Raw genomic sequence first — 72,089 nt, 5'->3', positions numbered from 1 at the left:
CGTTGATTTTGTTGTTTTGGATATTGAATGCAATGCATCTTGTCCCATTATATTGGGAAGACCTTTTCTTCGAACTGTTGGTGCTATTATTGATATGAAGGAAGGTAATATTAAATATCAATTTCCTCTCAAGAAAGGTATGGAACACTTCCCTAGAAAGAGAATGAAGTTACCTTTTGATTCTATCATTAGAACAAATTATGATGTTGATGCTTCGTCTCTTGATAATACTTGATACATACTTTCTGCGCCTAGCTGAAAGGCGTTAAAGAAAAGCGCTTATGGGAGACAACCCATGATTTTACTACAGCACTTTTGTTTTATATTTGAGTCTTGGAAGTTGTTACTACTGTAGCAACCTCTCCTTCGGAAAATCAAATCTGATCCCGGGTGCATATGCACCCGGTATTTATAAAACATATTTCCAAACCGTAAAAATTTTAGGAAAAAAATTTAGCATGTAGAGGGACATGTTCTATGTGTGCACGTAAATTTTCACCTAAAACCAACATTTTTTGTACCTTGTGTAAAAAAGGCAAATAATGCCTCAAAAAATAGACTATTTTAGCACCTAAGATTTGTCTTTTTTGCACAAGGCATGAAACATATCGGTTTTTGCTGAAACAACTTTGTAAGCATGTAACATGTCAAGGTATACACAAAGAATTTTTATTTGTATTTTTCTAACATTTTTAAATATATTTAATATGCGTTTCAAATAAAGGGTGCATATGCACCCGGGTGTAGAAACACCCTGTCCCCTCTCCTTATCTTAATTTTGTTGCATTGTTGTGCCAAGTAAAGTCTTCGATAGTAAGGTTCATACTAGATTTGGATTACTGCGCAGAAACAGATTTCTTGCTGTCACGAATTTGGGTTGAATTCTCTGTAGGTAACTCAGAAAATTCTGCCAATTTACGTGAGTGATCCTCAGATATGTACGCAACTTTCATTAAATTTGATAATTTTCATCTGAGCAAGTCTGGTGCCTCTTAAAAATTCGTCTTTACGGACTGTTCTGTTTTGACAGATTCTGCCTTTTATTTCACATTGCCTGTTTTGCTATGTTTGATGGATTTGTTTGTTCCATTAAATTTCAGTAGCTTTGTGCAATGTCGAGAAGTGTTAAGAATGATTATGTCACCTCTGAACATGTGAATTTTGATTATGCACTAACCCTCTAATGAGTTGTTTTGAGTTTGGTGTGGAGGAAGTTTTCAAGGATCAAGAGAGGAGGATGATACAATATGATCAAGGAGAGTGAAAGCTCTAAGCTTGGGGATGCCCCGGTGGTTCACCCCTGTATATTTCAAGAAGACTCAAGCATCTAAGCTTGGGGATGCCCAAGGCATCCCCTTCTTCATCGACAACATTATGAGGTTCCTCTAGTGAAACTATATTTTTATTCCGTCACATCTTATGTGCTTTACTTGTGTTGATCGCCAAAACCCACCGGCGGGCAGCGGCCTGTCAACACGGTAGAGCCGGGAAGAGCCTAGAGCTGCGGCTGGCTGAGACCCCTCCGAGCGACGGCCCGCAATGCTCTTCTGGTCACACGCGGCGATGCGAAGTGCAAGGGCGTGCCACCTGACCTATACCTGGTCAGGAAGGTGATGGGGATGCCTCGCTTAGTTCCTACATGGCATACACGTAAACATTAAATACGAGCCTCGATCGGCTCTCAGGTTATCCTATGAATCGGCTCAAAGAGCCGATCCACCCATGATCCGTACGGGGTGCACGAATACTTGGTGATCCTGCTTGATCAAGATGAAGCTAATTAGATCTACGACGATTTAGGGTTTTCACCGCATAATCGGATCATCCTACTCCAGGTTGGGCCTCGCGGCCACGCACGGTGCTCATAAGCCGATCCTAAACAAGGCCAAAGAACCAACAATGATGTTGATCCGCGGAACATCCTGTTTAGGACTTGCGAACGCCACCCTACATGCCACTGGATCCTCCCCCCCTTTGTAAGGCCTAACTATTGCAGATATTAAACTAATCCTTGCATAACAAGGAGCAATCGTAACGGATCAGATCTACTAGATGATGAACAAGCAGGGTGCCGCCCCCACGCCTGAGATAGGCGTGAGGGCGGCTAGACATGCAAGGGTTGCACTACGTAAGCATGTTTATACGAAGAGCTATGCTAACCCTAACACATCTATGATAACTACGTTGCGCGCCATCAAAGACGCTTCAGTACGCGTAACGCATGAACAACGTGGAGCTTGTGCTGCCTAGATCGCAAGATGCGATCTAGGCAGCATGTCGCTTACCTGATTGAAACCCTCGAGTCGAAGGAGTTGGCGATGCGCCGAGATTGGTTTGTTTTGGGGGGAACGTTGTGTTGTTGTTTATTCCATAAACCCTAGATACATATTTATAGTCCAGCGGACTTTCTAATTCGGACGTGCACCTAACCGTGCACGAGTAAAACTCTAACTTTTAATCTAAAGATACGATCTACTATATTACAGATACAATGGGCAATTCAGCCCAATTTCGTGTATAAGGCCAATTCTTGTTTTTCCCTTCCATGTATATCTTCAAGTCTTTCTCAATCGTGGCCCACCTCTGGCTCGGTCAAATTCTGGTGATAACACATGCCCCCCTGGTTTTGGAATTGGTAATTCCAAAATCACTCTATTTTCCTTCGTCGGGTCATGTCGTGGCAGAACCGTTGCAGTATCATGATGCCTTGCCTTCTCAACTTCTCCGCGTGGCACCACTTGATCGGAAACTGCTGTGGCATTGAATTTCCACTATATCCCCTTTTATTTAACCGCCACGAACAGTTCTCCTCTGCATCCCCTTCGCATTAGCACTCCAAGAGCCCTCCTGCGCCACCATGTCTTCCTCCTCCTCTGCCCCATCGGATCTTGCCAGCCAGTCCTCCACGTCCCGCAAGCCGACGCCGGAGTACAACCCGGCGGAGAACCACGCGGCCAACACCCGCCGCGCCATTGCGGCCGGGGAGGAGTCTAGCCACGACTTCTCCATCTGGTCCGAGGACGACAAGTCCCTGACCGACGGGGAGAGCGACCTCCGCTTCCTCGCTGTTGGGGAAACGGAGGAGGAGAGCGATGACGACAGCTTCTCCTGCGACTTCACCTCTTCCGAGGAGGAGGAGGAGCAGGAAGAGGAGGAGGAGGACGACGACGAGAGCTCCTCCGACGAGCCGCCGGCCAAGCGGTTCTGCCCTTGGCCGGGCAATCTTAGCGACCGACGGCCGACGAGGACGACGCTGACGAAGAAGATGAAGACAACGAGGGCCCGGTCGGCGGCCATTGGAGCGACGACGAGCCCGCCGGGAGCAGCGCCGATAGCGGCGACGACGGCGACGACGAGAGCAGTGATGGCCCATAGATAGGACCTCTAGAATAGGGCCAGTAGTAGTAGATGGGGCAATGTATCCCCTGGTGTTTCCTTTTGAGAGCAATCAGCTCTTCATGTAAGAAATCTTGCCTATTAATGAAGATCTCTTCCCCAATTTGATTTTGCCGATTCCCTCTTCTACTGACCTTGCCGATTCGCCCCCTTTGCCAATGCGTAATAAACCGATAACAACGCATCGGTCCTTCGAAATTCGTCCCTTCCTTCTTCAACTGATGATTTTTTTCTAATTCTGGCGGATAATGCAGAATCTTCAGGAAAACCTTGGAATTCTTCCAACCAAAACCAATGGTCCTTTTTAATACTCATCATCTGTGAAGGAGGCTGCAATGAAAAATCAGCCGATGGCATCCCCATCGGCTCTTTAAACAGAGTATCCACTAGGCCTGTTGCCCCCCGAGTCTTACTCGAGCCTGCTGCCCCCCGAGCCTTACTCGGGGCGAGAATGTCAGAGAGAATGCGCCACAGCCGATCCTCTTTCTTCCTCCAACAGCCGATAATCTTCCATTTCAGCTGAACTAGCCCCAAAGATTGGAAATCCTTGACAAAGAGGTTCAGGAACCCGGATCGGCTCGAAGTAGCTGAAGAAGTTTCCATTGTTTTACTCACTCGAGGCAACAAAAGGTACCACCGTTAGCCTGGATCTGGTGGAGACTCGATAAAAATTGCATAAATCCACTAAAGTCGATGGCTGCGCATCGGCTGCCTCTCAATTCTAAAGTCTTAATTCTAAAGTCGATGCTCTTGCATCGGCTGTAAATTTTTTTTTTTACTGGCCGATTTTCTCCTATCAGCCCCCAGTATTCATTGCACACATGTACCCCTGCATCTTGTTCATGTACCCCTGCATCTGTTCCCGTATTTAGGTGCCCCCCGAGCCGAATCTGTTAAAGAATGGCAGATATCGGCTCTGTAATTCGTACGTCGGCTCTTGATAGGGTCAAAGGTGAACACAAGCAGAACATGTGGTGAGGATAATTTTGGCCGATTGCTGGGATCGGCCTCCATAATGATTGGAGCGCTGACTGAAGGTTCCGTAATGTCCCTTCATAGACCTTTGGGGCCGATCACAAGGATCAGCCTCGCCAAGTTGCACGTCGCTTTGCTTCGACTACATGGTCAGGCCAGTGGATAAAACCAGCTTAACCCTTCCCTTTGTCACATCAATACGCTCGCAATCGTCCAAGTTGATGCCTGAGAGGGGTTCTTGGCCTGCTGCTTCCCATGCGTTCATGCCAGCCGTTGAAACTTCGGCTGAGTCGTCAGCTTGGACGACCTCTACCTCATCTCCATCCCACTGTATTATGCATTGGTGCATCGTGGAGGAATACGGCGATTGGCGTGGATCCAATCTCTTCCCAAAGAAGACAAAGATAACCGCTCGTGCTATCGACGATGAAGAACGTTGTAGGGATAGTTTTCCTTCCTACGGTCGAGATCCACGTTCGTAACTCCTTGTGCCTCGTACGCTGGCCGTTGAAATCGCTCAATGTTACGTTGGTCTTGATTAGATCCGAGCTAGAGCGTCCTAGCCGACGTAGCATAGAGTACGGCATGATGTTAACTGCCGCTCCGGTGTCCACCAGCATCTTATTCACAGGCCTCCCATCGATATACCCTCGTAAGTATAGGGCCTTCAGATGCCTGTAGCTCTTATCTCGTGGCTTCTCAAAGATAACCGGCCGTGGGCCGCAGTCAAGTTGTGCCACGGATGTCTCATCTAACCCTGGGGCACTGAACTCTGAAGGGAGGATGAACACCATGTTCGTTCCGGCCCGATGTTTCATCATCGGCTCTCCTTTGTTTGGGGCGCCACTCCATTTTCCGTGGACGACCCTCTTCATCCAGGGCTCGCTGAACCTTTGCGGCCAGATCAGGCCGTGCCTTCCTTAGCATCTGCAGGTATAACCTTTCGGCTTCCTCCAGGCCGCGCAACCGCTGAACCCTGCGTTTTTGTGAACGGCTGAGTCCGTCAGGGCACCACCTCGGACGGTGGCACCTGTCTTCTTCTTCAAGTCCTTCGTCTTCGGAATCCTCAAAATTTGCCCAACGAAGTGACTCAGCACGTTTGCTTGGTGGTGGGAGAGGCCCTAAGCGCTCAAACACAGACACGTTGGCTGCCTCCTTCTTCTTCTTGTTGCATTCTGGGCAATTGCCGATTGTGGGCAATCGGCTCATTCCTGAATCCCAGCAGTGTCTGAAGAAAGGGCAGTCCCAGTGTCTGGCGTTGTCATCTTGCTCCCTTGATGTGTCCGTGGCACGGCGCTCGTGCTCCTCCTCATAGCGATCCTGCCGACGATGTCTTCTGGCTTCTCTAGCCAGACGATCTCCTTCATCATCATAGTTGGACCGTCGGCGTTGGTCATACTGTCTCACATATTTGTTGAGGAGGTGATCAGAGAGAGGTCGTTGATATCTTATGTTCTTCACTTCTCCCTCTGTAACGTAGCGCTTGCCATCATGATGGAGCCGATCGCGTGGAGCAGCCTCCTCTGTATCCTTGCTATGAGAGCAGCTGCCCTCATCTCCATCTTTGCCAGAGTGGTTCCCAGGTCCTACCATGTTGATGCTGAACGTGGGACCTGGCTGGCAACTCTCAGGGTAGATGACTTCTACCATGTTAACGGCGGGGAAGGGCTGGGTGTCTACCTTCATGGCGTACTGGTTGAAAATTAAACGCCCCTTCTCTATCGCCGCTTGGATGTGCTGACGCCACACCCTGCAGTCGTTGGTGGCATGGGAAAGCGAGTTGTGGAACTTGCAGTATGGCTTTCCGTTTAGCTCTTGCGCCGTAGGGAACTTGAGACCTTCAGGAATCGTCAACTGTTTCTCCTTGAGCAGGAGGTCGAAGATTTGTTCAGTCTTGGTCACGTCAAAATCAAATCCCCACAGGCGGCCCTGGTGGCTTTACCCATTTGCGGGACCACGGGGTTCCTCCCCGAGTCCATTCAGCCACTGCTACTTCTTGGTCTCCCGCAGGCACTTCACCTTCCTCTGTATCGACCATGACTACTGCACGCTTGAACTTGTCTTGGTACAGGTCTGGGTGGCGCTATTCATATGCTGATAGTTTCTGAACCATGTGCGCCAGCGAGGGATAATCTGCTTGGGAGGCCATGTCCTTGAGCTGTGTTGCAAGGCCAGCTACTGCCAACTCGACGGCTTCCTTTTCAGTTATACGAACCGAATAACATCGGTTCCTAAGATTCCTGAAGCGCTGGATGTACTCTGTCACCGTTTCTCCGCGCTTCTGACGTAGTTGTGCTAGATCGGCAATGTTAGACTCGGAAGCTTCTGAATGATATTGCATATGGAACTGTTCTTCCAATTGCTTCCAAGACTGGATGGAGTTTGCTGGCAAAGAGGTATACCATCCAAAAGCCGATCCTGTGAGGGACTGTGAAAAGAGCCTCACACGTAGCTGATCCGACACTGAAGCCGGTCCTAGTTGCGCCAAATATCGGCCGATGTGCTCGATGGAGCTGGAGCCATCTGATCCACTGAATTTGGAGAAGTCAGGGAGCCGATATTTAGGTGGCAGCGGGATCATCTCGTACTCGTCGGGGTACGGCTTAGAATAGCCGATTGCCCTCCTTTTCGGCATAATGCCGAACTGGTCTCTCAGTATGGTACTGATCTGATCCGCCGTACTGGCTGCAGGAGATGCACTCTGAAGATTCGCCGGGGTGGCGTACTTAGCCAGCCATGTTTGCTTTTCCAGCTCTGAGCCAACTGCAGGAGCTGGGCTCTGGAGTTTCGTCGGGGTGGCGTACTTAGTTAGCCACGTCTGCTTCTCAAGCTCTGTCGCTGACGTCCCTCCTGTCTGCGCCGGAGTCCCTGACGTTGTGGCCTGGTTTGAGAGTGGCCAGTTGCCACAATCTGGCACATACGTGCACGCGTATCCTTGAGGGATCTCCTTGGGCGCCTCAGCCAAGAACTGGTAGTCACTAGGGTCACCACCGATCTTGTAGACGACGAATGCCGGTGTAGCCGGCACTTCAGGTGGTGCTGCCAACGCATATGGCAGCGGTGGACGGGACTGGAGTGGCAACTCTCCTCGATGCGTCCCGAGAGCTGGTCCTGACGGCGAGTACTGGTGGCTCATGATCTCCTGGATCACGCGCAGAGCGAGACGCTCCAACACGTTGACCAAGTTTTCAGAGTGGCGGTGTAGCGAGTGAGCCACCAAGTAGTTGATCTCCTGCCGCAGGGCCCTGGTGCGTTCCTCCGACGGGGCAGAGAGATCTATCCCATCGAGTGCACCTTGTGGTGAGAACCCCTTCCATCTGATGCCATGGGTACGGGTTCTCCGAAAGAGCCGATGAGGTCGAAGCTTCGAGGGTGGCCTTGATCTCGTCATGTTTCTTCTTGAGCTCAGCGAGCAGCTCCTCGTAGGTGACGGCGTGCCGTCCGTCGCCATCTCGGATGTAGATGGCGATGTGGTTGATGTAGACGATTGTCCCACCGGCGTGCCGAAATGTGTTGATCGCCAAAACCCACCGGCGGGCAGCGGCCTGTCAACACGGTAGAGCCGGGAAGAGCCTAGAGCTGCGGCTGGCTGAGACCCCTCCGAGCGACGGCCCGCAATGCTCTTCTGGTCACACGCGGCGATGCGAAGTGCAAGGGCGTGCCACCTGACCTATACCTGGTCAGGAAGGTGATGGGGATGCCTCGCTTAGTTCCTGCATGGCATACACGTAAACATTAAATACGAGCCTCGATCGGCTCTCAGGTTATCCTGTGAATCGGCTCAAAGAGCCGATCCACCCATGATCCGTACGGGGTGCACGAATACTTGGTGATCCTGCTTGATCAAGATGAAGCTAATTAGATCTACGACGATTTAGGGTTTTCACCGCATAATCGGATCATCCTACTCCAGGTTGGGCCTCGCGGCCACGCACGGTGCTCATAAGCCGATCCTAAACAAGGCCAAAGAACCAACAGTGATGTTGATCCGCGGAACATCCTGTTTAGGACTTGCGAACGCCACCCTACATGCCACTGGATCCTCCCCCCCTTTGTAAGGCCTAACTATTGCAGATATTAAACTAATCCTTGCATAACAAGGAGCAATCGTAACGGATCAGATCTACTAGATGATGAACAAGCAGGGTGCCGCCCCCACGCCTGAGATAGGCGTGAGGCGGCTAGACCTGCAAGGGGTGCACTACGAAAGCATTTTTAGACGAACAGCTATGCTAACCCTAACACATCTATGATAACTACGTTGCGCGCCATCAAAGACGCTTCAAGACGCGCAACGCATGAACACCGTGGAGCGAGTGCTGCCTAGATCGCAAGATGCGATCTAGGCAGCATGTCGCTTACCTGATTGAAACCCTCGAGTCGAAGGAGTTGGCGATGCGCCGAGATTGGTTTGTTTTGGGGTGAACGTTGTGTTGTTGTTTATTCCATAAACCCTAGATACATATTTATAGTCCAGCGGACTTTCTAATTCGGACGTGCACCTAACCGTGCACGAGTAAAACTCTAACTTTTAATCTAAAGATACGATCTACTATATTACAGATACAATGGGCAATTCAGCCCAATTTCGTGTATAAGGCCAATTCTTGTTTTTCCCTTCCATGTATATCTTCAAGTCTTTCTCAATCGTGGCCCACCTCTGGCTCGGTCAAATTCTGGTGATAACAACTTGGCGCGTCTGTATGTTTTTGTTTTTGTTTTGTTTGAATAAAATTGGATCCTAGCATTCATTGTGTGGGAGAGAGACACGCTCCGCTGTTGCATATGGACAAATATGTCCTTAGGCTTTACTCATAATGTTCATGGCGAAGGTTAAAACTGCTTCGTTAATTGTTATATGGTTGGAAACGGGAAATGCTACATGTGATAATTGGTAGAATGTCTTGAATAATTTGATACTTGGCAATTGTTGTGCTCATAAGGATCATGTTTAAGCTCTTGCATCATATAATTTGCACCTATTAGTGAAGAAATACATAGATCTTGTTGAAATTTGGTTTGCATGATTGGTCTCCCTAGAGTCTAGATATTTTCTAGTAAGGGTTTGAGCAACAAGGATGACAGTGTAGAGTCTTATAATGCTTGCAATATGTTTTTATGTGAGTTTTGTTGTACCGGTTCATACTTTTGTTTGCTTCAAATAACTTTGCTAGCCTAAGCCTTGTATTGAGAGGGATTACTTCTCGTGCATCCAAATCCTTGAGCCAATAACTATGCCATTTGTATCCACCATACCTACCTACTACATGGTATTTTTCCGCCATTCCAAAGTAAATTGCTTGAGTGCTAGCTTTAAATTTCTATCCTTTATCTTTGCAATATATAGCTCATGGGACAAATAGCCTAAAAACTATTGTGGTATTGAATATGTACTTATGTATCTTATTTCTTATTAAGTTGCTTGTTGTGCGATAACAATGTTCCTGGGGATGCCATCAACTACCCTTTGTTGAATATCATGTGAGTTGCTATGCATGTTCGTCTTGTCTGAAGTAAGGGCGATTTACCATGAGTTGAATGGTTTGAGCATGCATATTGTTAGAGAAGAACATTGGGCCGCTAACTAAAGCCATGATCCATGGTGGAAGTTTCAGTTTTGGACATATATCCTCAATCTCAAATGAGAAAAATTTAATTGTTGTTACATGCTTATGCATAAAAGAGGAGTCCATTATCTGTTGTCTATGTTGTCCCGGTATGGATGTCTAAGTTGAGAATAATCAATAGCGAGAAATCCAATGCGAGCTTTCTCCTTAGACCTTTGTACAGGCGGCATAGAGGTACCCCTTTGTGATACTTGGTTAAAACATATGTATTGCGGTGATAATCCAGGTAATCCGAGCTAATTAGGACAAGGTGCGGGCACTATTGGTAATCTATGCATGAGGCTTGCAACTTGTAGGATATAATTTACATAACACATATGCTTTATTACTACCGTTGACAAAATTGTTTCTTGTTTTCAAAATAAAAGCTCTAGCACAAATATAGCAATCGATGCTTCCCTCGCCAAAGGGCCCTTCTTCTACTTTTATGTTGAGTCAGTTTACACATTTCCTTCCACCTCAAGAAGCAAACACTTGTGTTAACTGTGCATTGACTCTTACATACTTGCATATTTGCATTCATCATATTACTTTATGTTGACAACTATCCATGAGATATATATGTTACAAGTTGAAAGCAACCGCTGAACTTAATCTTCCTTTGTGTTGCTTCAATGCCTTTACTGTGAATTTATTGCTTTGTGAGTTAACTCTTATGCAAGACTTATTGATGCTTGTCTTGAAAGTACTATTCATGAAAAGTCTTTGCTATATGATTCAGTTGTTTACTCATTGTCTTTACCATTGCTTCGAATCGCTGCATTCATTACATGTGCTTACAATAGTATTGATCAAGATTATGATGGCATGTCACTTCAGAAATTATCTTTGTTATCGTTTACCTACTCGGGACGAGTAGGAACTAAGCTTGGGGATGCTGATACGTCTCCAACGTATCGATAATTTATTATGTTCCATGCTTGTTTTATGACAATACCTACATGTTTCATATACACTTTATGTCATATTTATGCATTTTCTGGCACTAACCTATTAACAAGATGCCGAAGAGCCAGTTGTTGTTTTCTGCTGTTTTTGGTTTCAGAAATCCTAGTAAGGAAATATTCTCGGAATTGGACGAAATCAACGCCCAGGGGCCTATTTTTCCACGAAGCTTCCAGAACACCGAAAAGGAACCGAAGTGGGACGACGAGGCGCCGCCACACTAGGGCGGCGCGGCCCAGGGGGGCCTGCGCGGCCATAGTGTGTGGGGGCCCCGTCAGCCCTCCGACTCCGCCCTTCCGCCTACTTAAAGTCTTCGTCGCGAATACCCCAGTACCGAGAGCCACGATACGGAAAACCTTCCAGAGACGCCGCCGCCGCCAATCCCATCTCGGGGGATTCAGGAGATCGCCTCCGGCACCCTGCCGGAGAGGGGAATCATCTCCCGGAGGACTCTTCACCGCCATGGTCGCCTCCGGAGTGATGTGTGAGTAGTTCACCCCTGGACTATGGGTCCATAGCAGTAGCTAGATGGTCGTCTTCTCCTAATTGTGCTATCATTGTTGGATCTTGTGAGCTGCCTAACATGATAAAGATCATCTATCTGTAATGCTACATGTTGCGTTTGTTGGGATCCGATGAATAATGAATGCTATGTTATGTTGATTATCAATCTATCATCTATGTGTTGTTTATGATCTTGCATGCTCTCCGTTGCTAGTAGAGGCTCTGGCCAAGTTTTTACTTGTAACTCCAAGAGGGAGTATTTATGCTCGATAGTGGGTTCATGCCTCCATTAAATGCAGGACGGATGAGAAAGTTCTAAGGTTGTGGATGTGCTGTTTCCACTAGGGATAAAACATCAATGCTATGTCTAAGGATGTATTTATTGATTACATTACGCACCATACTTAATGCAATTGTCTGTTGTTTGCAACTTAATACTGGAGGGGGTTCGGATGATAACCTGAAGGTGGACTTTTTAGGCATAGATGCATGCTGGATAGCGGTCTATGTACTTTGTCGTAATGCCCAATTAAATCTCACACTACTCATCATAACATGTATGTGCATTGTCATGCCCTCTTTATTTGTCAATTGCCCAACTGTAATTTGTTCACCCAACATGCTTATTCTTATGGGAGAGACACCACTAGTGAACTGTGGACCCCGGTCCATTCTTTTACATCAAATACAATCTACTGCAATACTCGTTATACTGTTCTCTGCAAACATCATCATCCACACTATACATCTAATCCTTTGTTACAACAAGCCGGTGAGATTGACAACCTCGCTGTTAAGTTGGGGCAAAGTATCTTGGTTGTGTTGTGCAGGTTCCACGTTAGCGCCGGAATCCCTGGTGTTGCGCCGCACTACACTCTGCCGCCATCAACCTTCAACGTGCTTCTTGGTTCCTACTAGTTCGATAAACCTTGGTTTCTTACTGAGGGAAAACTTTCCGATGTACGCATCACACCTTCCTCTTGGGGTTCCCAACGGACGCGTGCTGTACGCGTAACAAAGCAATCAGAGAACTACTCCCTCCTCATCATGGGAGACAGCAATGGCGATGAAGATGGCGGTGGTGTCGATGGAGATGACTCCGGGGTCAATTCCCCGTCCCGGCGGCGTGCCGGAACAGAGACTTCTGTCTCCCGAAACTTGTCTTCGCGATGGCGGTGGCTACATAACTTTTCGTGGAGTATGGTCAATTGTATAGGGTTTTCACGTCGCGAGGGATACTATAGGCGAAGAGGCGGCGTCGGTGGAGTCCCGAGGGGCCCACACCATAGGGTGGGGCGGCCTCCCTCCTGGCCGCGCTGGCTGATGGGGAGGAGGCCCTGGGCCTCCTCTGGCCTGGCCCTTCTGGCTCCATGAGTCTTCTGGCGAAATAGAATTTTCGTTATTTTTCTGGATTTTTCCGAGCACTTTGGGTTTTGGACCTTTTCTGCAATAAACAGACATAATAAACAGAAACTGGCACTGTGGCATCTTGTTAATAGGTTACTCCAATAAATGCCTTAATATGGTATAAAGTGCATATAAAACATGTAGCAATTGGTATAATATAAGCATGGAACATCAGAAATTATAGATACGTTGTAGACGTATCAGAGATGCAACCAGGTCGAAGTATCGGGTGCACTCTGGTCTCGACGGAGATACACCGGATATAATGCACGAAGAAGGCATGACTGCCAATTTTACTGACCGGATGGAGAGAGCGGCTCTGAGTGTCCACACGGTACACCAATGGTTGGTCCTCCAAAAGCATGTTATCCAACAACACAAGCAGCAGATCAGCATCCGACTTCACAAGATAGAACTTGTCATTTTCAAGTTGTGGAAATGAAATTAGTGTCTCCATCTTGACAGTGCTCGCGCGCTGCTACAACTGTACATTGGTGCACACTATTCTTCCGGACTCAAAATTGTCCACAGCTATTGCATACAGTTCACCATTGAACGGGGTAATGCAACGCAAACCATGGTTCTCGATCGAAAATCTTACATCTCCCCAATCTTCATATATATCCTCAGTTGGAGTGCTCTCATCGACCAACCTAATTTTGTTTGGGTAGTGTGAGCAAACGAAGACCATAGTCGGGGATTTGATTATAGCGACTGAATCCAGAAAAACAGATGACATCTGCGCCTCAAACATAGTCTTCGATGCCTTTGTGAGTGGGTTCAGAAGCCGTATCTTGTGCGGCGGGTTCTTCTGGGCAAGCACGATGACGCCACGGCAAAAGCCGACGAAGTAGTATCTAAAATATATTGATGAAGATAACATTCAGCACTAAGATTGAAAATAAGAATAGATTAACCCTATAGAGATGGAGGAATTTGGAGGAATTTGAACCTTGAACGAACTTCCGATAGATCTATGGTGACATAGCGGGATGTGCCGAGTTGGAGGAAGGTGAACTCGGTGGCGCGTGGAAGGGCATGGTCTACCATGATCCATTCGTGCAGGTGCACGTCGGGCTCAGGTAAACCTGAGCGCCAATTTCTACAGACTTGCCTCATAGCAGAGTAGGCGTCCACGTACTCCTCATTCGCCAGTAAGCATTCGCCGATCTTGTGAAGTGGTCCGTCAGCCATGAGAGAGGCCCAGCTCATGGAGGCGCCGCACTTGGATGCGCCGCCCTCGGAGGCAACGGGCTCAGCGGCGACGGGCTCGGAGGCGACGGGATCGGAGACGACGGGCTCGGCGGCGACGGGCTTGGAGGTGACGGCCTTGGAGGCGACGAGCTCGGGGGTGATGGCCGCCGATGCATTCTTCTCCATCACCGTCAGGGATCGTACGGCGGTTGGGGTTTTTCCTTCGATTTGGAGAAGTTGATGGGACGTGAGAGGCGTGGTTTCGTGCGTGAGCGAGAATGAGACGTACTGTATGCAGAGGGAGGGCGAGAGGGGCTTACGCGTCCTAAATGCGACCCGCGTCCTACGCGTCCACTATTGCACGTTTGCACCGTGACACGCGTCAACAATGGCACGTCTGCCACTTCTGCACCGCAACACGCGTCCTCGAGTCTAACCCTGGAAATTTGGATATACTCAGGTATACCCTCGAGTCATATACTAGCATTTTTTGCGTGCTCGGTTTTCCCCTTGAGTGCTAATACTGGCTAGTGCAATATACTCAGTTTTACCCTCAAGTGGCTGGTCAATAGAGAGTCAGCAAATGGGATTAACTACTTAAATGAGTTATTCAATGTGCAAAAAATTCCGAAAAAGATTGGCACTTACTCATGGAGTCTTTACCACAAATTGCCACTTCTCAAATCATAGATAAATCATAGATAAATCAAGTTTTACCACAAATTGCCACTTCTCAAATCACCTAGTAGCTATGAAGGTGCATGGTTTTCCACAATAAGCCCTACCCAAAACAGCTTTCCCCAAAACATACTTTGTCTGAATGAGGCCATAATTTTCACACTCATGTATATTTGTATTGCAAATAGTTTGAGGTAGGCCAAGATGGGTTTCATATTACAAAACAAGCATTTTTCATTTTTTAAATCTCATATTTGAATCCCTTAGTCTGTTTACTACTCACTTGCCCTTGGTTTCTTGATACTACTCAGTTTTGCCCTCTTCCTTCACAAATTCTCACAGATGCCCAACATTGCCCTGATTGGTCTAGCCCATGTCGCGTGGATCGTGCCCGCCGACCGTTGATCGTATGATTTAACGGGCAGTATAACCCCTATCTCTCTCTGGTCGGGGCCACCACCCTCTCTCTCTGTCTGTCGGCGGTTAGCTTCCACCCTCTATGTATGCTAAAGGGCGGTTAACCAGTACGCTAAAGTTTGTTTTTCTGCATTATTTTTCACGAGCTAAATTAAAAACTCTTTTAGGCATTATTTTTCATGCAAAAAATTATAAACCATCACCGATTTGTACTTTTCACGCAAAAAATGATACACCATCACCCATTTGTTGTAGCCATTACTTTTCACGCAAAAAATGATACACCATCACCAATTTATTCTAGCCATTACTTTCCATGCAAAAAATGATACACCATCACCCATTTCTTGTAGCCATTACTTTCCACGCAAAAAATGATGAACAATCACCGATTTCTTGTAGCCATTACGGTAAAATGATAAACTATCACGAATTACCATTTCTTTTAGGCATTACTTTTCACGGTAAAATGATAAACTATATCACAAAGTTCCATTTCCGTCAAGATAGTCCGCATTACTTTTTTGTTTGGATATATACCCCCACAACGATCATGTCCTCCTTAATTTATTGTGTAAACTCCCACAACGGTCACCTCCTCCTTAATTTATTGTGTAAACCCCTACAACGGTCATCTCTCCCTTATAAACACCCACAACGGCCATCCCTTGTGTCAATAGGTTCTGCCTCTCTCTTGTTCTTTCACATACACTTGATCCATTGCCATGGCTTCCACGTCTCGGACGCGGACCGGAAGGGGAAGGGGCGGTCGGGGTGGTGGATTATCATCATTGCCACCACCATCGTCAACACTACCATTGATCATAGAGGAGTTCTTCATCGTCGTCTATGAAGACCCCTTGGTCAAGAAGGTATGTACGCGTTCCCACATATATGATGCATGTGATTAATTACGGGCATGTTCTAAAAAACCTTTAATTTCAAACGATCGGCGCTCGATCTCTTTGCAGGCACTCCCAAAAAAGTTTGCAGACTATCTTGACGGCCAGGAGCCAGCTAAGCTGTATCTGCGAGCAGCTGACTGTGGTCCTCGTCTCTGGACCGTGGAGGTCCTATTTAACGGTCAAGGCCGGATGTACCTCGACAAGGGCTGGGAGAATTTTGCCATCGCGCACGGTGTGGATTTCGGCTGCTTCGTACACTTCAAATATGAAGGCGATGATGTGCTCACAGTGAAGGTGTTCGACGGAACAATGTGCAGGAAGTACTACTACTCGGACGACGAAGATACTGACGATGAAAGCGACGACGACGTGAAGCCATGCATCCATCCCCTTTAGATAAGGGGATTATGACCAAGAATATATATGCATCCATCCCCTTTAGATAGGCACTTTAGATACGGGTATAATTTTCAGAATAAAATCAACCTTTTGAAGAAATGATTACGAAAACTTACATTCGCCTATGACTTTCTGATCTACTGCTGTAGCTAGTGCATGATACACCTATTTCCTATAATGAATTTGGTGAGTACGCTTGTACTCATTCCCTCCCTCTTGAACCCTGTTGACTGCCAAAACCCACCGGCGGGCAGCGGCTTGTCAACACTGTAGAGCCGGGAAGAGCCTAGAGCTGCGGCTGGCTGAGACCCCTCCGAGCGACGGCCCGCAATGCTCTTCTGGTCACACGCGGCGATGCGAAGTGCAAGGGCGTGCCACCTGACCTATACCTGGTCAGGAAGGTGATGGGGATGCCACGCTTAGTTTCCTGCATGGCATACACGTAAACATTAAATACGAGCCTCGATCGGCTCTCAGGTTATCCTGTGAATCGGCTCAAAGAGCCGATCCACCCATGATTCGTACGGGGTGCACGAATATATGGTGATCCTGCTTGATCAAGATAAAGCTAATGAGATCTACGACGATTTAGGGTTTTCACCGCATAATCGGATCATCCTACTCCAGGTTGGGCCTCGCGGCCACGCACGGTGATCGTAAGCCGATCCTAAACAAGGCCTAAAAACCAACATGAAGTTGATCCTCGGAACATCCTGTTTAGGACTTGCAAACGCCACCCTACGTGCCGCTGGATCCTCCCCCCCTTTGTAAGGCCTAACTATTGCAGATATTAAACTAATCCTTGCAGAACAAGGAGCAATCGTAACGGATCAGATCTACTAAATAATGATCAAGCGGGGTGCCGCCCCCACACCTGAGACAGATGTGAGGGCGGCTAGACATGCAAGGGTTGCACTACGTAAACATGTTATACGAAGAGCTATGCTAACCCTAACACATCTATGATAACTACGTTGCTCGCCATCAAAGACGCTTCAGTACGAGCAACGCATGAACAACGTGGAGCTTGTGCTGCCTAGATCGCAAGATGCGATCTAGGCAGCATGTCGCTTACCTGGTAGAAACCCTCGAGACGAAGGAGTTGGCGATGCGCCGAGACTGGTTTGTTTTGGGTTGAACGTGAGTTGTTGTTTATTCCATAAACCCTAGATACATATTTATAGTCCAAGGGACTTTCTAATTCGGACGTGCACCTAACCGTGCACGAGTAAAACTCTAACTTTTAATCTAAGATGCGATCTACTATATTACAGATACATGGGCAATTCAGCCCAACTTCGTGTATAAGGCCAATTCTTGTTTTTCCTTCCATGTATATCTTCAGGTCTATCTCAATCGTGGCCCACCTCTGACTCGGTCAAATTCTGGTGATAACACATGCCCCCCTGGTTTTGGAATTGGTAATTCCAAAATCACTCTGTTTTCCTTCGTCGGGTCATGTCGTGGCAGAACCGTTGCAGTATCCTTCATCATGATGCCCTGCCTTCTCAACTTCTCCGCGTGACCTGGCAGTTTTTTTTCTTAGGCACCACTTCCTCGGAAACTGCTGTGGCATTGAATTTCCACTATATCCCATTTTATTTAACCACCACGAACAGTTCTCCTCTGCATCTTCTTCGCATTAGCACTCCAAAAGCCCTCCTGCCACCATGTCTTCTTCCTCCTCTGCTCCATCGGATCCTTCCAGCCAGTCCTCCACATCCCGTGAGCCGACGCCGGAGTACAACCCGGCAGAGGTCCACGCGGCGAACATCCGCCGCGCCATTGCGGCCGGGGAGGAGTCAGACCATAACTTCTCCATCTGGTCCGAGGACGACCAGTCCTCGACGGACGGGGAGAGCGACCTCCGCTTCCTCTCCAACGGGGAATCGGAGGAGGAGAGCGATGACGATCGCTTCTCCTGGGATGACTTCACCTCCTCCGAGAGGGTGGAGGAAGAGGAAGAGGAGGAGGAGGACGACGACGACAGCTCCTCCGACGAGCCGCCGGCCAAGCGGTTCTGCCCTTGGCCGGGCAACCTTAGCGACTTCGACAGCGACGAGGACGACACTGACGAAGAAGATGAAGACAACGAGGGCCCGGTCGGCGGCCACTGGAGCGATGACGAGCCCGCCGGGAGCAGCGCCGACAGCGGCGACGACGGCGACGATGAGGGCAGTGATGGCCCGTAGATAGGACCTCTAGAATAGGGCCAGCAGTAGTAGATGGGGCAATGTATCCCCTAGTATTTCCTTTTGAGAGCAATTAGCTCTTTATGTAAGAAATCTCGCCTATCAATGAAGAACTTTTCCCCAATTTGATTTTGCCGATTTCTTCTGAGTTTAATTGAGCCGATTCCCTCTTCTACTGACCTTGCCGATTCGTCCCCTTTGCCAATGCGTATTGAGCCGATAGCACCGCATCGGTTCTTTGAAATTCACCCTTCCCTTCTTCAACTGATGATTTTCTAAATCTGGTGGAAAATGCAGGATCTTCAGGAAAATCTTTGAACTTTTCCAACCAAATCCAATAATCCTCTTCAGTACTCATCATTGTGAAGAAGGTTGCAATGAAGGAGCAGCCGATGGTATCCCCATCGGCTCTTTAAACAGAGTAAAACAGAGCATCCACCAGGCCTGCTGCCCCCCGAGCCTTACTCGAGCCTGCTGCCCCCCGAGCCTTACTCGAGGTGATAATGTCAGAGAGAATGCGCCAAAGCCGATCCTCTTTTTTCCTCAGACAGCCGATAATCTTCCGTTTCAGCTGAACTAGTCCCAAAGATTGGAAATCCTTGACAAAAAGGTTCAGGAACCCGGATCGGCTCGAAGCAGCTGAAGAAATTTCCATCGTTTATTCCCTCGAAGCAACAGAAGGCACCACCGCTGGCCTGGATTTGGTGGAGGCTCGATAGACATCGCATAATTCCACTAGAGTCGATGGCTGTGCATCGGCTGTTTCTCAATTCTAAAGTCGATGCCCTTGCATCGGCTGTAAAAAAATTTTTACTGGCCGATTTTCTCCTATCGGCCCCCAGTATTTCATTGCACACATGTACCCCTGCATCTGCTCCCATATTTAGGTGCCCCCCGAGCCGAAGCTGTCAAAGAATGGCAGATATCGGCTCTGTAATTCGCACGTCGGCTCCTGATAGGGTCAAGGGCGAACACAAGCAGAACATGTGGTGAGGATAAATTTGGCCGATTGCTGGGACCGGCCTCCATAATGATTGGAGCGCTGACGGAAGGTTCTGTAATATCCCTTCATAGACTTTTGGGGCCGATCACAAGGATCAGCCTCACCAAAATGCACATCGTTTTGCTTCAACTACATGGTCAGGCCAGTGGATAAAACCAGCTTAACCCTTCCCTTTGTCACATCGATGCGCTCGCAGTCATCCAAGTTGATGCCTGAGAGGGGTTCTTGGCCTGCTGCTTCCCATGCGTTCATGCCAGCTGTTGAAACTTCGGCTGAGTCATCGGCCTGGACGACCTCTACCTCATCTCCATCCCACTGTATTATGCATTGGTGCATCGTGGAGGGAATACAACAGTTGGCGTGGATCCAATCTCTTCCTAGCAGCACAGCATAACTGCTCATGCTATCGACGATGGAGAACGTTGTAGGGATAGTTTTTCTCCCTACGGTCAAATCCACGTTCAGAACTCCTTGTGCTTCAGACGCTTGGCCGTTGAAATCGCTCAATGTCACGTTGGTCTTGATTAGATCTGAGCTAGAGCGTCCCAGCCGACGTAGCATAGAGTACGGCATGATGTTAACTGCCGCTCCGGTGTCCACCAGCATCTTGTTTACAGGCCTCCCATCGATATATCCTCGTAAGTACAGGGCCTTCAGATGCCTGTAGCTCTTTTCTCGTGGCTTCTCAAAGATAACCGGCCGTGGGCCGCAGTCAAGTTGTGCCACGGATGTCTCATCTAAACCTGGAGCACTGAACTCCGAAGGGAGGATGAACACCATGTTCGTGCCAGCCGATGTTTCATCATCGGCTCTCCTTTGTTTGGGACGCCACTCCATTCTCCGCGGACGACCCTCTTCATCCAGGGCTCGCTGAACCTTTGCAGCCAGATCAGGCCGTGCCTTCCTTAGCGTATGCAGGTATAACCTTTCGGCTTCCTCCAGGCCGCGCAACCGCTGAACCCTGCGTTTTTGTGAACGGCTGAGTCCGTCAGGGCACCACCTTGGACGGTGGTACCTGTCTTCTTCTTCTGGTCCCTCGTCTTCGGAATCCTCAAGATCTGCCCACCGAGGGGACTCAGCACGTTTGCTTTGTGGCGGGAGAGGCCCTAAGCGCTCGAACACAGACACATTGGCTGCCTCCTTCTTCTTCTTGTTGCATTCTGGGCAATTGCCGATTGTGGGCAATCGGCTCATTCCTGAATCCCAGCAGTGTCTGAAGAAAGGGCAGTCCCAGTGTCTGGCGTTGTCATCTTGCTCCCTTGACGTGTCCGGGGCACGGCGCTCGTGCTCCTCCTCATCGCGATCCTGCCGACGATGTCTTCTGGCTTCTCTAGCCAGACGATCTCCTTCATCATCATAGTTGGACCGTCGGCGTTGGTCGTACTGACTCACATATTTGTTGAGGAGGTGATCAGAGAGAGGTCGTTGATATCTTATATTCTTCACCTCTCCCTCTGTGACGTAGCGCTTGCCATCATGATGGAGCCGATCGCGTGGAGCGGCTTCCTCTGTGTCCTTGCTATGAGAGCAGCTGCCCTCATCTCCATCTTTGCCAGAGTGGTTCCCAGGTCCTACCATGTTGATGCTGAACGAGGGACCTGGCTGGCAACCCTCAGGGTAGGTGACTTCCACCATGTTAACGGCGGGGAAGGGTTGGGTGTCGACCTTCATGGCGTACTGGTTGAAAATTAGGCGCCCCTTCTCTATCGCCGCTTGGATGTGCTGACGCCACACCCTGCAGTCATTGGTGGCATGGGAGAGCGAGTTGTGGAATTTGCAGTATGGCTTTCCGTTCAGCTCTTGCGCCGTGGGGAACTTGAGACCTTCAGGAATCGTCAACTGTTTCTCCTTGAGCAGGAGGTCGAAGATTTGTTCAGTCTTGGTCACGTCAAAATCAAATCCCCTCGGCGGCCCTGGTGGCTTTACCCATTTGCAGGATACGGGGGTTCCTCCCCGAGTCCACTCAGCCACTGCTACTTCTTGGTCTCCCGCAGGAACTTCGTCTTCCTCTGCATCGACCAGGACTACTGCACGCTTGAACTTGTCTTGGTACAGGTCCGGGTGGCGCTGTTCATATGCTGATAGTTTCTGAACCATGTGCGCCAGCGAGGGATAATCTGCTTGGGAGGCCATGTCCTTGAGCTGTGTTGCAAGGCCAGCTACTGCCAACTCGACTGCTTCCTTTTCAGTTATACGAACCGAATAACATCGGTTCCTAAGATTCCTGAAGCGCTGGATGTACTCTATCACCGTTTCTCCGCGCTTCTGACGTAGTTGTGCTAGATCGGCAATGCTAGACTCGGAAGCTTCTGAATGGTATTGCATATGGAACTGTTCTTCCAATTGCTTCCAAGACCGGATGGAGTTTGCTGGCAAAGAGGTGTACCATCCAAAAGCCGATCCCGTGAGGGACTGTGAAAAGAGCCTCACGCGTAGCTGATCCGACACGAAGCCGGTCCTAGTTGCGCCAAATATCGGCCGACGTGCTCGATGGAGCTGGAGCCATCGATCCACTGAATTTGGAGAAGTCGTGGAGCCGATATTTAGGTGGCAGCGGGATCATCTCGTACTCGTCGGGTACGGCTTGGAATAGCCGATTGCCCTTCTCTTCGGCACCATGCCGAACTGGTCTCTCGCATGGTACCGATCTGATCCGTCTTTGGCTGCGGGAGTTGCACTCGAAGATTCGCCGGGGTGGCGTACTTAGCCAGCCATGTTTGCTTTTCCAGCTCGAGCCAACTGCAGGAGCTGGGCTCGGGAGTTTCGTCGGGGTGGCGTACTTAGTTAGCCACGTACGCTTCTCAAGCTCGTTGCTGACGTTCCTCCTGTTTGCGCCGGAGTCCCTGACGTTGTGGCCTGGTTTGAGAGTGGCCAGTTGCCACAATCTGGCACATACGTACACGCGTATCCTTGAGGGATCTCCTTAGGCGCCTCAGCCAAGAACTGGTAGTCACTAGGGTCACCACCGATCTTGTAGACGACGAATGCCGGTGTAGCCGGCACTTCAGCTGGTGCTGCCAACGCATATGGCAGCGGTGGACGGGACTGGAGTGGCAACTCTCCCTGATGCGTCCCGAGAGCTGGTCCTGACGGCGAGTACTGGTGGCTCATGATCTCCTGGATCACGCGCGCAGAGCGAGACGCTCCAACACGTTGACCAAGTTTTCAGAGTGGCGGTGTAGCGAGTGAGCCACCAAGTAGTTGATCTCCTGCCGCAGGGCCCTGGTGCGTTCCTCCGACGGGGCAGAGAGATCTATCCCATCGAGTGCACCTTGCGGTGAGAATCCCTTCCATCTGATGCCATGGGAACGGGTTCTCTGAAAAGAGCCGATGAGGTCGGCTTCGAGGGTGACCTTGATCTCGTCATATCTCTTCTTGAGCTCGTCAGGCAGCTCCTCGTAGGTGACTGGCGTGCCGTCCGCCATCTCAGATGTAGATGGCGATGTGGTTGATGTAGATGATGGTCCCACCGAGCGTGCCAGAATGTGTTGACTGCCAAAACCCACCGGCGGGCAGCGGCTTGTCAACACTGTAGAGCCGGGAAGAGCCTAGAGCTGCGGCTGGCTGAGACCCCTCCGAGCGACGGCCCGCAATGCTCTTCTGGTCACACGCGGCGATGCGAAGTGCAAGGGCGTGCCACCTGACCTATACCTGGTCAGGAAGGTGATGGGGATGCCACGCTTAGTTTCCTGCATGGCATACACGTAAACATTAAATACGAGCCTCGATCGGCTCTCAGGTTATCCTGTGAATCGGCTCAAAGAGCCGATCCACCCATGATTCGTACGGGGTGCACGAATATATGGTGATCCTGCTTGATCAAGATAAAGCTAATGAGATCTACGACGATTTAGGGTTTTCACCGCATAATCGGATCATCCTACTCCAGGTTGGGCCTCGCGGCCACGCACGGTGATCGTAAGCCGATCCTAAACAAGGCCTAAAAACCAACATGAAGTTGATCCTCGGAACATCCTGTTTAGGACTTGCAAACGCCACCCTACGTGCCGCTGGATCCTCCCCCCCTTTGTAAGGCCTAACTATTGCAGATATTAAACTAATCCTTGCAGAACAAGGAGCAATCGTAACGGATCAGATCTACTAAATAATGATCAAGCGGGGTGCCGCCCCCACACCTGAGACAGATGTGAGGGCGGCTAGACATGCAAGGGTTGCACTACGTAAACATGTTATACGAAGAGCTATGCTAACCCTAACACATCTATGATAACTACGTTGCTCGCCATCAAAGACGCTTCAGTACGAGCAACGCATGAACAACATGGAGCTTGTGCTGCCTAGATCGCAAGATGCGATCTAGGCAGCATGTCGCTTACCTGGTAGAAACCCTCGAGACGAAGGAGTTGGCGATGCGCCGAGACTGGTTTGTTTTGGGTTGAACGTGAGTTGTTGTTTATTCCATAAACCCTAGATACATATTTATAGTCCAAGGGACTTTCTAATTCGGACGTGCACCTAACCGTGCACGAGTAAAACTCTAACTTTTAATCTAAGATGCGATCTACTATATTACAGATACATGGGCAATTCAGCCCAACTTCGTGTATAAGGCCAATTCTTGTTTTTCCTTCCATGTATATCTTCAGGTCTATCTCAATCGTGGCCCACCTCTGACTCGGTCAAATTCTGGTGATAACAAACCCCTTCTTAGATCTAAAGTCACCAAAGGAGAAACTACCGTGGAACTCGAAGACTAAGGAGTCAAGTACAACGAATGAGGATCCCAGTCAATGAAGTCAATGGAGTCAGCTTCTGCATCAGCTAGAGTGGGAACCTAGACTAGTAATAGAAGGGTATCATTTCCCTAATCCTAGCACCTAAGTAGCTAGAGTTTTATATCAACCCAAGTAGCTCTAGAGCTAGAGTTAGCAACAAGTGAGATTACGAGCTATTCTTTTGGAGCTTTATTTGAAGTTTTACCTCACTGTAAAGTAGGAGGTTGTGTTGATCTTCTGTAAACAGTTCGTGTGTACTTCTATAGACATGCCTTGGACTTGCATATGTTTCTGTTGTACCACTCTGAGAGATGTAATATCAGCGGAACGGTGTTTCACTTGTGTTATGTCAACAACTTATATAGTACGCTATGTAGTGGTATGATGGGTCACCACACATGCATGGCCAGTTACGCTATGTAGCAACGGCTGGGATTGCTCGTCCTTCATCGTCTGGCTTCCTTGTCATTGCATTGATATTCTATCTTTTTGAAATTATATTGAGTGAGAGTGAGACTCGTCTCCCCGAGAGAGTGCACAATGAAACAAATATCGTCACGTCGAAAGGTCGTTGGGTCCACAATGAAACAGTGCCTATCAATTTTGTACGAGCTGCTCGCCCACACGGGAGAGCAAACATTGGCACGGAATTACAACTAGAGAGGATAAGTTGAGACCGAGGTACATATAGCCCTTTATTTTTAAATATTTAAAAAGTTATATTTACTTTTTTTTAAACAATCCGAAGAAAAACAACTCTAGAGGCATGCAATGATTTATACTACAAATATGTAAAATCTCATTATGAACTACTTTATATTAGTATTGAAATGTCAATGTTCATTATAAAAATAGCAATTTCTTTAGCCTAGAATTCAAAGTAGTTCGTCTCCAAATCTTCCACGTTAATAGATATATCATTGGTTACCTCATGATTTTCTAGATTTATTTTGAATATTTAAAATACAATTTTTCAATGTTCGAAAATAAAAATAAGAATGACAATTTTATCCAGAGACCTGGGTATACACGGATATCCGGCCCAATGGGCACTGGTATGGAGGGTAATTATGCCCACGGATTTCATGGGGCGGATATCCGATAACTTATGGGACGGGCATGGGTAGAGGTTTTGCCCCATGAATATCCAATAGATATCGGGCTGACATATGATCCCACATGGCAGTGAGACATGGGATTTCACCTAGGCCTAGTTGCCCCTACATTGAGGTCAAACTTAGTGAGTCTAATATATATCCACAGATTATCACTTCTTTCATGACCCCATGTGACTCCCTCGCACATTCTGATGGAGTGCTTGGCCGGCGGTCCTCCCTTCCTGCTCTCCGGCAGTTCGGTTCTCCTCTACCAAGGAGACACATTGGTTGGACGGAGTGGGCTTGATTTCGTCCCGTCGTCCTTCCCCTCCTCATATTTATTGCCTATATAATTATTGCTGAAAAGGCTACAAAAATATTGTCGAAATGCTGCTAAAATATTGGTGTTATGCTTAAATATGCTATGTACATGCATATAGTGCGTAAACACATGGATATCCTTGGATATCCGGATATCCAGTGGATTTGGATTTGGAGTGACATCCATGCCCGTGGATACTTTCATGGTTGGAGCGCAGCAAGACTGAAGAATTTGGGCATGGATCTGGTTTTGGTATATCTGTCCAAACCCGCTCCATTACCATCCTTAAATAAAAACCACGTGTAGCCCGTCCTCCATTTTGATTTTCTGGTTACAGTCATTTTTCTGCCGTCCAAACATTGTTCTGTTAAGGTAAGAGCATCTCCATCCGTCTCCCCGACGAGGCCCCCGACAACCCTTTTTTCATCCGTACGGCGTTATTCGGCCCAACCATGCCCCTCGCTCCTCGTTTTCCCCCGGATTTGACATTTAATCCATCCGGAGAGCCCAGGCCATCCCCGGCTTCCCGAGGACCGGTCGGGGACTCTAGATGAAACAAAAACGCGGGAAACATCGAGCGGGCCCGAGTTATCAGCGACAGAACGTGTAGTTCCCTCCATTTATTTCGTTTTCCCTCCAAAATGTGCCGGATTGAACCATTTTCCCCGCCGAATTTCGGAGGAGCTACCGCCATTCTCCCCCACAGTTGCAGCTCCTCCTCTTCCCTTCCACCACCATGCCGCTTAAGAAGCTCGCCGCCGATGGCGCTCCGAAGGCGAGGAAGCCACAGGCGCCAAAAGAGAGGCCGCCGGGCATGACAAACGCAATGTGGGCAGCGGATGTGGAGCAGCGGTGGAACGAAACTGGCAGCAGAGCGGAGAGGGAGAAGAAGCTTAACGAGAAGAAGGTGGTGGCAGCGGCGGTGGACGAACAGGCGAGGCCGGTCTCCATGAACTTCTCCCAGCCACGCTTCGGCCAATTCCCCGGGCCATGGCCGACCCAAGGTATGATCGGATCTCCTTCCACCCTCTCGCCGGCGTCACCGGCCACGACCATGATCCAGGACACCTACGTCGCCGGCATGGCGGGGTTTACACCGTCACTGCTTGTGACGGTAAAGCACACGTCCGTTGGGAACCCCAAGAGGAAGGTATGATGCGTACAGCAGCGAGTTTTCCCTCAGTAAGAAACCAAGGTTATCGAACCAGTAGGAGATGAAGGCCACATGAAAGTTGTTGGTGAAGGAGTGTAGTGCGGCGCAACACCAGGGATTCCGGTGCCAACGTGGAACCTGCACAACACAATCAAAATACTTTGCCCCAACTTAACAGTGAGGTTGTCAATCTCACCGGCTTGCTGAAAACAAATGATTAAACGTATGGTGTGGAGAATGATGTTTTCTTGCGGAAAACAATAGAGAACAGTGATTGCAGTAGGTTGTATTTCAGATGTAAAAGAATGGACTGGGGTCCACAGTTCACTAGTGGTGTCTCTCCAATAAGATAAATAACATGTTGGGTGAAAAAATTACAGTTGGGCAATTGACAAATAGAGAGGGCATAACAATGCACATACATATCATGATGACTACTATGAGATTTACTTAGGGCATTACAACAAAGAACATAGACCGCCATTCAGCATGCATCTATGCCTAAAAAGTCCACCTTCGGGTTAGCATCCGCACCCCTTCCAGTATTAAGTTGCAAACAACAGACAATTGCATTAAGTACTGTGCGTAATGTAAACAATACAAATATCCTTAGACAAAGCATTGATGTTTTATCCCTAGTGGCAACAACACATCCACAACCTTAGGGGTTGCTGTCACTCCCCCAGATTCAATGGAGACATGAACCCACTATCTAGCATAAATACTCCCTCTTGGAGTTACAAGTATCAACTTGGCCAGAGCCTCTAATAGCAACGGAGAGCATGCAAGATTATAAACAACATATATGATAGATCAATAATCAACTTGACATAGTATTCCATATTCATCGGATCCCAACAAACACAATATGTAGCATAACAAATAGATGATCTTGATCATGATAGGCAGCTCACAAGATCTAAACATGATGGAACAATAGGAGAAGACAACCATCTAGCTACTGCTATGGACTCATAGTCCAAGGATGAACTACTCTCGCATCAGTCCGGAGGCGGGGATGGTGATGTAGAGCCCTCCGGTGATGATTCCCCTCTTCGGCAGGGTGTCGGAGGAGATCTTCTGAATCCCCCGAGATGGGATTGACTGCGGCGGCGTCTCAGTACCTTTTCTCGTATTTTGGCTCTCGGTCCTAGGGTTTTACGATACGAAGGAATATATAGGCGAAGAGGCAGCGTCGGGGGAGTCCCGAGGTGGGCTCCCCACACCTCGGCGCACCTGGAGGTGGGGCCGTGATACGTCCAAAACGTATCTACTTTCCCGAACACTTTTGCTATTGGTTTGCCTCTAATTTGTGTATTTTGGATACAACTAACACGGACTAACGCTGTTTTCAGCAGAATTGCCCTGGTGTCCTATTTTTGTGCAGAAACTCAACTTTCAGGAAAATCGACGGAAATAATTGCAATGGGCCTATTTTCACAGAAGACCTACGGAGCCAGAAGGCGAGACGGAGGGGGCCACGAGGTGCCCACACCACCTGGCGGCGCGGTGGGCCCCTGGGCCACGCCGCCCTATGGTGGCGTCGCCTTGGCCAGCCCCCGACGCTCCCCTCTGGACTACTTAAAGCCCTTGACCTAAAAACGCACAGGGGCTCGACCAATTTTCCAGAAGACATCCAGAACTCCACCGCCATCGCAGAACCCAATCTCGGGATCAGAAACTCCATTCGGGCACCCTGCCGGGACGGGGAATTGGAGGAGATCATCGCCATCATCACCACCGACGCCTCTCCATCGGCCATCCATGTTTCCCCCATCCATGTGTGAGTAAATCCCCGTTGTAGGCTGTAGGGGATGGTAGGGATTGGATGAGATTGTTCATGTAATAGCATAAGATTGTTAGGGCATAGTGCCTAGTATCCGTTGTTGGCACTTTTATGATATTGTTGCAACTTGTTATGCTTAATGCTTGTCACTAGGGCCCGAGTGCCATGATTTCATATCTGAACATGTTATTGATTCATGATAATATTCATTGTTTTATGATCTTACCAGCAAGTTGTATACACATATTGTTGTCCGGAACCCGAGGCCCCAAAGTTACAGAAATTGGGACAACCGGAGGGGAAGGCTGTGATATGAGGATCACATGTGTTCACGGAGTGTTAATGCTTTAATCCGGTTCTCTATTAAAAGGAGTACCTTAATTACCAGTAGATTCCCTAGAGGCCCTGCTGCCACCGGCTGGTAGGACAATAGATGTTGTGCAAGTTTCTCATTGCGAGCACGTACGACTATATACGGAACACATGCATATGGTTATTTAGTACTTGGATAATGTCTTATTACTATCTGCAAATACCCTGCCTTGATTGTTACATGAGTTCTCTTATCCATGCAGATCCCGTTCATCCATCCCTGTGCCTACAGTATTTTAATCCTGCTGTTTACTACAATCACTACTACTGTCTTTGTTACACTGCTGCTTATATTTCACTACTGATACTGCTATAAAACTGTTGCTACTGATAAACTCTTGCGAGCAAGTCTTTTTCCAGGTGCAACTGAATTGACAACTCCGTTGTTAAGGCTTACAAATATTCTTTGGCTCCCCTTGTGTCGAATCAATAAATTGGGTTTTGCTTCCCTCGAAGACTATTGCGATCCCCTATACTTGTGGGTCATCAGGCCGCGCCGCCCTATGGGGTGGCCCCCTGCTGGCCGTCTCCGACTCTTCTTCGATGTTCTGGAGCACTCCGTGGAAAATAGGGTCGTGGGCTTTTGTTTCGTCCAATTCCGAGAATATTTCCTGTGTAGAATTTCTGAAACCAAAAAAAGCAGAAAACAGGAACTGGCGCTTCGGCATCTTGTTAATAGGTTAGTCCCGGAAAATGCATAAAAATGATATAAAGTGTATATAAAACATGTAAGTATTGTCATAAAACTAGCATGGAACATAAGAGATTATAGATACGTTGGAGACGTATCAAGCATCCCCAAGCTTAGTTCCTACTCACCCTCGAGTAGGTAAACGATAAAAAGAATAATTTCTGGAGTGACATGCTACCAACATAATCTTGATCAATACTATTGTAAAGCATATGAGATGAATGAAGTGACTCAAAGCAATGGTCTATAGTTTGCTAACAAAAAGATAATGACTAAACAACTGAATCATATAGCAAAAACTTTTCATGAATAGTATTTTCAAGACAAGCATCAAAAAGTCTTGCATAAGAGTTAACTCATAAAGCAATAGATTCTTAATAAGAGGTCTTGAAGCGACACAAAGGAAGATTTAAGTTTCAGCAATTGCTTTCAACTTTCAACATGTATATCTCATGGATAATTGTCAACACAAAGTAATATGATAAGTGCAATAAGCAAGCATGTAAGAATCAATGCACACAGTTGACACAAGTGTTTGCTTCTAAGATAGAAAGAAGTAGGTAAACTGACTCAACATAAAGTAAAAGAAAGGCCCTACGCAGAGGGAAGCAAGGATTAAATCATGTGCTAGAGCTTTTCAAGTTTTGAAATCATATAGAGAGCATAAAAGTAAAGTTTTGAGAGGTGTTTGTTGTTGTCAACGAATGGTAGTGGGCACTCTAACCCCCTTGTCAAACAGACTTTCAAAGAGCGGCTCCCATGAAGGACGTTATCTCTACCAGCAAGGTAGATCATCCCTCTTCTCTTTTGTTTACACATGTACTTTAGTTTTATTTATGGATGACACTCCTCCCAACCTTTTGCTTTCACAAGCCATGGCTAACCGAATCCTCGGGTGCCTTCCAACATTTCACATACTATGGAGGAGTGTCTATTTGCAAAATTAAGTTGCTTACTGATGAATCAGGGCAAAACATGTGAAGAGAATTATTAATGAAAGTTAATTAATTGGGGCTGGGAACCCCGTTGCCTGCTCTTTTTGCAAAATTATTGGATAAGCGGATGAAGCCACTAGTCCATTGGTGAAAGTCTACCCAACAAGATTGAAAGATAAAACACCACATACTTTCTCATGAGCTATAAAATATTGACACAAATAAGGAGTAATAAAGCTTTGAATTGTTTAAAGGTAGCACATGAAGTATTTACTTGGAATGGCAGAAAAATACCACATAGTAGGTAGTTATGGTGGACACAAATGGCATAGGTTTTGGCTCAAGGTTTAGGATGCACGAGAAGCATTCCCTCTCAGTACAAGGCTTTGGCTAGCAAGGTTGTTTGAAGCAACACAAGTATGAACCGGTACAACAAAACTTACATAAGAACATATTGCAAGCATTATAAGACTCTACACTGTCTTCCTTGTTGCTCAAACACTTTTACCAGAAAATATCTAGACCTTAGAGAGATCAATCATGCAAACCAATTTTCAACAAGCTCTACGGTAGTTCTCCACTAATAGGTTTAAACTACATGATGCAAGAGCTTAAACATGATCTACTTGAGAGCTCAAAACAATTGCCAAGTATCAAATTATTCAAGACAATATACCAATTACCACATGAAGCATTTTCTGTTTCCAACCAAATAGTAATAAGTGCAGCAGCTTTCAACTTTTGCCATGAACATTAAAAGTAAAACAAAGAACGCCGGTGTTCATATGAAAAAGCGGAGCGTGTCTCTCTCCCACACAAGCATGTTAGGATTCAATTTTATTCGGAGAATGAAAATAACAAAACGAAAATAAAAGCACACAGACGCTCCAAGTAAAGTACATAAGATGTGACGGAATAAAAATATAGTTTCACTAGAGGTGACCTGATAAGTTGTTGATGAAGAAGGGGATGCCTTGGGCATCCCCAAGCTTAGATGCTTGAGTCTTCTTGAAATATGCAGGGATGAACCACGGGGGCATCCCCAAGCTTAGACTTTTCACTCTTCTTGATCATATTATATCATCCTCCTCTCTTGATCCTTGAAAACTTCCTTCACACCAGACTCAAAGCAATCTCATTAGAGGGTTACTGCATAATCAAAAATTCACATGTTCAGCAAGGACATAATCATTCCAACACTTCTAGACATTACCCAAGGTTATTGAAATTTAATGGAGAAAAGAAACCCACTCAACACAGTAAAAGAGGCAATGCGAAATAAAAGGCAGAATCTGTCAAAACAGAACAGTTCGTAAAGACGAATTTGTTCGAGGCACTTAACATGCTCAGATGAAAAAGCTCCAGTTGAATTAAAGTTGCGTACATATCTGAGGATTACTCATGATTTTTTTTCAAGATTTTACGATTTTTCTACAGAGAGAATAGCTCAAATTCGTGACAGCTAAAAATCTGTTCCTGCGCAGAAATCCAAATCTAGTATCAACTTTCTATCAAATAGTTTACTTGGCACAACAATGCAAGAAAATAAAGATACAAAGGTATTGCTACAGTAGCAACAAACACCTTGACTCAAAAACAAAAAATGCAGAAATAAAATAATGGGTTGTCTCCCATAAGTGCTTTTCTTTAACGCCTTTCAGCTAGGCGCAGAAAGTGAAAATCAAGTAACATCAAGAGAAGAAGCATTAACATTATTAACACGGGCTTTACGCCTACCCCTCTTACTCTTATTCTTACTCTTTGGTCTAGGGACTACTTGACCGCATCCGGGTGTAGAGGTAAAATTTAGAGTGCCTTTCCCCACATCTATGGTTGCTCCCAAGAGTTTCAGCAGGGATCTTCCAAGTGTGATTTGTCCTGTCCCTACACATTAAATAACGAGATAATCAGTGGATACCGTTCTTCCAAGAAAGGTTGTGAACACACCTTCAGTTATCCCCTTAGGAATTATAATAGAGTTATCAGTAAGAGTTATTCCTTCTCCACCTTCAGTAAGTCCCCAAAGTGTCAAAGATTCATAAATACTTTTAGGCATAAGGCAAAACTCAGACATAATATCACAACAGGCATAAAAAGTTGCACCACAAATAGCAACCTTAATAGTAGGGACCCACATTGAAGGTTCAAAGTTTACTAGAACATAATCATAATATTCACGAATCTGATTATACCCTTCTTTTAAACAAGATATATTTGTCTCGAGAGTGTTTAATCTATCATGAATACTAGCAAGAGATGAATCAAACTTATTAGCTGAGCTAGATGATGCAACCAAATTTTTTATGGCATTAAAAGCTTGATCCCCATCACAATGATGGAAATCTCCTCCCACTACAGCATCCAAGGCATATCTATAGCGAAGAATAAGCCCAAAATAAGTTACTAAGAAGCAGGCTTAGAGTCATTTTAGGTTCAATTTTACCATAAGAATCAAAAATTCTAGACCAAGCTTCTTTAAAACTCTCCTCATCCCCTTGTTTAAAAGTAAAGATCAATTCCTCACGTGACAGAGTAACAAGTACATGACTAGACATGATAACAAAATAAATTAAATGCAAGTAACTAATTTTTTTGTGTTTTTGATATAAAGAAAGCAAACAAGACATGAAATAAAATAAAGCAAGACAATAAACAAAGTAAAGAGATTGGGTGTGAGAGACTCCCCTTGCAGTGTGTCTTGATCTCCCCGGCAACGGTGCCAGAAAAGTAGCTGCTTGTGACGGTAAAGCACACGTCCGTTGGGAACCCCAAGAGGAAGGTATGATGCGTACATCAGCGAGTTTTCCCTCAGTAAGAAACCAAGGTTATCGAACCAGTAGGAGATGAAGGCCACGTGAAGGTTGTTGGTGAAGGAGTGTAGTGCGGCGCAACACGAGGGATTCCGGCGCCAACGTGGAACCTGCACAACACAATCAAAATACTTTGCCCCAACTTAACAGTGAGGTTGTCAATCTCACCGGCTCGCTGAAAACAAAGGATTAAACGTATGGTGTGGAGAATGATGTTTGCTTGCGGAAAACAATAGAGAACAGTTATTGCAGTAGGTTGTATTTCAGATGTAAAAGAATGGACCGGGGTCCACAGTTCACTAGTGGTGTACCTCTCCAATAAGATAAATAACATGTTGGGTGAACAAATTACAGTTGGGAAATTGACAAATAGAGAGGGCATAAAAATGCACATACATATCATGATGACTACTATGAGATTTACTTAGGGCATTACGACAGAGAACATAGACCGCCATCCAGCATGCATCTATGCCTAAAAAGTCCACCTTCGGGTTAGCATCCGCACCCCTTTCAGTATTAAGTTGCAAACAACAGACAATTGCATTAAGTACTGTGCGTAATGTAAACAATACAAATATCCTTAGACAAAGTATTGATGTTTTATCCCTAGTGGCAACATCACATCCACAACCTTAGGGGTTGTTTTCACTCCCCCAGATTCAATGGAGACATGAACCCACTATCTAGCATAAATACTCCCTCTTGAAGTTACAAGTATCAACTTGGCCAGAGCCTCTACTAGCAACGGAGAGCATGCAAGATCATAAACAACATATATGATAGATCAATAATCAACTTGACATAGTATTCCATATTCATCGGATCCCAACAAACACAACATGCAGCATTACAAATAGATGATCTTGATCATGATAGGATGCTCACAAGATCTAAACATGATGGTACAATAGGAGAAGACAACCATCTAGCTACTGCTATGGACCCATAGTCCAAGGATGAACTACTCACGCATCAGTCCGGAGGCAGGCATGGTGATGTAGAGCCCTCCGGTGATGATTCCCCTCTCCGGCAGGGTGCCGGAAGAGATCTTCTGAATCCCCTGAGATGGGATTGATGGCGGCGGCGTCTCAGTAACCTTTCTCGTATTTTGGCTCTCGGTCCTAGGGTTTTCCGATACGAAGGAATATATAGGCGAAGAGGCAGCGTCGGGGGAGTCCTGAGGTTGGCTCCCCACACCTGGGCGCACCTGGAGGTGGGGCCGCGCCGCCCTATGGGGTGGCCCCCTGCTGGCCGTCTCCGACTCTTCTTCGATTTTCTGGAACACTCCATGGAAAATAGGGTCGTGGGATTTTGTTTCGTCCAATTTCGAGAATATTTCCTGTGTAGAATTTCTGAAACCAAAAACAGCAGAAAACAGGAACTAGAGCTTCGGCATCTTGTTAATAGGTTAGTCCCGGAAAATGCATAAAAATGATATAAAGTGTATATAAAACATGTAAGTATTGTCATAAAACTAGAATGGAACATAAGAAATTATAGATACGTTGGAGATGTATCAGTCACCGCCGGAGTACGATGGTCCGATGTACGAGGGCATCTCGCATGCCCTGCGCGGTGGGCCGCTCTCCTTCTCCAACCCCGGGATACCACCGCCGAATGACGGAGTGATGCACGAGATGATCATATTGGGCTCCATGGCCTCCGCGTCGAGCCCGGGTTTCTTCACACAAGAGGAGGCAAGGGCGACGGAAGCCGTCGCGTCGCGGGGTGCCGTTGACGATTAGAACAACAGTACCCAAGACATCGACGAAGAAGATGAACATGCCGACCTCGACCAGGACGTTGATGAAGAGGACGCGCCTGAACCCAGGGCGACGTCGACCAAGGGGAGGAAGAAGAACTCGCCGCCGGTCGAGCCGCGGATCAAATGGACGGGCAAAGAAGAGGAGAGCCTCGCCAAAACATGGAAGACTATTTCCTTGTACGACATCTCCGGCGCCAATCAAAACTTCGAGATGTATTGGCAGCGGGTCAAGTTGGCATTCGGCGAGCGCAAACTCGTCGATCCATGCTTCAACAAGACGACGATGATACGCGGCGACAAGGCAATGGGAACCCATTGGGGATCATTCAGGCGGCGTGCAGAAAGTGACACGGCATACAGAAGGAGATCGACGAACGCCCGGTGAGCGGCGCCGACTTTGAAGACAAGGTATGCTCACTCGCCGTGGCTCCTACGTCGACCCTGGATCACCGACGATTAATCTTGATTTGCTAGCTTGTATTTTGCATATGCGGAAGGCGTTCGACATGTACGCGGAAGACACCGACGGCCAGACGTTCAAGTACCTCCGCATCGAGAGGTGCGAGAAGTGGAAGGAGGTGCGCAAGAATCTCGCAAATAACAAAGGCGAGCAGTACAACCCCGGCGATACAACCCTTGCCGCGTCAGCCGACCGCCCCGAGCTCGGCAAGAAGAAGCTGAAAGAGCTGAAGAAGGTGGGCCATCCAGCCGAAAGGTTGCAGGCATCCTTCGACATATGACGGGCTGACGCGAGGGCGCACGCCGCCGGGAGGGATGACAAGCACGACGTGCGGTTGAAGGAGATGCTTGCCAACCAGGGCGTCCAGATAGCCTTGCTGAAAAAACCTCCACGGCGAAGAAGAGGAACACCGACCCGGCGTTTCTGATCGGTGGCAACAACGGCAAGATGGACAAGGAGACGAGGGCTTGGTAGGACGCCCATCGCCAAGACATCCTCCGGCCCCGTCGGCTGCTTCGTCCTCCGCTTCGACGTCTACTCCCGCCGCTGCGACACCCGCCGCTGATGCTTCGCCGGCCGATGCCGCGCCAGACGAGGCTCAGGAAGGGACCGCCGATGAGCATGTTATCTTCTAGCTTCCGTCGATCGCCGGAATGTGGCTCATCCGATCGCCGAACTTTGGCGATGCTTTTCTGTAGCGGGAAGACGATTTTGTGAAACTATCGTCGCTGATGGACGAATGCCAGGGTGCGACTAGAAAAATATTGCCCCCTAAGCCATTTTTACATCCAATCCGACGTTTGTTATTTTCAGATTTTCGCCCGGGGCTGAAGATGCTCTAATTGCACACACACACAGAAGTAGTGGGATCAAACACACACACAGAGACGACTCATATGTATAGCTAGCTACAGTAAATAATTTGTGTGTATAGATAGAGAGAGAAAGAGAGGTGACGAAGGTACTGACAGCATGCAGCAGGGACAGGGATGGACGCCCGGGATTGATGGATGGATGGGATCTGACGGATGGGCCCTCTGCCCAGCGGTGAAATGTGACGGGTGCAGGCTTTATATTTACTTTACTCCCGTGGCCGCATCCTGGAGTAGCTTCATGTGCTCGCTGCTCGCTTTGGTTCGTGAACATGAACTGCATATAGTACTACACCATGTTGTAAAACTGAATCTTTTAATTACCGCATGGTCCTTGCCTACGTGCGTGCACTAATATTTATATATAAGCAACTTTTACCTTTGTTCAAAATTCTTAAACGTTATGGAAGGCTACACTTTTGGAACGGGTATTACTAATTTAGCATGCATAAACTGAGTACATGGTGCATTTTCTAAGATGCTCACAAAGAAGAGAGAAAATCATATGCATTTTCCCATAGGTTTTGTTATTTCTATCGTATGTTCATCGCAAAGTACGTCTTCAAGGATGGAAGGGGATCCCTTTTGATCCCCTCCAATCCTCTCAAATATTCTCACTCAAAAATAAAATAGTATAGTGGAGAGTTTTTTAATCTAGGAACATATACTGAAATTCGTGGATGTATCTCTAGATTATGTCGTCCAGGCACGGCTAGCTAGACAAACTAATGGATTTTTTTAGGATTCAGTATATTCGCCCCTTACCGCATAAATATAGTCGAAGAAACTAGTAAACAAGGACTTAGTGCATGTCTTAGGATAGGGAAAACCGTCAGAATAGAGAAAAAATTGTAGGATTGTAATGTCATGCCCATCCCAGTCCTATATGAATTCATATGAAGCAAAATTTGTTTTATTCCACCACTGTGGAAAGCAAAGGATTCAAAAAAGATGTTAGTGGATGTTTGATTTTCTATGAAATCTAATGTAAAGAATTCCTTAAAAAAATCCTATGGGTGTCAATCCTCCAAATCAAAAAAAAAAATCATACAAAAAACCTCATGTAGGATTTAATCCTATGAATTTATTATGCAAATCCTTTAAATCAAATAAGCCCTTAGGTTTATCGACGGAGCTTATATATTTCTACAACAAAAAAACCAAGGTTGTAAAATCTTAACTACTGAGAAGACAAGATCTTAGGTTGGTGCCAATGCATCACAGGCTATAGCCTCGCCACATCAGCCTTTACCCTCACTCTCACCCCACTCTCACCCCACGGTGCCAGTGCACGGGCTATAGTGCCAGCTCTCACTTCTCTCTCCTCCATATCAGCTTTTCTCTCTCATCGACATCAGCATTTCTTTTTCAGATTACAACATTCAAAATAATGCAAGAAAATTATTTTATTCAACTAAAATTGTTACCGATTACATTATAAAGAAAATTACATAAAAATTTGAAAAAATTACATAATCTAGGCATTAGCCCACACATGCTCAATCAAATCATGCTGGAGCTGTGTATACATCGGTGAATCCCTCATTTCGTTGTCCATCTGAACCCTGGCTGCTAGGCTTGGTGGTGCATTGTTGTGTATCACAGGGCCGACATTGGAATCAACTGTCTCATAGATGTTCTCCAAATTTGTATCACGCTCATCGTCGATGATCATGTTGTGCAGAATGACACATGCACGCATGATCAATCCAAGAGTACGCCTCGAGTAGGAGCGTCCCGGAACTGCTAGAATGTTGAACCTAGCCTTCAGCACTCCAAAGGCACACTCGACATCTTTGCGCCAAGCTGATTGAGCAGCAGTGAACAGTCGATGCTTTTCACTTTGTGGAAGAGTAACACCTTTCATGAACACCGCCCAGGAGGGGTAGATGCCGTCGGCAAGGTAGTAACCATAGTTGTACTCGTGTCCATTCACCGTGAAGTTCACTATGGGTGCTTCTCCCCTAAGCACATCAGTGAACAACGGTGACTGATTGAGTACATTGATGTCGTTGTTGGACCCGGCCACTCCAAAAAAGGCATGCCAGATCCAACAATCATATGACGCAACGGCTTCTAAGATTATGGTAGGGTGTTTGATGTCTCCCCTTGTGAATTGACCGGCATGCTCCACTGGGCAGTTCCTCCACTGCCAATGCATGCAATCGATGCTCCCTAACATGTCCGGAAAGCCACGCTCCTCGGCTTTGGCTAACAGACGCTGAGTATCCGCGACAGTTGGTCGACGGCAAAACTCTTCCCCGTAACAGTGAATGATGCCTTCACAGAATCTATCTAGACAATCTGATGAAGTTTGTCTAGCTAACTTAAGCCACTCATCTTTCGTATCTGCAGCGGCTCCATAAGCTAATAAACGCAAAGCCGCAGTACACTTTTGTATGGGAGAAAAACCAGCACGGTTGAGAGCATCAACTCTTTGGGTGAAATACGGAGAGTATTCACCCAATCTATCCACAATGCGTAGAAAAAGGGATCGCCTCATCCGATACCTTCGCCGAAAGAAGCTCGGAGGATAATCACAGTCTCGGCGAAGTAGTCGTTGTAGAGCCGATCGTGGGCACCCAGACGATCACGCCTGATGAACTCTCGATGGCATCGCGGCCGTCTTGGCTCCGCCTCGAGGTTGAGCATCGCCTCCTCATACTCCGCCTGGAATGCACCGATCATATCACCCTCCATTCTGTCGCTCGAACTACTGCTAGACGAAGACATGGCGTTGAGAGGAGTGGAAATGGAGAGTGGAGGAGATGAAGTGAGGTGTGGAATGAGTGAAACCATATGGGGGGTATTTATAGGGGGTGTGGATGAAATTTTGGAGTTTTTGGCTTTTTTTCGAATTTTTTGAGCCAGCAACAGCTACCCCAACGGCTAGCTGACGTGGACGAATCAGATCGCGCCACGTCAGCTAGCCGTTACCCCTCCCTCTCGCCCGCGCTCTCGCCCCGACCTGCCAGCGCTCTCCCCCCCCCCCCCCCTCTCTCGGCGCCAGCGCAGGCAGCAGCCGGGCGGTAGCGGGCGCTACCGCCGGGCGGTGGATCCACCGCCCCGCGCTGCCATCTCGCCGCCCTCTCGCCCCGTCGTGGGTGGTACCGCCCCTGCTCCAGCCCGAGTGGGCACCAGCCTTAGTGCAGATTTGCGACAACCGGTGTGTGTGTGAATAGATAAGATGTACTATTACCACTGGACGTGTGTTGACCAATCAATGAACTGGAAGAAGCCAAGGCCAAAGCCATATATAGTAGAACTACTATTGCAGTACAGTTGGAATATTCCAGCCTCGCAAAGCTGTGAATATATACATTATATTTTTGCGTCGCCTTTTTCACCTTTACCAAGATAGATAAAGAGACAGAGGGGAACAGGCTGAAGCTTTTACCAGGAGAGGAGGTGACGACGTGCAGTACATGTATGCAAGTTACGAGTAAGTAGACAAGTGGACAAAAATCCGTAGCAAGATTCTGCGGAGCTTATTCGCTCCCTCCCTCTCCAGTCTCCAAAGTGCAAGTCATTATTTTCGGCCAGCCAGTCAGCCAGGTCAGCTCCACCGGCCCACGTCAGCGGCACATGCATGCTTGCATGAACTGTAGATAAATTAAGTTGGGTCGTGTGGTCAGGTCGACCGATCGGTCCATCGATCGTGCGTGCATGGGATCGTTGCATCGATCGACGTGCCCGTCAAATTTTAATTTTTTTAGTTTGGCACGTCAGCCAGCTTTTGCCCTGGTGTACGTTGCATGGGCATGGTGTGTGCGTACGTGCCAATCACACGCGCACACAGTACGTACTACATCTATCTTAAGTTAGTTGCATACAGATATCGACTCAAGGTCCGGGCGAGCAGGGGAGCACCTGACCTGTGTAACACCACCCATGACAGATCGATCAGTTGCAGTTCCTCTTTTCCACCTGGAGTACGTGTGCTACCTGCACCTACATGATACTACCTCCGACTGGATTTGAGATAAGTTTACTTCGGCACGTATGCACCATCCACAAATTAAGGTGCATGACCATTTATGAGATCAAGATACATGGACTTACCGAAAAATGACCTGAAGGTGTTAAACCCCATCGAAATTGATCTTGTTCATCGTTGAGGTTAACCCAAACCAACTGATGTAATAAATGAATCCACCTATCCCACTGAAATTAATTGAAAGATCTATGAAAGGGAATATTAATGGGATTCATTGATATCACCTCGGCCACTGTAACTTTTTTACGTTGCACAATACAGGGATACTGATCTGCAAGTGAAGATTTTTCCAACCATATATCCTCCCAATCGGAGTTCCTAACCCATTACCCACCATAAAGGTCCCTCTCCTAAAGAATCTTGGTTCACCCGCATGAGCCCTCTACTGTACACAGAGGGATGCTGTTCTGCCATCACTTGGCAATGGAATCCGGCCCCTAATCAAGGGGAGGCGTTTTTGAAACTACTAGCACTACGGGAAAGCAGGGCTTTACCGTGCGCCACTTTGCACGGCAAAGACGTCTGTATGCACGGCAACGGCTTTGCCATGCGTGCACTCACGGCAAAGATTTTCCCGTAGTATAGGGAGGCCAATAACAGAAGTTCTACATAGTGATCAGCACATAAATTTGCCCACTAGTTTCCGTTAAATTATTTCACAAAAGTAATTCCGTATAATTGGAATATTTTGAAGCTATTTCAGTGAAAAATAGACACATATTGCTTTTGGTATCAATAAATATCTTAATTAATATATATGTTGTATTTGCTGTGAGTATAACTATAAATCAGTCAACTTAAAAGTAGTTATTTCACAAAAGTAATTATGATTGATTGTTTATTTTACTTGCATGAATCTAGATGTTTGGAAGGGATTGAAACTAGAAAGATTATTTTGCGGTCGCCTGAAAAATTGCAAAACCTTAGGAGTTGAAATTTTTACTAGTCCGATGTCCAAATTAAACAACATATTAATTTTAAGGAGTTGGAGGATTAAATTGTACAATGTAATCCTAGTAAAAAGATGAGCATCTCCAAATAAGTCGATGTACATATGTCACAGAATCTGTCGCAACATACGATTCTTTATCGTTGTATTGATCCTTATTTGCTTACAGGTCGGACCTTTGTTCTGCCATCTCGTGGCAATGGAATCTGGCACCTAATCAAGGGGAGGCATTTGGGAAACTACTAGGGAGGCCAACAACACAAGTTCTACATAGTGACCAGCACATAACTTTGTCCACTAGTTTCCATTAAAATATTTCATTAGAATTATTTCACAAAAGTAATTTAGTTGAATTAGAATATTTTTAAGCATTTTTTTCGTGAAAAGAGACACTCTTGCTTATTGTATCAAATAGATATCTACACAAACTTATATGTTGTATTTGTTCTGAGTATGACAGTAACTCAATCAACTTAAAAGTAATTACTTCTCCGTCAGCAACAATAGAAATCCACTGATAATTGGTTGTTTATTTTACTCGCATGATTGTAGGTGTTTGGATGGGAATGAAACTAGAAATGGTTATTTCTTGGTCGTCTGAGAAATTGCAAAATGAATTAGGAGTCGAAAGCATGACTAGGTCGATGTCCAAATTAAACAACATATTTTAAGGAGTAGGGTGATTAAATAGCAAAATGGCATCAGAATAAGAAAAATGAGCATCTCCAAATAACTCAATGTACTTCTGTCACACGGGAATCCGTCACATCATATGATTCTTTCTCGAGGTATTGCTCCATATATGTTACATTGGGTACGGTATGGAATGTTTGAATTTTCCAACACAACAATGTGAATATTGAAAGGGTATACACATTTTTTTGAAAAAAAGATGGTGCAAAAATCAAGTCTTGCGATAGGGACTTGGAAGAGAAGCAGAAGTAATAGTGATCTTGCGTAGTAAATGGTTGAAGCCAAGGTAGGGCAGGGCTAGCTAGTACGTAGGCAACTATAAGCTGGTCCGGGGCCGGGCAGCAAGCATGGATGCCATGGCTGAAATGGCAGCTAGCTTGTAACAAACGCAAAAGATACGCTTGTTTCGTTCCCAAAACGCATGCAAAGCTGTGTCCAGCAGCCATCCATATGTGCCTAGCTACCACTACCACACATGCGTAGAGGGACTATATATCGATATGATGCATTGAAGCGAGTTGGTTCGGTTTCCTCCAAAGGGAAACATTTCTCCGTGACGTATGTTGGGTGCGTGGCAAGTGGCCAAGGCCAGAAGCCAGTAAAATCACCTCTCACTTTTGGACTCTCTCCTATGGCGATGGCGATAGCTAACCACCACTGTTCAACTCAGCTGCTATTACTCGGCCGGCCTCTCTGACAACGCATTGCATGTTGAGTTTTGAGTAACAGTCGGTAACTGTACTGTACTCTCACTCTCTCACTTCATGTGTGTGTAGAGAGAGAGAGAGAGAGAGAGAGAGAGAGATCCTAGCTGGCTGGCTCATCTCATCTAACTTGTGGTATTTATAAGCCAGACACCCTAGAGGCTTCGCCATATATCACCCACAGCGCCTTTAGCTACATTGCCTTCTTCTTCCTCCTCCCCTTCCAGATAGTGGCTTTCTTTTTCATCTTCTTCCTCAAGAGCTTGCTACCTAGCTTACTCCTTTGGCTCTACCCCTTCCATGCATCAACACATGCTTGCTGGAATCTTCTCATCTTGCTCTATATATCTTCTTCTTTGTACCACGCACGGATGAAGCTTTTCATCCCTATCCTTTCTTCTATCTAGCTTGGAGAGAGAGGGAGGGACAAAATCCAAAGAGGGTATATCCTTGTACACGTAGTCTAGCCTACATGCATCCACCAGATGGATCGACAAGTATCATCTCCATCGCTTGCTGCAGCAAGACAGCCAGCCGGTGATTTCTGCTGTGGCATCATCAAGATTCACACCATGTATATGGCATGCATAAGCTAGCTTTCCATCCTTTTTCGATCTCCCCCATGTAAATTAATGGATTTTCATGGGAGATCCATGGATGGATTGAGGAGCTAGCTAGCTACCACCGTAAGTATGTGTGGGAATCTTGATGATGCTGCATCGGTGATCAATGGCTAAATAATGATCGTCAATGTATCCTAACCAGCAACCAGCTGCAGGCATGAGAGAGGTTTCCTAACAAATTAACCCTCTCAGATCTTTTCCGAGTTCCAGGTAAAGTTATATATGCAGTCATTCATTCTCATGCACTTTGTTCGTACTCACCTTGTAGCTAGTTATACGTGCGTACTCATGAGGTCATGTGGCCACAATGCCATGTATATATATTTCCAGCAGGTAAAAAGATGCACATATATACTTTCATCTCAAATATAGATCGATGTCTCACATATTTGAGGCAAGTTCAAGTTTTTTTCCTAAAACTTGAGCTAGTGAGGGTTATTCTCTTATTAATAAGTGTTAATGTAGGAGAAAATGGTTGCTACCACTACTATGATATACTTTAACGTTGTGGCTAGGCTGTGTGCATTAGCATTAGCATATAGTAATGTGTTTTGCGTAGCTGCAAGTAGCTAGGGTGTGTACCTGAATCAGTACTGTGGTAACCGCAATGCCGTCAGCTGGCCGGTGACGCACTGACATATACCAGTACACCGTACGTAGTGCTAGTGCATGCTTAAACTCGTGACTATGGTCGTGGAAAAGTCTGTTACACAGACAAAAAGAAATGAAGTGAAAGAGTAAACAAGAAAACATGATATTCCATCTCAAAGTTCTGAAATGGATTCTTGTATATATGTTCAATTTTATTTTATTCTCTTTTTTTTTTGAAACGATGCAAGAAAATTCTCATTTTTATTATTGAAGGAGAAGTTATAGAGATCTTACTAACCGTGTCATGGCCAAAAGAAATGGCAACAAAAAAAGACTACTCTAGCGGGGAAATATTACATGGCGTTCTAGCCCCATCGAGGCTCTACATAGCCACCTCTTATTACTTCTTATATGTGAGTTATATGAAGTAAAGAACATGGTCCAGGACTTAATTACACTGCATTCGTGCATGTACCTTAGTTTCAGTTAGTAATTAAATACATCATGCAAAAGATTCTCGCTTTTGTCCTTGCATGATCGGTCTCTCTTTCCGTGCTAACTTTTCACATGTATAAATTGACAAGTATGCATTGATATTTTGTTAGGAACTAATACACTTTCTATTGAGAAAAAAAAAAGCCACAGCAATACAGCATTCGTGTATAATTTCAGGACAAATATTTCTGCTCGAATTTTCTTGTATACTCTTGGCCTCTTGCGGGTCATTGATTTTGTTTCAGGTGGGCTAAAGCATCGATTTAAATGCTATGTGCACACAGCATACATGCATGCACTATTTTGTCCTGATGGAGATTTTCTCGTCTATCTTTCACTCTCTCTGCACACGCGCCTTCTACGGGATTAGACTCGTGGACGTACGTACGCGTGCATAGCACTGTAGGCGTGTGTAGCCACGTACGAGCTAGGCACTGTAGAATGCAGGAGCTAGCTCAGCTCACTCCTAGCTAGGGAGGCTATTTCACTTCAGTTGCAGAGAGCAATAAATCACATGATATATACATCGACTGCGACGTTTCATAATTACATGCAGCAGTGTAAACGTATGTGTACCATGTACGTACCTAGGTCAGGTGTCGGGGAAGCAATTAACTCTTTATACAACGTTGTACACGATTCAATTCCATCCATGACCAAACCTGGCGCTGGATATATGTCACACATTTGTTGTTTTGAAGATATTTTAGATAGATAAGCCGTGTGTTCAGTCTACTGAGAGTGATGTTTTCAGATAGAGAAAATACATGGTTTCATACATATAATCCTAGAAGTGTCAGAACTTTATAAAAATTAGATGTATCTAGACACTATCTAGTAATTAGATATATATAAATTTTGATAAAGTTGAAATATTTTTGGTGCGACAGAGCGAGTAATAAACATAGAGCACTTGCCCTTGCTAACTAAGCGTTGTTTTCTACCACTGATACTGGCTTGCCGAGCAGAAAGAGAGTGATGTTTCGCAATGCTGCTCGACCAGAAGAAGCTAGCTAGCAACAATCCGTTCTTCAAGAGCCATCCATCGTTGCAGGCGATAGAGAGGTGGATGTACTTTCAGTCCTCCATGATCAAACCAAATGTCCCAGCGTGTATCACTAGTTGAAAACAGTGCTTTTGTTCCGGGTGGTAAGGGTTTTTTGTCGCGGGTTGCCATCCGCGACAAAAGAGGCGCGATAAAAGGGTCCACCTTTGTCGCGGATCGCTTACCACCCGCGACATATAGTCCACCACGTGGCAGGCGTGGGGCGCGCAGGGGACATGCCCTTTTGTCGCGGGCGGTATTATCACCCGCGACAAAAGGCCCTCTACGTGGCGCGCGCACAACGCTGCTGCTTTAGGGTTTGAGGGGTGCAGCACCCACCCCCCTCCCCCGCCACCGACCCCCTTTTATTTCATTTTTTCATTCGAAAATAAAAGTTGCATATATTTGTACGCTACTAGAAGTGGTACACGTTCATTCATTATATATATATATATAGATCGATCAAACAAATATTGGAAGCAAAAGTCGATTCCCCTTACACATATTCGTAGATTCCCCTTACATATATATATATACATGGAGCTCACGATCGACAAGCGGTACTAACGACCGTCTATTTGGAGGTAGATCATCTATTTGGACTAAACAATCCTTTGTTGTTTATTACTTCTCTAACCAAAAGTCCCGCCAGTTCCTCGATTCCTAGTAGGTGTTCCTTTGGTTGGAGTCTGTCTCGCATGAAGTCGACCTATATACGAAAATGAGATGAGTATGACTATATCAATCTTGATAACGAAATATTGATGATAATAAATAAAGTTGTGAATGTTATTGCTTACGTCAAATTTATTTTTGTTCTGCTTCTCAGTGGTTAACATGCGAATGGACTCGCAAACGTAGTATCCACATAGATTCGTTCCTTGTGGCTGCTGGGGGCACGGTACAGGAGTAAATGTTAGCTTCTCTGCCCAGGTAACCTCCTTATGATGAGTCTTGAAAGCTCTCCAAGCCCTGTCAGGCAAAAGAATGATTGAATGAGTGGATAATTAATTGATATCTCACGAAAGATAAAGCGCGGCGATGAAGGAAATTACACTTGGAGCAACTTCTGCAAGTCGCGGAACCCGTCCACGCCTCTACTCAGTGGGTCTCTTACTTCAACTATTCCCTTATCAGGTTGAATGTCTAGTAGAATCCGGTGGAAGCTGCACATGTTATATATATATGTCAGGAATTACACTTAACATCGAGTAAGAAAAATTGAATGTGCATAAAAGATCATTAAGACTCTCACTCGTAGTTGTAAGGAAACAATATTGAATCACAGAAATATTGCTCCCCCAAAAACCTTAGTAGGTTTCCCCCCGTTTCTTGGCCTTTATGCTTTACCGTTTCAACATGTATTTTATCTGGGTCAACAAACCCAATATTGATAATATTATTACTTTTGCATTCACTGATCTTCAGTCTGCATAAGAGAACACATAAGATATAATGAGTATATGCAATGAAAACGAACATGAACTGAATGAAAATGAACTTATATGTAGTTAACAACTTACAAGCAATAGCAACTCATGAGAGATTTGTCGAGGGCTTCTAAATTCAATAACTGCCAGAGTTCATTCAGCTCAATATGGATCTCCTCCTTTCGGTAGTAATATTCAAATGGTATATTCGCCACGATGTACCTTATGTTCTCCTTGCATGCATCAAGGTACCACTGATGCAAATTCCGCATATGTGTTGGCAGTTTATGCAGCTGCTCTTTGCTGACCAAGTCGGCCCCGTAGACAAATTTAGGAGCTATATCAGCACTGGGTAGTGCAGCATCTGCTGCAGACAGCAATTCCTCCACGGTAACTGAACAGGCAGCCGCTAGCCTTGCAGCATCTTCCATATCGAAACCACCATGTTCCTGGTACACCTTGGGAACATTAAACACTTTGAGTGCTGGGATCGATTGTTTGGGCTGATATCCGAGGAGGGGAACTTCCTTTCTTTTTTTGCCTTTTGTCGTTTGCTTGGCCTTGAGGGGTGCACTTGTTGAACTTGACTTTTTCTCGGCTGCACTTCTAGCTGATGATTTGCTCGTGCCAGCAATATCCTTCTCCTTAGCCTTTTCATCCTTCTTCTCGTCAATTACCTTCGCAAGAGTGCGTGTATAGTCATCCTTCTTCTCGTGTAAGTCATACTGCGATGGTGTGTTCAGAAAACTAGTAGCATATTCTTTTTGCTTCTCTGTGTATGGCTCTGGCGCTGGAGGTTTTGGCTTATGAAAAAAATCATAATTGTATTTCTTAACAATGGCATCATTTTCCTCCTCAGTACGATCGTAAGGATGGGGGGAGGAACCTTTGGTACTTTTGGGAGGGGCGACATCTTGCGGACAGGACTCTTGAAACGCTTCCGGCTCGGTACATTCCGAGTCTTAGTGGGCGGAGGCGGCGGCGCTGGAGATGGAGATGGACTACAGATGTCGTGGTCGACGTCGTACCCATGGGTTGATGGTGGCGACATGTGATCAGTAGGAGGAGGTGATGGTGGCCTGCGATCACCTGGAGGAGGTGATGGTGACTGCTGGGACGACTGGTACTAGGGGCTACCCAGCCTGGCAGCCTGATGTTCTTCTTTTCCCAGAGAATGATTTCTCCCAGCACCTCTCTGAGTGTAAGCCCCCCATCACCTCCAGGGATTTCGAGCTCCAATGTCTCCCACGACGGTACAACTGAATCCACCCCGACATGAGCATAGCCAGCTGGAATCGGATTGCCATGCCATGTTGCCGGCTCACCTTCAGGTCCAAATGCCGGTAAGACATAGCCGACCGCCACCTTAACAGACACCTTCCTGAACACCTCATGGAGATCACAAGGTGTTTGCTCCTTGATTCCATCCAAGGGGTCGCCAGGACCGGCATCTATCATCATCCGTGTAGGCGGGGCCTCCGAGTCGGCCACGCTGCTGTCTTGTCGCTGAGATATGCCGGCGGTATTATCTGGCTGGCGATGTCCTTTAAGTTCATTAATCTCCTGCTGCTGCTGCTGAATCTCCCGCTTCTGCTGGTCTAGTTGCCGTTGGAACTCAGCCATCCGGTCATTCTGCACCTCCAGCTCGCGTTGTTTTGCTCTCGCTCGGCTTCTATAAGTCTCCGCGTCATTCTGAAACCCAAGCGCCCACGGAACACTAGGGCCGTAGCCTCTTGTTCTTCCTCCCTTTTCAGGATTACCGAGGACAAGCGTCAGCAAGTCTTTCTCTCTATCGGGAGCAAACTTCAGTTTTACAGCTTTAATATCAGCCGTCACTTCAATCCATTTTTGCCTGGGTACCCTAACCTTGCTGTTACTTTCAACAAGGTTCCCTGTCTTCATGTCATACTCATAGCCATGCCCAAGGAACCAATTTCGAGCCCTAGTGTCCCATCCTTCTCGATCTGGTTCTGGAGTGATCCCATTCCGCTTCATCTCAGCCTCTTGTGCAACCCACTTAGGCCCTCGACCCGTATGATGGTGATATTTCTTTTCGCTTGCATTCTTCTTGTTTTTCTTTGATAGGTTCACAGCCTCCTCTGATTCTTTGTACTTCACAAATTCTTCCCAATTATGCTCCTGCTTCGCTAGGTAGTTTTCGAATACTGGAGGCTTCTTCTCGGCCTTATAAGCTTTCCATAACCGGTTCTTATACGCTCGGAAAAGTTCCCCCATCTTCTTAAGAGCCCATTTCTTCACTAGCGCCCTCTGCTTGGCATTCTCAGAGTCCGATCCCAAATTTGGCGAAGTGAAATGTGACATGAGGTCGTCAAAAAGTGTGTTCTTGTACCTATCGGGAACCTGATCTTCGGACAGATTCTTGGTCTTGTTCCATTCTCTAATAGTGATCGGGAGATGATCTCTAACCAGAACTCCGCACTGATTCTTAAATGTCACTCTGACACTTGCGGGTGCCACCGGTTGGCCTTTCAGTGATATAGCTTCAATGTTGAAGTGGTCTTTTTTGCCCAATTTCTTTGCCGGGCCTCGTTTCTCCAACTTATCTTCGGAGGCCTAAGAGAATAAAAATCAGTTAATTTATATACATATGTACATATAGAATTCCATTAATGCATAACTGATCGTATACCTCGTCATGACCGGAGCCGTCAGCTTCTCCATCACCGGAGCCGTCGACTTCTCCATCACCGAAGTCCTCGGCTTCTCCATCACCGGAGCCGCGGTCTTCTCTAGCTGTCGTGGTATCGTCACAGCATATGCCATAGGGTGGCTAACGAAGGTGGTTCCTAGGTGATCTCACGGCGGTATCCGGATGCGGGTATGGGGACGAGCGACACGGCGACGTACCCAGGTTCGAGGCCCTCCGATGGAGGTAACACCTCTACTCCTGCTATGAGTGTATAAGGTGATCACACAATACAAGGTTGCTCCTAGAGCTGTGTCCGGCTGCTCCTGGGAGGCTAAGGAAGACGATAGTCTCTCTCACAGGGCAGCGCTAAGGGTGGAAGTGGAGTGAGAATGATCGATCCCCTGCACGAGAGGGGGTAGTGCGGCTTATATATGCACCAGCACTTTACATAAAAGACCCTACAGTCTACTGGCCGGCTTGGCTGGCTCCGGCTTCCGCTCCTTCCCGAGGCACTGACGTCAGGAGCCGTTGAGGCCTCATGGCCTGTCCCATCCGGCTGCCGAAGTCAGCGGTATGGTGAGGAAGTGTCCCTGTCGCCGTCAAGCACTGTAGCCAGTACGGATCGACGTACGCCACGATGGCCTGTCCGGCGCGTGGCACTATTGCTCCACAGTGCCCCACGCTTTACGGGAGATGAAGTCAGCGTGGACTTTGCGAACCCGGATCACCAACCCGGTTCCTTCTAGTGCAAGACTCGCCAGCCTCGAGTCGGTCTGAGGTACAAACCCCCAGTCGGATATGGCTTGTAGAAGCCGGCCCAGCTACAGCATGGGCGGCCGTAGCCAGGCCGACTAGGACCTAGAGCCAGCCGACTTCCGGACCAGCCGGCCACGGCTCCAGCCGGCAGCTCCTCAGCCGGCCTTTGCCACGAGCCGGCCAGTGGCCAGCCGGCTGCTCCGCGTCCATTGCCCTACCCGGGGTCTTCCCCCCGACATTAGCCCCCGAAGCTGGCAAGGTCCTGCGTTTAGAGGGACCTAGGCAGGTTTTCCGGGCTTTTTATCTCTTGAATACACTTGACGGCACTCGGAGGGGCCGACTGAGAAATTCCATTCAGCCGGCTGCGCCCTCATCCGGCTCGTCTTGGTCGGCTGCTTCTAGCCGGCCGCTATTTTCACTTCTACAGCTTTTGCTTTTTCTCAAGTCTTGGCGATGTCTTCGCCTTGCTGGGAAAGTTTGGGGCCGGATTGAATTTAATGTCCGGCTCCAGCTTCGGCGCGCCGGAGTCTCCGCCGCCTCGGGTCCTGCGCCCGACTTGACCGGTCTGACGTCAGGCCGCTGCTGCCGGTTCGTCTGGTCACATCAATGTCTCCTCCGGATACGGTGTGGTCGTGGGGGACGTGGTGTGGCGGTTTCTGGTAACCGCAGCGATCGTGGGAGGCGTTACGGCGCAGTAAATCCGGGCGACGTGGCCACGATTGCCACTTGGAGGCCAACCGTCCACCGCGGGCGGCTATAAATGCCGCGCGGGAGGGTACTGAGGCGGCACTCCCCGCACTCTTCTTCTTCCTCGCGCTCCCGCTCCGCTCGCTCTTCCTCGCGCTCGAGCGCCGGTGGAAGTTCTCACTGGCGAACTCCGGCGAACGCATCTCCGCCAATCCGCCGCCGCTACTCTGACGAGCCGGCGCCACGGGGCCCCGCGTTTCAACAGTGCGCCCTCCGCCGCCGCCGTCGCCGCCGTCGCGAGGTTCCTCTTCTCCGTTTCGTCTTTCGTGGTCTTCTTCCTCCTCCTCTTCATCAATGGCCGGCGCGAGCGGGTCCTGGAGGGGATCCTACATGAGGGAGGATGACATCGAGCGCCTGGTGCGCCTCCACCGGATCCCGCCGACGGTGATCACGAGGGCGCCCGGCGCGGAGGTGGAGCCCAAGCCGGAGCCTGGTGAGCGCGTCGTCTTCGGCGCGCACTTCGACCGTGGGTTGGGCCTGCCGGCGTCCAACTTCTTCCGCCACTTCCTCGAGTACTTCGGCCTGCAGCCGCACCACCTTCCGGCCAACGCCTGCGTCCTCCTCAGCTGCTATGTGGCCTTTATGGAGGCGTATGCCGGCTTGTGGCCGGACATTGATTTCTAGAGCCGCCTCTTCTTCATCAAGGCGCAGACCACTAACGGCCACCTGCGGACCTGCGGTGCCGCCTCGATCTACTCCCGGCCGGGTACGCCCTTCCCCAAGATTCCGACTGTCGACTCGGTGAAGAACTGGCAGATGTCGTTCTTCTACGTGCGCAACGAGAATCCGGGCTTCGACCGGATCAACCTGCCGGAGTACAATCCGGCTCCTCCAGTCGGCCGGATCAACTGGGGCTACAACGCCCGCACGACAGACCCGGACGCGGAGGTGAGCCAGCTCTGGGATTTCCTGGGGGCCGCCGTCGCAGGCGGGCTGACCGCCGAGGACCTGCTCTGCACCGTCGCCGAGCGCCGGGTGCTGCCGCTTCAGCTGCGCACCCACAAGATTGGGCACATGTCCGGCCGGTTTGATCCGACCCGGACGTCCAAGGTGTTGCCCTCCAAGCCTCAGGTGGCCCGCCGGGTGAACAACATCACCAAGGCCAACATGCCGGAGGACTGGAACTACGGGCTGGCGCCCCGCAACCGGGACTTGCCGCCTGAGTTGGTAAGTTTGTAGTTTTGGCCGACTTCCGGCTTGCGGCTGCGTGGCCGACTTCACTCTTCGCCGACTTCCGGCTTGCAGCTTACTTACATCTCTTCTGTTTTCTAGCTCTTTGACCGCCAGAACATTGAGGACGGCGACCTGGCGACAAGGAGGTGGACGCCGGATCACACCGATCCGGCTGACCAAGCCAGCGACCAGGCCGGCGACGACGATCTGCCGCAGGCGCCTGACCAAGGCGGCCAAGGGGAGCACAATCCGCCTCCTTCGCCAGAGCAGCAGGAGGACGACGAGCCGGCGACGTCCACCACGGGGCCGATCCCCACAGTGCCTCTGCGCGTGAGGCCGCCTAGCACCACGGCGACTTCGGCGCCCAAGGGGAAGAAACGGGCCGGCGAGCCCCGCTCCACCGCCGCCTTGGAGGCGAAGGTGAAGAAGCAGCGCCGGCAGCAGCCGAAAAAGGTTCCGGAGCAGGCCGGGTGAGTTATCTTCTCTTCTTGTTTGATTCCTTTTCTTTCCTTTCTCTTTATACTTATCTTTCTCTTATTTGTTCGGCTAGGGCTCCCATCAAGTTCACCCGGGGCGGAGGCTCCCGGCAGGCTCCCCGCATCGTGTCGCCGCCTCCGCAGCAGAGGAGGGAGTTGACGCCGCAGCCTTTGGCGCGCGCGCCCACGCCGCCATCGGTTGTTGTGCCGCCTGCGGGCACTCCGTCTCCTGCAGGGGCGCCTTCCTTTGCTGTGCCTCTGGCTTCAGCGCCTGGCCGCGGCGCACGGGGTGAGCCAACGCGCCAGCCGACGCTGGACGACATATTCCCGCGCCGCACTCGTCTTCTGGACCCAGCAGCTGGAGCTGGCAGGGGCATGCCGCCTGCGACCGGAGCCGGAGCCAGCGGGGCTACGCCGCCTGCGACCGGAGCCGGAGCCGGAGCCGGGCCCAGCGTGGTGGTGTTGGAGGAGAGCCCGGAGGGGGCACCTCAGGCACCGGAGATGGCTGCCCCGACCGGGCCGACTGCTTCGCCCAGAGCGCCTCCACCGCCGGAGCCGACAAGGGAGGAGCCAGCCACGCACGGAGGATGCCGAATCGCGCGTGCTGGTGAGGATGGAGGGCCCGTCGGCGCCTTTGGAGGGCCTGCATTGTAATGTCCCAGGTTTAGAGACGATCGAGGGGTAGATTTTAGAAAGGGATGTGCATTGCATTGGAATTTACGGGGAAATTTCGCGCTTTTAAACAAAAACTGCATCGAAGGGGGACAAGTTTCTCTCTCGACACCTTACAGGGTTAGGGTTTCGAGAGTGCGACAAACCTGTTCCTTATTCAACTAAACTAGGGTTTTGAGAAGAGAGTGGAGAGTTTGCATCACAAACTTAAGTTGCATGATTGAATTCTAAACTAAGTTGTATGATTGAATTCAATCCAAATTTGAATTTGAAATTCAAATTCAAACATCAAATGATTATCATATAATTCAAACTTGAGATAATTTCATAAACAGTTATCAATAATCAAGATTATAAGTAATACAACAATTATGTAAAGCTCATTAAGGAAAATGGGAGCTTTATTGATAATCACACATTATACATTGTCAATTACAATATTCAGAATTGAAATAAATGAATTATTACAACACATTACACAAATTTGGATAAATAGAAAAAGAAGATAAAAGAAAAGTACAAGTATGAATCTGTCCTAAATACTACAATGTGAATATCATCTAATCTTGAGCTTGAAGATCATCATGTTCATTTGATCATCAATTTGAACCTGCACATAAACACAACAAACACAAGTTATGCCAAGAAACTAAATGAAAAGGGAGGGGATATGATCAAAGCTGCCGAGCTGATCCATCTCTCAGCCAAGACACAAGCCAGATACCAAGCATGTGCACACACACACAGCCTAGCAGCTTACTAGGCCTTGTGCATGCAGCACACACACACAGCACAGAGAGGAGTCACCAACACATGCCAGGCAGTGCTGTCGACCAGAGAAGCAAGGGCCAGGCATACAAAACCCTTTTCCACAGTAAACCCTAGCTCATCCATCGACACAGCAGCAGGGTAAGTCACCAGATAGCAAGAACAGCTCAAGAACACCAAGAACAGGTGAACAGCCAGAGCTGTCCCACCTATTCCCAAATCACCAGAACATAACCAAGCATCAAGCTTGCAAGGAGGAGCAGGGCAAGCCAAGAAATCAACCAGCAGCAAAACCTCTACACCAACACAAATTCTAGGAGCTGGAGTGAGGTATACACATCATCATGAACAAACCAGATGGTTTTGTTCATAAATTGCACAGGCATGATCTCAAGCACACCACAAGGGTAGGAAGCCCTGTTTGTGTCATCATATGGCTATCTAGCCATTTGGTACAAGCAAGCATAGAAAAAGCCAGTAGGAAATTATCCAGGGAACACTGATTGTGTCCACACAGGGACATAATTAGAGAAATCCAACATGGATTTAGTCCCTAGCCAGCTACACAAGTTCACTTGACAACCTATAGCCAGCTAAACCATCAGACAGATAGACAATCAAGTGTCTATACATGTTTGTCAACATTAAAAGCATCTGGCAACCAAATATGGTTTAACCAAAAAGCATTTGTCCATACACATCAAGCCAACTAGGGTGGGAGCTTCCTGAACAGCAAGAAATGCTGTTGAGGCTACCTCAACCACAAAAACAATGAAGCCACCAAGACCAGCACATCACATCATCACCCAATAGGGTTCAGTATGAGCTAGGGTACCCAACCAGTGGTTGGCATCCCTCTAGCTCAAGTCAATCAAGTTAAAGAATCATAACTGCAGAAACAGTTCATCTCATTCATCAAATAAATCTTGCTAAGCTACACAGATAAATGATTTATGCAAGTAATCAAGACACCAGAGCCTTGCAGTGGATCCAATGGATCACTGCAAGCAACATCAGTTGCTTAAGCCAGCAACAGTACACACCAGCATTTATCTGTAACTCACACACAACTCAAATTGAGCACCAGTAAGGCACCAGATGGAGCATCACAGCTTTTAACAAGCAACTGATGAACACATGATCATCAGCAGCTTGCTAGAGCATGCCAGGGCATGCTAGGACATCACTGGCATCACACAGGAATCATATAAATTAAACATCCACAGTAAGCAACAATTGAGTCAGAAACAAGTACATAAATCACTTTTATGATAGTATCCAGAAGCATATCATCAAGGAATTGATGTATATGAACAACAATTAAGCAAGGCCAAGCCTACTATGAGCCAGAACCAATAATCATCACACAAACAACACTGTCTCTTGCTAAAAGCAAGGACTACTCACAGTAATCAAGCCTGAGGCAAGAACCAAGGCTACACATGGTTATCCAGTAACAGCAACAACAGTTGGAGCAACATGGCAAGCCATGAGCAAGTATAGAGGCGGCACAGAAGAAGAACTCGCATGAATATGAGCATAGGCTTAGCAGCACACGCATAAGCAGTAGAGCAGCATAGCAACAACATACGCATGTCAGCACAATCACAGAAGTAATGGTGTAAGGCCGCAGGAGCATAGCCGCAGCAGTACATCTACATGGCAAGCATTTCCACAAGGAGAGCAGGCCAGCGGCGGAGCTAGTCGAACAGGAGTAGATGGAGCAGAGTGAGAGAGAGAGAGAAGAGGCGTAGAGCACTCACAGGTGAGGGGAGCCAGCGAACACGGCCGTGGCGGCCACAGCGGCACACGCCGGGCGAGCGGCGGCGCCAGCCAGGCCAGACCGCGGCGGAGAAGCCACACCAGCACCACCACGGCGAGGCTCACGGTGGCGACACAGCGCTAGAGGCGCCAGGGAGAAGGCCACGGCTTCTCCAGCGCACGACGGCGATGAACGCCGAAGAGCCTAGCGCACTTGAGGGTCGAGGTCGAGCGAACGGGGACGCGAGCGTCAGATCGACGTGGACCACCGTGTCCGCCGTCGAGAGGCGGTTCAGATCCACCCAACCTCACCGGCGGCGACGGCCGGAGTTGGCCGGGATAATTCGGTGAAGGAGGCGGCGACGCAGGGATCGCCAGAGCCCGTGAGGGCTAGGGTTCGTGCGCGAGTGGGGGAGAAGGGGTCGGTGCGACCGACCGAGCCACGAGTGGCTCGGGTTAGGGTTAACCCACTGGGCCGCACTAACAGGTGGGCCCAGGGGCAATTCAGTCATTTCATAATTCCAATAAATACAGAAACTTTGAAATTATATAAGAAATGTTTAATAGCTCTAAAAAAATAATTAAAAATATGAAAATAGATCAGCATAAAATTCTCTATCATAATAAAATACAAAAGGGAATTTTTGAAAACAATTAGGAATAAGTCTTCATTTGATGATTTAAATAATCATTTGAATCACACATATTATTTTCAATAAAGAAAATAAGTCCATTAATGCATTTGGACTTTAAAAACACGTTGACAATATTTCAAGGTTGTATTTACCCTAAATTAAGTGTCTCCAAATTATTCTTAGTAAATACCTCTCACATAAAATGATAAGACATCGGAAAGGGGGGAAACAAACCCTAAAAATGGAAAGCATGCATAATTGCTTCTTTAACCATTGCCCTTATCGGACAATGATGCTATTTTTCAGAACCAGAGGACAAGGGTCAGTCCACACCATCCAACTGCAAAACTTTGCAGTGTTCAGGCAAGTTCATCACTTGCTCATGTCATTCGAGTATTTCTATCAAATTACTTGCAAAGTATTATGGTTATCAATATTGCATAAAAATCAAAACCACTACTTTCATAACTATGAATATGACTATGTGGTGGGCAATGGAACCATGGATTGTGTTGATATGGTGGAGGTTCCATTGCACGGGCTTATATCCATCTAGGATTAAACAAAAAATGTCGCCAGTGATTCTTGTGCCGTAATACCCGTGTTAACCATAAGATCCGGAGTGGGACGGAGTAGTCAAAAGTGTTTCCACCTCTCGTTCATCAACGGATGCGCTTTACCGTAGACACTTGTATCTGTCAGGGCAAGCGGTTGGCTGGGGAAGCCTTAAGTCCCCACGGCATAGTCCGTAGACACTTGTCGCTCGAAGTGCAAGCGGTTGGCTGGGGAAGCCTTAAGTCCCCACGGTATTGTGGTCTATGATGGGTTGCAGCTACCGGCGAAGGAGTTTGGTTCAATCCCAAACTGTCGTCGTGGTCGGGGTCCACCCGTGAGTGGGAATAATGGGACCGGCGAGGACCCAGGGTCGGGGCATGCAACAAAGGGTGGGTGTTCGAGCTAGCGGAGGAACATGATTGGCTAGACCTTATACCGGGCCTCACACCGAAGGAAGTGTGGACGGGAAAGCTGCCCGGTTGGCACCAAGGTTAAGATCTCTTATGGGTAAAGCAACACACCTCTGCAGAGTGTAAAGAACTGTGACCTGTCACTCCCTGTTCCGGGATGAGGAACTGCGAACGCGGCCGGAAAGGAGCTCCATGAAGTTCTAGTAAACCGGTGAAGGCTGACGGACATAGCTCTTTCGAATAAAAGCAATCTCTTGAAGAAATGTTTATCAAAACTTGCATTGGTATTAGACTTTCTGGTCTAATATTGTAGCTAGAGCATTAAACACCTCTTATCTATAATGAACTTGTTGAGTACGCTCGTACTCATACCACTCTTAAATCCCATGCTTAGATTGTCCGAATAAATGCGGAGGAGGACTGCGACAACAATGAAGGAGCCGAGATCATCGGCTATGAAGAACCAGACCTCTCTGGAGGTATAGAAGGCGTAGACTACCTCATCGTCTACGGATCCGGGCAGGCTTCCGGAGGAGATCAAGCCTAGAGATATCCAGTAGTAGAAGTAACCGAGCAGCCCGAACTCTTAGTATTTAGCTGCTCGAGGAAATAAATGTATAACTTAATGAGACTCTTATATTGTAAGCTATGTTGGGTTCGCCTCGAACCCAGGAGTATTCCTCTTAGGACCCAAGAGGAGCTCCGAGATGACATGTGTATGATAGTTGTAATAATAAATGAATGAGTTATGGACCTGCTATGTTCTGTTGTACTACTCTGAGGGATGTAATATTTGCGGAATGGTACTTCGTGAATGTTATATCAACGACTGGCATACTACAACATGCAGTGGTATGCAGGGTCAGCACCGTTGGTATCAGAGCAAAAGCTTTGACCTTAGGTTGGAACCTAGTAAATGGGACCAAACGTTAGGAGTCAAATAGGACTAGTAAAGAATTCTCTAAAAATATGGTGTATATTCAATTGAGAATACAACAATCATATTTTTTTAGTGCGATAATTCTTTATTATCTCTATTATGATGCATTATTACTAATCTTATAATCTTTCTATTTCTACAGCCAACATGGCAAGTTCACGTCCCGAACGAAACGTGAAAGTGATGGATTCCACACTGAGTGAATACGAAGGAGGACTTGCAGATATTCTACGAGCCATGTTACTTGAATTTGGGTGTGATCCCCAGATCCAAGTAAAGAAATACATGTACTATGATGGTACTGTATTGGCCAAGTGTAGGGTAGGACTGTGACTTCCCGAATCTCTGGGAATGAGCGTAGTCATGCCAGCAGGGGAAGCCAGGACTATCAACACAGCCTACCATATAGCTGTTATGAGAGCCATAACCGACATTCGGGAACATAAGACGAAAGAGCTTATGGGTTCCGAATTCTCCCATATTCCTCATAATCAGGAGGAAGAAGATCCCATGCTTAACCACTACAAATATGCAAAACGCAAACCCATAGCAGCTGCAAAATACATGGATAATAGCCGCAACTTCATATCATTACTCTTTCAGTTGAACCATCATCTGACGGGAGCAATTGATACGATGCTAGAGGAGTTTACTGAACCCAAGGAGGAGATTAGAGGGAAAGAACCTATGGAGAATGTGGTGCACACACCAGTTTACTCAGCTGGTGACTACATTAGTATTGATCCTCTTGAGCGTGAAACTACACCTGTTACACCTGGGAACTATCTGGGTAGTTCCTATGGGGGATACGAGGGCGGAGAGGAATCCGGAAACAATCAGCGTTCCGAGACTCCTATAGAAAATTCCACGGGTTGGCGTTGGGGATCTGATACTGGAACTCATAGTACTTCTGTGTATTATGATGGGGAGATGAATGATGACGCCACAACCCAGAACCAGAGTTATCCTAGTAATGAAGGAGTTGATGGAGGGTATCCGACACAGGTTGAGTCGGGTATGAGTGTTGGTAACACATATGGCGGAGCTACAGGGGAGTACACCCGATGGGTGGACTATGATGCACTTAATGACCAGTTTGTGAACACTGATTTCTCCCTAGGATCATCATCTGATTCGGATTACCAGCCGACGGGGAGACCTTATGTTCCAGGGTCTATCAGGAGGATGACACGTTCGACCGGATGGAAGCCTGGGATGTACCGGGAGTAAAGATCGACTAGAGTCCACCAAGGGAGGCGAGGCTATAATACACAAGTACCACGTGTATTATAGTATGTAATATTTGTATAAATTTGTACATATACTTTAATAAGTGAGTTTGCATACTCACATCGACTTGAGTATTGTAATAAGACCACTTAAGTATGTATATACATGGTATATGTTTTGTATGATTTGGATTTGCCTCTTGATTTCCATTGCGTGACTAGTTCTGTGCACAAAGTTGAGCTCAGAAAACTTGCGCATGGAGTAATTATGAGTATCATCTTGTGTTGCAGAACTAGGGGGTTATGTCGGGAGCGTTAGGAGAGGAGACCGAAGCGCAGCGCATGGAGCGCGAAGCAAAACAAAAGGAAGAGGCTGAGGGAGCAGCCAGAGATCAGTTTCCACCACCACCACCACCCATGACGCAGCAGAATTTCGTCCAGTACATGCAGCTGGTGGAGGAAAGACAACGTGTGACGTTGGAGCAGCAGAACAAATTCTTTCAAGAGCTGCTGCAACAGAACCGGGTGGAGAGACCCGAGAATCCGGGAGTCACCTTAGCAGACTTCCAGAACACCAAGCCTATATCTTTCGCTTACGCGCCCGAGCCAATGGACGCGGAAGATTGGCTTATGGATACTGAGCGGAAGCTCAATACCGTTGGATGTAACGACCAAGAGAAGGTTCGTTATGCTACTCATTTGTTGTGTGGACCCGCCGCATCATGGTGGGACAATATCGTAGTCGTTTATCTGGCTGGAAAGGTATTTACCTGGGAGGAGTTCACGAGGAAGTTCAGGGAATCCAATGTCCCTGAAAGTATTGTGGAGCTGAAGCGTCGAGAATTTGAAAGTCTCGAGCAGAAGGACAAGGCAATCCTGACTTATGTCAGGGAATTCTCAAAGCTGTCTCGGTATGCGGTTGAAGAAGTCAACACCGAGGACAAGAAAAAGAAGAGGTTTCTGAGGGGGTTAAGTCCCCAGTTCAAGGTACAGCTCCGTATGATGAGAGCGACGGAGTTTCAAGAGTTGGTGGATGCAGCCATCACTCTGGAAGATGATTTCAAGCAACTGCAGGAGGAAAAAAGGAAGAAGGCCAAGTTTGAGCCTAAGAGGTTTGTTAGTAACAAGCCTAATACCAGCTTGAGTTTCAAGCCAAGATACAACAACAACAACAACAACAACAACAACAACAACAGCAACTACTACAGTAGCAGGAGGAACCAAGCGTTTCAGACTGCTAATCCAATGGTTTGCCGAAGCTGTGGACTTCCAGGGCATTTTGCCAAGGACTGTAGAAAGCCAAGGATAATATGCTTTGGTTGTCGTCAGGAGGGGCACATGCTGAAGGACTGCCCCAAGAAAAATAGTGGAGGAGGTCAGTCAGGAGGAGGAGGAAATCGTGGAGGAAACACCGGAGGGAACTGGAGAAATAAGAAGCCCTTCGGCAAGCTGAACTGCACTAGTCTGGAGGAGGTGGTCAACTTCGATCAGGCGGTGATAGGTACGCTCCAGATACTCACTCATCCTGGCAAAGTACTTTTTGATACTGGTGCAACTACATCATTCATTTCTCAACAATTCATTATCAAACATGGGATTAGTTGCACTAAGTTAGATACACCCATAACCATACTTTCTACGGGGGGAACGATAGTACTAACCCATACCAAACAAAAACAAGTCATCATGATCAATAAGTGCGCGTTTGACGCGGACCTGTTCATTTTACCGATGAAGGACATTGATGTCATTCTTGGTATGAACTGGTTGGAAGCTAATGGAGAATTGATCGATTGTGTGAACAAGACAGTATCTTTGAAAAACCCCGATGGAAGTAGAATGATTTACCAAGGCGACAAACATACACAGATTGAAGTGGAGCTACAGCTGAACAGCATGAAGGAGGTGAAATTAGAGGATATACCTGTAGTAAATGAATTCCAGGATGTATTTCCTGCGGAATTACCTGGTATGCCACCAGATAGGGAGATAGAATTCACTATCGACCTAATTCCAGGAACAGCTCCGATTGCTAAGGCACCATACAAGATGGGGCCCAAGGAGTTGAAAGAACTTAAGGAGCAATTGGATGATTTGGAACAGAAAGGATTTATTCAAGAAAGTGTTTCACCATGGGGATCACCTGTGATCTTCGTGGATAAAAGGGATGGAGGAAGAAGGATGTGCGGAGATTACAGGAATCTGAACAACGTCACAATCAAGAACAAGTATCCACTTCCAAGAATACAAGATCTATTTGATCAAGTTAGAGGCGCGGGAGTCTTTTCCAAGATTGATCTAAGATCCGGTTATCACCAGATAAAGATCAAGAAGGAAGACGTACCGAAAACTGCCTTTGTCTCAAGGTATGGACACCATGAATACCTTGTAGTGCCTTTTGGATTAACCAATGCCCCAGCAATATTCATGAATCTCATGAATAAGATTTTCATGCCATATCTAGACAAGTTTGTCATCGTATTCATCGATGATATCTTGATATATTCCAAGAACAAGGCCGAACATGCTGAACATTTGAGGTTAGTGTTCCAAACACTAAGGGAACATCAACTCTATGCCAAATTTAGCAAGTGTGAATTTTGGCTAGATCAAGTGGAATTCCTTGGTCATGTTATTAGTAAAGATGGAATAGCTGTTAACCCGAGTAAGGTAGCAGCAGTTCTAGAATGGGAAGCACCCAAGACTGTCAAGGAAATCCGAGGATTCCTAGGAATGGCAGGATATTATCGGAGATTCATTGAAGGATTCTCCAAGATAGCAGGACCCATGACGAAACTGTTAAGAAAGAACACACCTTTCGTGTGGTCAGAGGAGTGTGAGAAGAGTTTTCAAACTCTAAAAGAGAAACTCACCACGGCACCGGTGTTAGCAGTTCCGGAAGTTGGCAAGGATTACACCGTGTACTGTGACGCATCCAAGCACGGATTGGGTTGCGTACTCATGCAAGATCGGAAAGTGATATCTTATGGATCGAGGCAACTCAGACCTCATGAAGTGAATTATCCAACAGATGACTTGGAACTAGCAGCAGTTGTATTTGCACTCAAAACTTGGAGACATTATCTTTATGGAGCCAAGTGTGAGCTCTATACAGATCATAAGAGTCTCAAATATTTCTTCACCCAGAAGGAACTCAACATGAGGCAGAAAAGATGGCTTGAGCTAATCAAGGATTATGATCTGACAATCAATTACACTCCAGGGAAGGCCAATGTTGTAGCAGATGCCTTGAGCAGGAAGAGTACCGGCGGAGTGGAACAAGAAATCTCACCGGAGTTGAGGAAGGAAATAAGTCAAGCCCAAATACAACTTTGGGAGAAGGAAGCTCATGAAGGATTATCAGCGTTGCAAGTAGCCGATGAGTTAAATGTTAACCTGAAGAATGATATAATGATGGGTCAGCTGGACGATCCATTTATCGTTGAGGAGATGAGAAGAATAGATGAAGGAAGACCATCAGAATTTCACCGCGGAGAATCTGGATCATTATGGTTCCAGAAGAGAATTTGCGTTCCGGATATTGCTGAAATTAAGGAAGTAATACTCCGGGAAGCTCATCAAACACCATACTCCATTCATCCGGGAAGTACAAAGATGTACATGGATCTAAAGGAGTTATTCTGGTGGAACAACATGAAGAGAGAAATAGCACAATATGTGGCGGAATGCCATACCTGCCAGAGAGTGAAGGCTGAACACCAGAGTCCAGCAGGAAAGTTACAACCTTTACCTATTCCAGAGTGGAAATGGGAGGAAATAGGGATGGATTTCATCACCGGACTACCCATGACCAATAAAAAGAAGGATATGATATGGGTAATCGTGGACCGGTTGACGAAGAGCGCCCACTTCTTAGCGGTAAATCAACAGGATAAAGGAGAGAAACTCATCGATCTTTACATCAAAGAGATCGTGAGTAAGCATGGAGTGCCTAAGAAGATAGTGTCGGATCGAGGATCCGTATTCACATCAGCATTCTTGAAGCAACTACACGAAGCTTTAGGATCCAAGTTGGACTATAGTACCGCTTACCATCCCCAGACAGGTGGACAAACCGAGAGAACCAACCAGATCTTAGAGGATATGCTTAGGGCCTGTGACCTAGACTTCGGAGGATCATGGGAGGAGCACTTACCACTAGCCGAGTTTTCATATAATAATAGCTATCAAAGCAGCATCAAGATGGCACCGTTTGAAGCTCTGTATGGAAGGAAGTGTAGATCACCGATATGTTGGTATGAAGCTGGAGCAAGCAAGGAGTTTAATCCTGATTATGTCCAGGAAAAGCAACAAATCATTGACATTATCAGAGATAGGCTCAAGATAGCCCAAAGTCGGCAAAAGAGTTATGCCGATCAGAAGAGGAGAACATGGGAGCCACGAGTTGGAGATATGGTATATCTTAAGGTAAGCCCTATGAAAGGACTCCAGAGGTTTGGAGTAAAAGGAAAGCTCAGTCCTAGATACATAGGACCTTTCAAGATACTAAGTCAGAACCGAGGTTTAGCCTTTGAATTGGATCTACCGGGAAGGCTAGCTCAAGTTCACAATGTATTCCATGTGTCACAACTCCGTAAGTGTCTGAAAACCCCCGATGAACCAGTATCACATGAAGAGCTCGAGTTACAACCAGACTTGACTTACATCGAGAAGCCAGCCAAGATTCTCGAGGAGAGCTGGAAACAACTCAGAAATAAAGCTATCAAATACTGCAAGATACAATGGAAGCATCACCCCGAGAGGGAAGCTACCTGGGAAAAGGAGGAAGACCTGAGGAAAACATACCCCGAACTCTTCAGGTATTACAACCACAACTTCGGGACGAAGTTTTCTTTAAGGGGGAAAGGCTGTAATGTCCCAGGTTTAGAGACGATCGAGGGGTAGATTTTAGAAAGGGATGTGCATTGCATTGGAATTTACGGGGAAATTTCGCGCTTTTAAACAAAAACTGCATCGAAGGGGGACAAGTTTCTCTCTCGACACCTTACAGGGTTAGGGTTTCGAGAGTGCGACAAACCTGTTCCTTATTCAACTAAACTAGGGTTTTGAGAAGAGAGTGGAGAGTTTGCATCACAAACTTAAGTTGCATGATTGAATTCTAAACTAAGTTGTATGATTGAATTCAATCCAAATTTGAATTTGAAATTCAAATTCAAACATCAAATGATTATCATATAATTCAAACTTGAGATAATTTCATAAACAGTTATCAATAATCAAGATTATAAGTAATACAACAATTATGTAAAGCTCATTAAGGAAAATGGGAGCTTTATTGATAATCACACATTATACATTGTCAATTACAATATTCAGAATTGAAATAAATGAATTATTACAACACATTACACAAATTTGGATAAATAGAAAAAGAAGATAAAAGAAAAGTACAAGTATGAATCTGTCCTAAATACTACAATGTGAATATCATCTAATCTTGAGCTTGAAGATCATCATGTTCATTTGATCATCAATTTGAACCTGCACATAAACACAACAAACACAAGTTATGCCAAGTGGCATAGCCACTTGGCAGGTTAGAAACTAAATGAAAAGGGAGGGGATATGATCAAAGCTGCCGAGCTGATCCATCTCTCAGCCAAGACACAAGCCAGATACCAAGCATGTGCACACACACACAGCCTAGCAGCTTACCAGGCCTTGTGCATGCGACACACACACGGCCACGAGAGGAGTCACCAACACATGCTAGGCAAGGTCTTGTCTACCAGAGAAGCAAGGGCCAGGCATATAAAACCCTTTTCCACAGTAAACCCTAGCTCATCCATCGACACAGCAGCAGGGTAAGTCACCAGATAGCAAGAACAGCTCAAGAACACCAAGAACAGGTGAACAGCCAGAGCTGTCCCACCTATTCCCAAATCACCAGAACATAACCAAGCATCAAGCTTGCAAGGAGGAGCAGGGCAAGCCAAGAAATCAACCAGCAGCAAAACCTCTACACCAACACAAATTCTAGGAGCTGGAGTGAGGTATACACATCATCATGAACAAACCAGATGGTTTTGTTCATAAATTGCACAGGCATGATCTCAAGCACACCACAAGGGTAGGAAGCCCTGTTTGTGTCATCATATGGCTATCTAGCCATTTGGTACAAGCAAACATAGAAAAAGCCAGTAGGAAATTATCCAGGGAACACTGATTGTGTCCACACAGGGACATAATCAGAGAAATCCAACATGGATTTAGTCCCTAGCCAGCTACACAAGTTCACTTGACAACCTATAGCCAGCTAAACCATCAGACAGATAGACAATCAAGTGTCTATACATGTTTGTCAATATTAAAAGCATCTGACAACCAAATATGGTTTAACCAGAAAGCATTTGTCCATACACATCAAGCCAACTAGGGTGGGAGCTTCCTGAACAGCAAGAAATGCTGTTGAGGCTACCTCAACCACAAAAACAATGAAGCCACCAAGACCAGCACATCACATCATCACCCAATAGGGTTCAGTATGAGCTAGGGTACCCAACCAGTGGTTGGCATCCCTCTAGCTCAAGTCAATCAAGTTAAAGAATCATAACTGCAGAAACAGTTCATCTCATTCATCAAATAAATCTTGCTAAGCTACACAGATAAATGATTTATGCAAGTAATCAAGACACCAGAGCCTTGCAGTGGATCCAATGGATCACTGCAAGCAACATCAGTTGCTTAAGCCAGCAACAGCACACACCAGCATTTATCTGTAACTCACACACAGCTCAAATTGAGCACCAGTAAGGCACCAGATGGAGCATCACAGCTTTTAACAAGCAACTGATGAACACAGGATCATCAGCAGCTTGCTAGAGCATGCCAGGGCATGCTAGGACATCACTGGCATCACACAGGAATCATATAAATTAAACAGCCACAGTAAGCAACAATTGAGTCACAAACAAGTACATAAATCACTTTTACGATAGTATCCAGAAGCATATCATCAAGGAATTGATGTATATGAACAACAATTAAGCAAGGCCAAGCCTACTATGAGCCAGAACCAATAATCATCACACAAACAACACTGTCTCTTGCTAAAAGCAAGGACTACTCACAGTAATCAAGCCTGAGGCAAGAACCAAGGCTACACATGGTTATCCAGTAACAGCAACAACAGTTGGAGCAACATGGCAAGCCATGAGCAAGTATAGAGGCAGCACAGAAGAAGAACTCGCATGAATATGAGCATAGGCTTAGCAGCACACGCATAAGCAGTAGAGCAGCATAGCAACAACATACGCATGTCAGCACAATCACAGCAGTAATGGCGTAAGGCCGCAGGAGCATAGCCGCAGCAGTACATCTACATGGCAAGCATTTCCACAAGGAGAGCAGGCCAGCGGCGGAGCTAGTCGAACAGGAGTAGATGGAGCAGAGTGAGAGAGAGAGAGAGAAGAGGCGTAGAGCACTCACAGGTGAGGGGAGCCAGTGAACACGGCCGTGGCGGCCACAGCGGCACACGCCGGGCGATAGGCGGCGCCAGCCAGGCCAGACCGCGGCGGAGAAGCCGCACCAGCACCACCACAGCGAGGCTCGCGGTGGCGACACAGCACTAGAGGCGCCAGGGAGAAGGCCACGGCTTCTCTAGCGCACGACGGCGATGAACGCCGAAGAGCCTGGCGCACTTGAGGGTCGAGGTCGAGCGAACGGGGATGCGAGCGTCAGATCGATGCGGACCACCATGTCCGCCGTCGAGAGGCGGTTCAGATCCACCCAACCTCACCGGCGGCGACGGCCGGAGTTGGCCGGGATAATTCGGTGAAGGAGGCGGCGACGCAGGGATCGCCAGAGCCCGTGAGGGCTAGGGTTCATGCGCGAGTGGGGGAGAAGGGGTCGGTGCGACCGACCGAGCCACGAGTGGCTTGGGTTAGGATTAACCCGCTGGGCCGCACTGACAGGTGGGCCCAGGGGCAATTCAGTCATTTCATAATTCCAATAAATACAGAAACTTTGAAATTATATAAGAAATGTTTAATAGCTCTAAAAAAATAATTAAAAATATGAAAATAGACCAGCATAAAATTCTCTATCATAATAAAATACAAAAGGGAATTTTTGAAAACAATTAGGAATAAGTCTTCATTTGATGATTTAAATAATCATTTGAATCACACATATTATTTTCAATAAAGAAAATAAGTCCATTAATGCATTTGGACTTTAAAAACACCTTGACAATATTTCAAGGTTGTATTTACCCTAAATTAAGTGTCTCCAAATTATTCTTAGTAAATACCTCTCACATAAAATGATAAGACATCAGAAAGGGGGGAAACAAACCCTAAAAATGGAAAGCATGCATAATTGCTTCTTTAACCATTGCCCTTATCGGACAATGATGCTATTTTTCAGAACCAGAGGACAAGGGTCAGTCCACACCATCCAACTGCAAAACTTTGCAGTGTTCAGGCAAGTTCATCACTTGCTCATGTCATTCGAGTATTTCTATCAAATTACTTGCAAAGTATTATGGTTATCACTATTGCATAAAAATCAAAACCACTACTTTCATAACTATGAATATGACTATGTGGTGGGCAATGGAACCATGGATTGTGTTGATATGGTGGAGGTTCCATTGCACGGGCTTATATCCATCTAGGATTAAACAACAAATGTCGCCAGTGATTCTTGTGCCGTAATACCCGTGTTAACCATAAGATCCGGAGTGGGACGGAGTAGTCAAAAGTGTTTCCACCTCTCGTTCATCAACGGATGCGCTTTACCGTAGACACTTGTATCTGTCAGGGCAAGCGGTTGGCTGGGGAATCCTTAAGTCCCCACGGCATAGTCCATAGACACTTGTCGCTCGAAGTGCAAGCGGTTGGCTGGGGAAGCCTTAAGTCCCCACGGTATTGTGGTCTATGATGGGTTGCAGCTACCGGCGAAGGAGTTTGGTTCGATCCCAAACTGTCGTAGTGGTCGGGGTCCACCCGTGAGTGGGAATAATGGGACCGGCGAGGACCCAGGGTCGGGGCATGCAACAAAGGGTGGGTGTTCGAGGTAGCGGAGGAACATGATTGGCTAGACCTTATACCGGGCCTCACACCGAAGGAAGTGTGGACGGGAAAGCTGCCCGGTTGGCACCAAGGTTAAGATCTCTTATGGGTAAAGCAACACACCTCTGCAGAGTGTAAAGAACTGTGACCTCTCACTCCCTGTTCCGGGATGAGGAACTGCGAACGCGGCCGGAAAGGAGCTCCATGCAGTTCTAGTAAACCGGTGAAGGCTGACGGACATAGCTCTTTCGAATAAAAGCAATCTCTTGAAGAAATGTTTATCAAAACTTGCATTGGTATTAGACTTTCTGGTCTAATATTGTAGCTAGAGCATTAAACACCTCTTATCTATAATGAACTTGTTGAGTACGCTCGTACTCATACCACTCTTAAATCCCATGCTTAGATTGTCTGAATCGTCTGGAGGAGGACTGCGACAACAATGAAGGAGCCGAGATCATCGGCTATGAAGAACCAGACCTCTCTGGAGGTATAGAAGGCGTAGACTGCCTCATCGTCTACGGATCCGGGGAGGCTTCCGGAGGAGATCAAGCCTAGAGATATCCAGTAGTAGAAGTAACTGTAGGATAACGTTGCATAGAAAACAAAAAATTTCCTACGGCGAACACGCAATCCAAGCCAAGATGCAATCTAGAAGACGGTAGCAACGAGGGGGTATCGAGTCTCACCCTTGAAGAGATTCCAAAGCCTACAAGATGAGGCTCTTGTTGCTGCGGTAGACGATCACTTGCCGCTTGCAAAAGCGCGTAGAAGATCTTGATCACGATCGGTTCCGGCACCACGAACGGGCAGCACCTCCGTACTCGGTCACACGTTCGGTTGTTGATGAAGACGACGTCCACCTCCCCATTCCAGCGGGCAGCGGAAGTAGTAGCTCCTCTTGAATCCGACAGCACGACGGCGTGGTGTCGGTGGCGGTGTAGAAGTCCGGCGGAGCTTCGCTAAGCAATGCGGGCAATATAGAGTGGAGGAGCTTGGCTAGGGTTTGGGAGGGGGTGGCCGGCCACTCTATGGGGCGGCCAGCTTATGGTCTTGGGGTGGCCGGCCCCCTCCCTTGGCCCCTCATTATATAGGTGGATCCCAAGTGTTGGTGTCCAAGTCTTCGAATAAGACCCGAAACCAAAACCTTCCATAGGAGGGGGAAACCTAGCCCAACTAGGACTCCCACCCAAAGGTGGGATTCCCACCTCCCATGTGGGGGGTGGCCGGCCCCCTATGGTGGAGTCCACTTGGGACTCCACCCCATCTAGGGCTGGCCGGCCATGGAGGTGGAGTCCCTTGTGGACTCCACCTTCCTTGGTGGTTTCTTCCGGACTTTTCTAGAACCTTCTAGAACCTTCCATAGAACCTTCCGCGACATTTTATTTCACATAAAATGACATCCTATATATGAATCTTATTCTCCGGACCATTCCGGAACTCCTCGTGATGTCCGGGATCTCATCCGGGACTCCGAACAAATATTCGAACTCCATTCCATAATTCAAGTGCTACCATTTCAACATCCAACTTTAAGTGTGTCACCCTACGGTTCGAGAACTATGCGGACATGGTTGAGTACTCACTCCGACCAATAACCAATAGCGGGATCTGGAGATCCATAATGGCTCCCACATATTCAACGATGACTTTAGTGATCGAATGAACCATACACATATATTACCAATTCCCTTTGTCTCGCGATATTTTACTTGTCCGAGGTTTGATCTTCGGTATCACTCTATACCTTGTTCAACCTCGTCTCCTGACAAGTACTCTTTACTCGTACCGTGGTATGTGGTCTCTTATGAACTCATTCATATGCTTGCAAGACATTAGACGACATTCCACCGAGAGGGCCCAGAGTATATCTATCCGTCATCGGCAGTGGCGGAGCTTGAAAAAAATCCTTGGGCGGGCCAGGCTTAAAGAAACACCATAAAATTGTTCTGAGATATCCTCACCTCTTCAATAGATATTAATCATTGATCAAATCTTTTTGTTCCATTGGTTACAAAATCAGCAGATGAATACATATATCTAATATTACGATGTATCAAAAGAAGCTACACAAAAATAAGCATACGTATATCCTTTTTTTTTCAATACAAAATCTATGAGTGACCTTTCCGATTGTTGTTGGCTGTTGCATTTTACAAAATTGAAGAAGAAATTCCCAATTTAGTAAACAATGAACAACAAATATGCTATAAATTTCTACTCCATGAACAATGAACATCTAAGAATTTAGGAAAATAAATACGATTCTGTAGTATGTAACTCGGGCAGGGAATTGGAGAAGAAATGTGATTGATTCTGTCCTGGGTTTGGTCTCACTTTTCAGGCAGGAAAATCGCTCGGTCTCAGGCTGGCAGCGTGGCCCCGTGCCCTTGCAGTGTGTCCGTGGCTGCGGGCTGCGACGACCCCCTGGCCGACCCCCGGCTGCTAGCGGCGGCGCGGCACTGCTTTGCCTCCTCTGCTCCACCACTTCCCCCTGATTCCCCCTCTATTTTTGTCCAATTGCAAAACCTAGCGAGGAGAATCCATGGCGATAGCTTCCGTCCGCCTCGGACCGAGAGGATAGCTGACTAGAAGACAACGTAGGTAATGCGTGCTGGTGGGCTAGGCCTTAGATGTATAGGGGTTACAATTTTTTGGCAAAAAAGCTGGGCGGGCCATGGCCCAGTTCGGCCCCAAAGGAGCTCCGCCAGTGGTCATCGGGATGGACAAATCCCACTGTTGATCCATATGCCTCAACTCATACTTTCCGGATACTTAATCCCACCTTTATAGCCACCCATTTACGCAGTGGTGTTTGGTGTAATCAAAGTACCTTTCCGGTATAAGTGATTTACATGATCTCATGGTCATAAGGACTAGGTAACTATGTATCGAAAGCTTATAGCAAATAACTTAATGACGAGATCTTATGCTACGCTTAATTGGGTGTGTCCATTATATCATTCATACAATGACATAACCTTGTTATTAATAACATCCAATGTTCATGATTATGAAACTAATCATCCATTAATCAACAAGCTAGTTTAAGAGGCATACTAGGGACTTCTTGTTTGTCTACATATCACACATGTACTAATGTTTCGGTTA

The 72,089-nt window shown here is 47.0% G+C and overlaps 1 pseudogene; it reads right to left on the bottom strand.

The window, feature by feature from the left end:
* Window positions 1-38,121: 38,121 nt before the first annotated feature.
* Window positions 38,122-39,344, bottom strand: LOC127340573 (uncharacterized; annotated as a pseudogene).
* Between the last annotated feature and the right edge of the window lie 32,745 nt (window positions 39,345-72,089).

The sequence above is a fragment of the Lolium perenne genome, chromosome 3 (assembly GCF_019359855.2).
Source record: "Lolium perenne isolate Kyuss_39 chromosome 3, Kyuss_2.0, whole genome shotgun sequence".
Taxonomy (NCBI): Eukaryota; Viridiplantae; Streptophyta; class Magnoliopsida; order Poales; family Poaceae; genus Lolium; species Lolium perenne.
Note: the sequence above shows the minus strand (reverse complement) of the source record. Positions and strands in the feature narration are given on the sequence as shown.